The sequence below is a fragment of the Protopterus annectens genome, chromosome 5.part0, assembly GCF_019279795.1.
Source record: "Protopterus annectens isolate FY-2018-M chromosome 5.part0, PAN1.0, whole genome shotgun sequence".
NCBI classification, from domain to species: Eukaryota; Metazoa; Chordata; order Ceratodontiformes; family Protopteridae; genus Protopterus; species Protopterus annectens.
In genome coordinates this window covers 368,493,880-368,565,968 of record NC_056735.1, presented here as the reverse complement: position 1 = coordinate 368,565,968, position 72,089 = coordinate 368,493,880, and the positions used below count along the sequence as shown (strand labels likewise).

The 72,089-nt window shown below is 42.8% G+C and overlaps 2 long non-coding RNA genes across 2 annotated transcripts; both read right to left on the bottom strand.

Moving 5' to 3' along the window:
- Window positions 1-4,741: 4,741 nt before the first annotated feature.
- On the bottom strand, window positions 4,742-19,517 carry LOC122802634. The gene is made up of 2 exons (XR_006364969.1): window positions 19,468-19,517; window positions 4,742-4,947 (listed from the first exon to the last, which is right to left on the bottom strand). It is a non-coding gene; the product is annotated as an uncharacterized LOC122802634 (long non-coding RNA).
- An 18,449-nt stretch (window positions 19,518-37,966) lies between these two features.
- On the bottom strand, window positions 37,967-52,827 carry LOC122802633. Its single transcript, XR_006364968.1, has 2 exons — window positions 52,707-52,827; window positions 37,967-38,172 (listed from the first exon to the last, which is right to left on the bottom strand). It is a non-coding gene; the product is annotated as an uncharacterized LOC122802633 (long non-coding RNA).
- Between the last annotated feature and the right edge of the window lie 19,262 nt (window positions 52,828-72,089).

Here is a 72,089-nt window from a genome sequence, read left to right as displayed (position 1 = left end):
CCTTGGAACCAAGCAAGGAGGAACCATCAAATGAGGCATTGGTGAAGGTGAACTTAAAGGCTCCACAAAGTTACACAAGCGCATCCAGGAGTGGCACTCAAGGGCAACTCCTGAACCCTCTGCTCGCTCCATCAGCCGCATGGGAGTTAAGCCGCATGGAGGAGTTAACTACCGAATTTAGGGTGGACAACTGAGCAGAGATCCTATCAGTGACTCCCTCAGGACAAGCACCCTGTATGGAATCTCCTAACTCCTTGAAGAGATCCCTCTGCAACCTCGTGAAATGGGTAAGACAGTTCAGAGATCTAAGTGTGAAAGCCGCTGAACTAAATACACGCTACCCAAATCTGTCAAAACACTGGCGAATGAACAGAGGAAGAAGTCTCCACCAACTCCTTCATGGCCGCTGCCACCACCATGGCATCTACGGGAACGCCCTTAGACGAGAATTATTTTCCAGGAGGGGCAGACAGGAACTTATCTGGTCTTCTAGGAACTGGCTCCACGGCATCGGGAGTATCCCACACCTTCCGACTAACCAGATCCATTAGGTCGTCGAAAGGTGGAGACATCCAAGAGGCAGAGGGTTGATACCCGAAAGCTTTCAGATGCACAGACTCCTCATCAGAAGGGTTGACAGTGGGCCAGTCACACCTCTGTTTAAGGATCTCTAGAATGTCCACAAAGGAGACATCAGAGGATGACTTGGGGGACCCCTCAGACTTCGAGGTCAGTGTCCAATGTCAGAGACTCATCCTGGGAGTCAATAACTTCCCCTTGCATACTCTCTTCCGAGGGGGCTCCTCGAAAGGACCTTCTGGGGAGGCCCCGGAAGAGTGGGGCCCCACCAACCAGTGGCTCCTGAGGTTGCGGGTCTCTGCTGTCTCCGGAGAGACTAGGGACTGAGACCAAAGTGGGAGCCCTGGGGGGGGGGGGAAGAGTGCTTGTGCCACTGGCAGGGGCTGTAGACTGACAACACACTCATCACTTCAAAATCAGACGTCTCCGGCTCCGAAGACCATCCCCGCTCTGAAGAGCAAAGGACGGTGCCGGAGCCCGAGCCATCGGCTCCGAGACAGATTCAGGGAACGAGCTCACCTTGGCGGAAGCACCGAGAGGAAGGCTCGGAACAGCCGAAGATAGATTCAAACCCTCATCGGCAACGACAGAAGAGCTTCGGTCCCTGGACACGACGGACGGAGCAGAGCATGTTGGAGCCGAACTCTGCTACAATGCAACAGCTAGGAGAGCCAGAACAGAGGGTAACACGCACTCCGGCTCCAAAAAGCCAACATGGCTTGGAGGAGGAATCACAGATGAGGGCAAAACTGATTCAAGTGGCTCCGGAGCCGACTGGGTCAGAGCCAACAATAATTTAGGCAGAGCAGATGACTTCAGGAGTCTCAGTACTACCCTTTCCACATCTTCTTCCGAAAGACTCCTGGAAGATCTGGAAGACAAAGTTGGGGATCTCAACCTAGCAGGCACTGGAGATTTGATCAGCAAGGACACCGGTAGGGACTCTACAGACTGGCTCAGAGCAGAAGAGTCAACTATTTCCAAAGGTTCAGCAGTTGGCACTGAAGCACCTGTGACAGACTCTGAAACCATGGAGCTCTCCTTCGGCTCCGAAGACCGAGGAGTCAGATTGTTAATATGGAAGGCGGCTCCGAAACACCAGCCAGTGCCAGAGAAGGCCTTTTTGAACCTTTTGATTTTGAGTCAGATCTTGACTTTGAAGACTAAGACGATGAAGCCAGTTTGCTTCAGAAGACCCTGAGTATCAGTTTGTCCCTTCTCTCCTGCAACACTCTAGGAGAGAAAGCATGACAGAACAAACATGATTCCTGCAAATGGATGGCTCCCAAGCAGTAGACACAGCTACTGTGGCCGTCCGTCAAAGACATTTTCTGGGAGCACTTCATACATTTTTTTTTTAACCCAGAGGGTTTGTTCTCCTTGCTATCCTTAGACATTGCAAACACACAAGCAAACCAGAGGAGAAAAGAGAAGAATAACTGAGGACTAGGTCCCTTTAACTAAAACGGGCCTAGCCTTGCAGAAAAATTAAACGAGGACTAGGTCCTCCAAGTTAAACAGGTCAAAGACCAAGTATACGACACCACACACACACACGTTCAATAAAGCAGGAAAAAATTTGCAACTGCAACAGTGATTAAGAGTTTAGCGGATCCCCGCCAAAGACCACCAGTTAACAATAACCGATTAACAGTAAATTAATCAATAGGAGCCCCTATTGATCAAGAAAGGCAAAACTGCCAAAACTAATAATCTAGACAAAGTGCAACTGCGCCTAACTACTACTAAGGTCACACAAGACCCCAAGACAATTAAGGTAAAGTTATATATATATATATATATATATATATATATATATATATATATATATATATATATATCTATATATATGTAAGAAATATATATATATATATATCTTTATCTATATATATATATCTTTCCAGTAAATATGCAAAAAAACATTAGTTAATGTAAAAATGCAAAAGACTTAGCCAGAGCCAAAAGAAGCACATTCGAACTCGTCGACGAGGCAAACGAGATCTGGGGACTGCACTGGTGCAACATGGGATACCTGCTTAGCCACGAGCCAACCAGACATCTTAGAGCTTGAAAATCGTCCTAGTCTGAGATGAGGATCGGCTCTGAACCCATATGTAAAAATGAAGGTGAGATTGGACTACCTAAAATACTATGTTCCTACCTTACAGAAGAAACACATTCTTCCATTACACAGCAGAGGAAATTTAAATGAACTCTCCAGCTTTACACCAGTTGCCAACTCATCTCCCTTGTCTACGATACTAGAAAAACTTAAAAACACTCCCAGCTCCTTAAGTACATACTTGATAACCTCGCATCTCCAACACAACTGTGGTACTGTGGCTTGGTCAAAACCCAACAGCCCTTAGCTTTACAATTCTAACAAATCAACACAAAAATAAAGGAAAACAAGTATTTATTTTCTTCTTCAACCTCTCCAAGGCATGTGATACAATATCACAAAGCCTTCTAATCAACAGGTTATCCACTTTGGGACTTGACACCCCATCACTCGCCTGGTTTAAAACCTGTCTTGCAGGAAGAGCCCAATCACTGATATGGCTAAACTCTTACCCCTCCTTCCTACCCATTGGGATCCTTCATGACTCCAATCTTGGCCCTCTACTCTCTAGTACATTCAATCTGTACACCACTAGCAAACATATCACCATGGTACAGTATGCTAACTATTCCACTCTTCTGTCTTGCCAACATTTATTAAAAGTGTTCAGAAACCTAGCTTAGTAATTCTCTAATCTTGCATCCCAAAAAATGAAAATTAATCCCATTTACATTGTAATGCTGCATAGCAGCAAAACTACAAATCTCAATAATCTCATTACATCATACCCTGAGTGATGTAATATCCCATGCTAAAGTGCTAGGTGATACTACAGAAACTCATATTTGACTTCCATACAAGGGAAATAGTCAAAAATGCACAAAAAAAACTGGGTGCATGATATGTCTACTTTCCTGCTTCCTGTCCTATAATATAGATCTCCTGTATGGATCAGTGTTATAATAAAATAACTAAATGTGCCACTAATATGTACAATAAATATCACGGTTTGACATTACAGCAACTCTTCTGACTACAGCTGCCTCGCATACACTTCCCTGACTTGGATTTGCCCACATCAATAAGTCTCACGAATGACCTAGTTTATTCAACATCCTGAACCTGCTTCCTCACAGGAGAGCAGAGCAGAAACAGTACTCAAAATGGAATTAGCACTGTTGCAAATTCATAACAACTGGAAGCAACGTACTCCCTTCCTTTAAGGGAGAGAGTGACTTCCTATGGTTAAGCAGAGACCCCTATTTGTAAGTTCATTCATGCTGCTGGGGGTTAGTGAGACTGGGGAAGAGCATTAAAATAACATTTCTTAGACATCCACTCACTCTTAAGACTATACTATGAAAAAAGAGCAAATTCTTCACGGACACTTGTAATCCTGTTTTGTCTAAATTCATGTGCTGTGTTAGTATTTCTGATGGTCATTCCTAGACACTCAAACATGCCCCAAAGGTGATGCACAAAGCAAGTGTACCAGAAGAAAGAGAAAGTCTTACTTTTCATGGTTTGTTTCCACACAAGGGAAGGCCTGCACTGAGTCTGTGTACAAAAACAATCCCAAGTCTTCTATGCACAAGTGAAATTCACTACCTAGGAATATTTTACAAGACTGTAAAACTAACTTGTTCTAAAACAGTTAAGTGTGCAATGCGTCTTGAAACAATGCAAGGCACTATAAACATAAAACCAAAAGCAGCAAACTCCACTGCTCCTAAAAAATAGGCAAAAGTACTAGACCAGAAGTATTTACTGACATTTGATTACCGGTAACAGCCAGAGTGGGCAGGAACCCATTTTCAGTGGAGGCCTGGGGTACAAGCTCCAGAGTATTACAAAATATTTTAAGAATGCTACTTTTACACTAAGAATACAAAAAAAATTGTTTTTTTAAATTATACCAAACTTTATATGTTCATGGAACAGGACTGGTGGCTATAAACGTTTAACAATCTATACAACTCAAGGTGGACTAACATGCCAGGAGACAAATGTAGTCAAGTGCTGAAAAGAAACCACTGTGGAACTTAACGGATTTGCTGGTGAATAGAACATTAAAAGAAAAAAAAAAAGGCAGGACAAACATTTTCCTTTTAAATAATTTTAATAAGTCAAGTAAGCAATGAAAAAATTTAGTTCTCTTTTTCCTGGACGGTCTTTGTACCACGCAACCTTCCGGTACGACGTGCTGCAATAAGACCTACTTTACGACCTGCTGGAGCATCTCTCCTAATGGTTGAAGGTTTACCAATGTGCTGATGGTTACCACCACCAAATGGATGTTCAACAGGCTGGAAAAAACAAAAAAGTTTTGATGATGCACAAAAAATTTCTGCAATTTTTTTTCTAAAAATGGATATCAAGTAATACAGATTACACAAAAAAAAGTGCTAGAAGCCTTCCAAATGAAAATACAACAAATAGCTACGAAAATAACAATCCAGTGCTGCCACAGCAGTGTGTACCACCTAAGGTTTCAGGACCATTGCCAATACTGACTATTTCCAGGAATGTCCAGAACTATAGAAAGATAATACAAATGTTTTAGGAGCTTACCCCAACTGTAGAATGTAGTATGTTCAGTGTACAGTGGTGGCAGCACTTGGGACTTCTGACAGAAGGCCCAACTTCCACAGGTTTTTACCCTTCCCACTAGTGAGCTAACTGGATTATGGTTTAAGGAGGATATCGGTTTGTATCATTTTGTACCTTCTTTAGTACTTTCTTGTCATTCTGCTCCATGGTGTGATGGAGGGCGACTTTGCAGAAGTAACAGAAAGGAAAGTAAGGAACCAAGTGACAGGGTAATTATCCCCAACACTAGGATGGCTACAGGAAAGGAAAGAGGGATGGCGGTTGGGAAATACAACAGCAACAGTTTAAGTATATTTATGTTAAACTATTAAGTACCCGAGTAGATTCATCGTTGCTGTAGCATTTTAACCTTCCACCACAGACCGATGGATGCCATCCCCTTCAAATGTCAGGAAGGTGTTGGTAGAGAAAGGTAAGTCGGCTAGCACCAACCACGTATCTTTCATGTCAAAGTCTGACCGGACACACACTAATGCTGGAGCACAACCAGCTCAGATCAGTGTCAAGATAACACTGGAGACCTACCTAGGGGGTGGGACATGCATAACCCAAAGTAAAAAAGAAGAAAGGTCAAGGCAAGAGAGGGAACTGGTACTTCAACAGTAACTCCACCTGAATATCTACATTATGTAAAATACTTAAAACCTATACCATTATTTTGTACATCATTGTTGCAGTAATAACTGTTGGGATGAATCCAAGAATTAAGAGGGGACACACGGGCCAGCAGTTAGCAGCCCATGAAAAATCACTTCCTAGAGGAATGCCAAAATGAACTCTGCCCTGGCCCAAGCCGCTGGATTTACTGTTTAGCAAAACTGTAGACAGGGGAACATGTTACTTCCTCTAGGATGTTCCGTTTTGATACCCCTCTAAGAAAGTTGTAGAAGCAACTGTAAAGCCCTGTTGGAATGGGCTACAAAATCTGTCAGGTGTTGGCTTCTCAGGACACCGGTAACAGAAAAATGCAATTTGAAGTCAGTTTTTATTGTTTTTTTCTTCTCTGTAGTTTTAAATTTTTGAAATCTATTTCAGTTAGTTGCTTTAGCAAATCACCCCCCCCCTTTTTTTTTTTTTTACGAAGCTCACAAACTGTTTTGACTTTGTGCACTTTTCTTTTAAATTTTAGATTTGAGAGGTCTAGAAAGGGAAACCATGAGACGTTCCTGATCCAAGACCAAGAGAACTCTGGAGCAAAATCCTTATCCTGCCTCTCCAGGCTGCATGAACAGAATGGATCCTTGGAACAGGGCCTCAATCTGGGAGGGAATCAGATGCCACTGTTTTGGAACAGCAGAAATCCCCAAGAAGGGAGGAAGCCTACACAGATTCAAAACGCAGCTTTTCTTACAGTTGGAGTATTTGTTTGTCCTGGGTGGTCTGTTGCCAAGACGAAGTGCACAGGGGAAAAACTTCCCCTGGTACAGTGGGAAGGGAGATGCTCAAGACTGGGCCCAAACAAGCTGCAGCTGAGACTGCCCAAAGACTGCCCTAGGTCTTGCTTGGAAATGAAGTTGGTGCTTTCTTTGCACCCCCCCCTTTTAGGTTTTCTGTTTTGCTTGGGGGGGGGGGGCAACCTGGGATAACTCCAATTTCCATGGGGTAAGGTGGCTGTGTCTGTGCATGCGTGTGTGTATAGACATGTCTTCAAATGTCATTTCACACTGAGCTAATCAGAGGAAGTCAGAGGAAGGACTTAGAGCAAACTAATCTGTGATATAGAACATTAAGTATCCTGTTTTTTGCTTATTTCTGAGTTGTTTATAGCACTTTTATTGACTGCATATAATTTGCTAGCTAGTTTCACTGTGTGTGAGGTATTAACGAGAAATTTTCTACAATTGTTAAGCATCTGGTTAGGTTTGTTTGTTCTGATTTCCTGCTAGGAGTGTATCATATAACTTGTTTGCATTTAAAAGCATTCTCTAAAGTCTCCTTGATCCCTTAACGGTTTATAAACATTTCTGCAGTTTTTTTTTCCCACCTAAGTAGTGTTGGTAGTGTAGCATTGTCCATATTCAGGCTTGCGTTTTGGGCCTAGTTGTTTGTTAGTAGAGGCTGTGCACCTGAGCACATGTTCCAGGCCATCATAGCTTAGCCATTGCCAGTACAGCATTTCAGTGAGAGTGAATGGTTTGTGGTCATTGGCCGATTGGTGTTGCCTGGACTACGCTTATGAGTAAGCACCTCATTGGTTCTTTCAAGCCTTTTTAAAGTGGTTTCGGTTTTCAACTTTGTTGCTTAAGTTAAGTTGCAAGTGTTTCTGCCATTTCACACAGCTAATCGGAGGAAGGGCTCCGAGCAAACTAATCTGTATAAATAACATTAAGTATCCTGTTTTTTTTTGCTTATTTCCGAGTTATTTATAGCACTTTTATTGACTGCATATACTTTGCTAGCTAGTTTCACTGTGTATGAGGCATTAACTAGGAATTTTCTACAATTGTTAAGCATCTGGCCGGGTTTGTTTGTTCTGATTTTTTTTGTTTCCCACCCTTCCTATTGGTATCCTGTTTTTATACTTGGTGGCTTTGCAGTTGCCCAGCCCTACAATAAATGTGATCTGGGACACTCCTCCCAGTCTAGTGTCATTATCCAGGGAGAACATTTGAGAAGGCCAACCCAGTTAGTTTCTGCTCCTTTCCTCTTTACAAAAAAAAAAAAAAAAATAAAAATTGTTTCCTGCTTTTCCTGTAAGTAGTCTAGTCCAGATACACATTTGCTGTATCCAGGACTGTTTGTGCTTCTGAGCCCCCAAGCCTTTGTGTTGGAGGGAAGCCTTCTAGCTTAATTTTGTTTCTTAGAACTAGCCAGTTTTCTAGTTTCAGCACTCAAATCTGTTTCTTTGAGCTCAGCACTTGTTCAGAACTCACTGTAAGCACTAAATAAGCTACAAATTACAACACTCAACTTTCATCACTTGTCTAGAGGAAAACAGTTTTTAGTACTTAATAAATAAGCACCTATCCAGGCATGTCTACCTGAAGAATCTGGAGCATCTTGGGGCAATGCAGCAATTGCCTCGTGTACAGACAACCCTCTCCTACTACCACCCAACACTGCAACCTGTGAGAAATGCACTTAAAGCCAAACTGGAAGCAAAGCTCTTCACCCAAGACTAGACAGTCAAGAGGAGACGTTCAACACCTGCACCACACCACAATCACATAGTCCCTCAAAATCTACACCACCAAAATACACACACAGAAACACAAAAAACACACCTACATTCGCAGAGGCTCAAAAAAAAAAATCTACCCAAGCAACAGGGAATTCCACAGCAGAAATGCAAGCAACCTCCACCCCCAACACAACCCAAATGACACAGCTCACAAACTCAGTGTGCCACTCAACCACAGCCCATAAGGCATAATGCACCCAACACTCTAGTCATAGGTGACTCTATAGTCAGGCACACTGATGTTCCACTCACCAGGCTAATGGAGTACAATGCCCCTTTTGATATGTACCTCTCAAGACATCTACAACTGGAAAGGCCACAGAAATACCTCACAAAGAGGATTACCGGCCTCAAACAGATGCCCTAAGTAGACAGTCTCAAAAACTCCAGCTTTACTCTGTCGCATATCACCTACTCAAAGGCGATCTCTGCCTAACATACAAAGCTATGTCAAACCCAGAGCTGTTGGACATGCTCCACGTAAAGAAATCCCAATCCCTCTGAGCGACACGCTCTAGGGACCTAAACCTTGTCACCACAATAAACAGAACATGCTGGAGGGATAGAGTCCTGTCTCAGAGACTTCCCATACTCTGGAATAAACTACCTATTGATATCAAACAAAGCTCTTCACTAGCACTCTTCTAGAAAAATCTTGATGAACGAATGGGAGATAGGAAATTCACCCTGGGGATCACTTCTGTGGCTCTGCTTGACAGGGGCACAGGAAAATAATTTTCTTGGGTGGCAAAAGCCAGGGTACCATTTGGCTTGGCTTATATAGGCCGTAGAGCCAATAGACTTGTACCTACCTATGAACTTAGTTCTACATAAACTGGAGGAATAGCCAGTGGTCTGAGAAGGAAGGCTTAGGAAGCAGCCTGTAATAGGTTTTGGCCTGACAACTAGCTGCTTTCCCAATAAAAGGCTTCTATCTTAAAAAAAAAAAAAGAAAAAAAAAGGTATCTCCAAAAGATTAATCTTCTGGGTTTGAAACAAGAGGAGTCAGAACCAGGATAGGGGGTGGGAAGGTTCATAAGACTATTCCTCATCTTCAGATCCTTAAGAGTCAGAATTCCTCCTGAAAAGAAACATCTCCCCTCTTCTTATTGCCTCAAAAAATGAAGTGTCCATTGCCAAAGTTTTTGGGTGTGGGGCTATGGAACTTTTTCCCAGTCTGAAAATTCTTACTAGGCAGAGATTCAACCCCTGCATTTGCCATTTCAACGGTTTAGATAAGACTACCTCCCTGTGCAGATGCCACCCAAGTAGGTTTGCAGTGGTTCTTTTCAAGAGCTTAAGATCATGCAGGACTACCATAATCTCTTTCCAATTTGTGTCTACATTTTTGGAAATTGTTTGGTCCATATACCCTGTACATTCAGAACCTAGGTGCGTGCTCCCCAAGTCTGATCAGTAGTTGGGACTAAACTGCTAGCAAGAGGGTGGTGTTCCCACTAATTGTAGATCTTCACCAGCTAATCTCCTTTTTTCAAACACAAAGGAATCTGCTGATCCCACAGGGTCATGAGGTATAAAATGGACAGTCATGTGTAAAGGGCCAGGAAACCATAAAGTTAAGTCAAGTGTTCTAGGATCTCCTGGGCAATCCACATCATTTTTTTATATTTTGGTGAAAAAGAAGGTGTAATGGACAATACTGTCCTTGGGCATAACCTATAACGTCTGGGTGTCCAGAAGAGCCTCCTGGACACAGTTCTGTGTCGGTTTCAGGATAAATCCCAATTCCTGCAGGCACTGCTAAACATAGGACAGTTGGTCTATAACAAAACTTCGAAACTTAAAACAGCGAACTCGCTTACATAGACACCAAATAACCAAAACCACACAATGTCGAATGTATGGAACAGCGCCCCCCCCCCCCCCGGGAGAAAAGTGCTGCAAAATAAATAAATAAATAAAAATAATAATAATAAAAAAAATAAATAAATAAAAAATAAATAAAAATAAATAAATACCCTGATGTGGGGTGTCCCCCCCACCCCCTACTTAAATATACCAACTCCAAGATCGCACCACAGTGGAGGAAACAGCAAAGTCCTGATAGTGGCCCAGTGATTTTTTTCCCTGGGGGGGGGGGGGGGGGGGATCGCTGTTCCAGCCGTTCAACATTCTGTGGTGTCACTTATTTGCAGTCGATGTAAGTGTGTTCCTCTGTTGAACTTTCGACTTCCTAATATAGACTCTAGGACAGTACCTATGGTCTTCTCCCTTAAAGGAGTACAACAGGTTTCTCTAATGTATTCCTCAACTTCACGGCCCTTTTCCTCCCTATTTACATTGTCCTCTGTAAAGCAACAGCAAAGCATTTACAATTGTTATAATTCCCCTTACTTCTGTAACAGAAGCCTACCTTCTCATACTGTTATGGTTTCGCTTACAAAATGATTCTCTCGCGTTTGAATAAAGCTTTGAGTCACTCAATTACTGACATCATCGAGGCCAGGCAGTGCAGGTACTTTTTTTTTTTTAACCAGTTCCCCCCCCCCCAAAGTGGGATCACCACAGCAGTCATCTGATTCTAACTAAAATAATGAGACCTACCCATTCTGTGATGTCATGGCTCCCTTGTCCTTCCCCCAGCCCGAGTGCTCAAATACAAGTGCAGGAGGTAGAGTACTTACTTTTAGCGTTGCGTTTTCAGTACGCTGTATTTCCCTATTGGAACCTTGTGCGAGTCTCTTTCTGCATCAACCTCTCTCGTGGATTTATACTGGTGAGTATGACATCTTTTGTAGAAATACATTGACTGCAAAGTTTATCAGTATCTCTACTGTGGCATCTTCATTTCTCCTGGCTTTTCGGTCGCTGTGCTGCATAAGTTTACACGTGCATCCAAAAATGTTTAAACATTGCCTGTTTGGGTCCTGCTGACTAAACAACTGTTGTGGATACATGTATGCACTTGGAATTGAACTGTGGCGCTTTAGTACTGTACTTTTTTATATTTATTTGCCTTTGCTGCAGCATTCCAGCTGCTCCGTGTGGTGTTGGTTGCCAGTGGCAATTACTATAAAGTTGTCTACTTTCTGAAGTTATTTTCTGTAACTTTCCTAAAGAGCAGTACCACTGACTACCTTAAAGATTTCCTGTTCAATATGGGTAGTGGTTGTGCCGTCTTGTAATCTGTTCAGTGAGAAGGTGTAATGAAAAAACTTGCTGTCCGCTTTGTTTGATGCATTAGTCCCACTTCAATCTGCAAATTGGTTCGGTTTTACTTCTTTAATGCCCTGTACTACTTTTTTGTAATTTCCTTTCCTGCGGTGTTCCATTGCCAGTTCCACGTGGTCTTGGTTGCCAATAGCAACCGTTTTTCTTTATGGCCCTGTAATGTCTGAAGTTGTGTGTGTGCATGACTGTGCGATTACGAACTTCCAGGCCACTATTTTACACTCGCTTAGCGGTTTCCTCCCCCCCCTTTATTTTATACTCGCTAAACAGTTCAGCGAGTGTAAAGTAATGGCTTGTTAGATCGTAATCGCACGTTCACACCAACAAACTCAATTATGTTGCTGTGCTTCTCCCATCAGTTACTTGCCACCTAAAAAATTTTTTATCTAAAATATCTCTCTCTGCACACATAAGGGTAGTGGGTTTGATTGTTGTGTTTGGGCAGGGATTGCAAGTGCGTGGAGAATGAAGTGTGTGTGTATGAATGTAGGAGTGCCTGCGTGTGTGCATGACACAGCGAACAGTAAGGGAATGCATGGAGAGTGTGTGTATGAATGTAAAAGTGCCTGCGTCTGTGTATGAGAGAGCGATCAGTTAAGCAAGAAACTCCTGTTCATAAAAAATAAAACGTACCATATTAACACTTATTTACATACTTTGTTAAATTACTAATCTTAAAACCCTTAGAAAGGCAGTTATTTAAAGAGCTACCCCCATACAAGGGCTTGTAATTTACCATGCCTGGCAAACATCTTACTACTTTTGCGTTTCAGTATGGTGACATGTTGTATATTGCCTTAACTTTATTTAGATCTGGTGACCCTTCTTTCCTTGAACATTTATTACCATAATACTCGAGAAATTATGTATTAAACTTGCATTTCAGTTTAGTGTCAACATTATTTGCATATTTGTAAAACTCGGCTTATAGAATCATTGTTTGTCTTTTGCCACAGGCTGTATCGTCAAAGAAAATGTTAACATTCAGAATGCCTGGGATAAAATACATTATACATCTGAAAATTTCTGCAATTGATCTTACAACCCAAATTAAACTCCTGTATCTTCTAAGACCTTTGTGATTAAAAATTTATTTGTTATTCTTTTTTTAGGATTCACCTCCATTTGGTAGCAACCTGCCTTCACATCCATTTTGCTAAAAACAGTAGCACCATTCAACATAATAACGTCATGCTTTCCCTCAGGATGGCTTTAATTTACCATACATACATCAATGCTACAGTCGTGGTGCAGGTGTGTTTTGGCATAGGCATGGTATGCAATGGCTAGCCATTCACTCCAACATCAAGAACTGACTAGCCATTGTCACAACAGTACAGGCATCTGGTATCCCACAGCAGTTGTTCTATTAATTTAATTTTGAATGCTTCCAGATTGCTTTGCTCCCTAGCTACTCCTGAGAGATTATACCAGCCTGCTGAATCCAGCTTTGAGAATGCATGTTTTCCTGTGGGTGTCTTGAAACATGGTCTGATAAGTATTAAGCAATCTTCCTGTCTCTCAGATAAGAGTTTGGTTAATATGTAGTTTGGATTTTAGAGGTAGGCAAAGTCCCATTTTAATAATTTCTAGATCTTTGAACCAAGTAGCAAGGTCGTTCTTTCACTGATGGGCAGCTACTTGAAGCATTGGAGGAAATAGCAAGATGAATATTTGGTTCTGCAAGTAATTCAAATATACATCTTTGGAAAAGTAACAGTACAAGTGTTATTTGTATTTGTGGTAGTGTGAGGAGCTATTAAAGGGAGCCCATGCTCAGTTTTTGGGATAAGTATATTTATAGCTTTGGTCGTGCACATGCTGGAGGTGAGAAGGTATGAGAGCTTGTAGCATAAAATTTAGTTACTTAAGGTTCTGCTAATATTATCTGTATGGTTTGCTAAGAGAGTAGGGTCCAATGTGATCCCTGGATATTTTTTGCTCTGTTACTACAGACAGCATACTGCCTGATGTGTCCGTTATGGTCAGGTGCTAAGTTTTAGCAAGCTATTAAGGGGTGCCAAAGAACATTACATTTTCTCTGACTAATAATCAGCATATTATCATGTGTGCATTGGCAGATCCTTGCAAAACTTATTCTGAGTTTTTGCATAGGGTGTTAGTGTTTTTACTTAATTTTAACAGCAGATGATAATCAGAATTCATTCCTATATTGAGCTGTGATTTCTTGTGCCACAGGTGATGACCTGTAGCTTGCTCAGATATGGTAAGGGACACTCTCCAGTTATTTGCATGTAAGTACATGCCTGGGTGTCATCCATGTTTGAAAAATATTGAAGAATACTTGCTGCTAATCAAGACTGAGACATTTCCACCTCGTGTCCCATTCTCGTTTGCCTCATGGTCTGCGTGTGCAAAGCAATTTAGCCTTGCACTGTCAAGAGTACATTCTGTGGCTTCAAACCATGTCTGTGTAATGTCACAAATCCGATTTTTCTGTATTCTCTACAGAGCTTGTAAGTTGTGCAGTTTCTTCTTAATTCCTTCTGACTGTATTTGCATTGCCATTATTTTTGTCACTGTCTTGATGTGAAATCTGTCTTCAATGTGTAATTGTTTTGTTTAGAACATGGTCATCATTGATTGTGCTACAGCACTTGAAAGCAGTGGTAGCATGCTTTTATGCATACGGCTGTGGGTTCTTCTACCGCAACTTGCAGATGTACAGGGAATCATAAGTTGTACTCTAATGTTGGGTGCTGCAGTTGTGACGGTCTTAGTTTATTTCGTTTGCCATCCATTCCCTACTGCAATGTTATTTTTTTTAGTTTTTTCCAGTTACCATTCTTGATTATTTGTACATTACTATTACACCATGTAAAGTGTTATTTGTAATTGCAAAAAATGCGAACAGTGAAATGCCTCATTGTATTAATCCTGTCTTATGAACTTGGTGGATAATGTTAAAAGCAGCGACATGGAAATGCTTGTTTTGGGCAGGGCCCAGACTAGGAATTTCATGTTTGCCCTTTCCTTACACTGGGGCCTTAGCAAGTGACTGTCACAACTGAAGGACATTAGCTTTGACATAAGTGGAACAATGGGATGCAGTTAACATGTACTGTAAGTGCTGAAAGAGCAGACGAGCAGTTAGTGAAACATGTCAATAAGTCCCTATACGCACTACTTTTTCATGACTTGTGAACAGTTGTATTGGTATAGACCTGGTGGTTATGTTGTACTGAGGTCATCATTTGGAGAAACCACGCTAAACTGTTGCTGAGAAGTTATATCACATTAACTGTGGTGGACCATGTGTGCATTGATAAATGGTGTGTGCAGACTGGTGCTGGCCAGTTCACAATCCTGGTATTAAACTGGTCAAACTGCCACGACTGAGGAGACATGTCATACAATTTAACAACTCTGTAAACAACTCTCTAGGAATGTGTTTAGGACCGCAGTGTGCAACATTGCCAACAGCACATGCTTTCAACTCGAATGCATATCAGAGCTCTTAGAATACAGAGCAAGTCATTCATATACAATGGGGTGAGTATACAGACAGGCATTAGGAAAGTCAGGTGGTTGATCCCGAAAATACTAAGTTAAGAAACGTTTTAAGTCAAACTCTTGTGCAAACACATGGTTCATCTAGTCAAACAGTTTGATGCTGCCTGATAGAGGAACTGGACATTGCAATGGATAATTCAGAACTGCCTTATGCAAAATATGCAAGGCAGCAGTTAAGGACTACAGTACAAGGTCAGACCATTGAGACGGCAACATTTTGAGGTTTTACCTCGGGACGCCGCTGGAAATTTTCATAGTGTGCCCAGTCAAACTAAACAGGTAAACAACCGGATAACAAAATATTTACTGCAACTTGCTAAGAAAGAGCAAACCTCTACAGGTAGCCAGTAAAGTGAATCAAACCAAACAGCCAGAGAATCATGGAAATTTGTTTATACAGGAAAAAATCTTAATTACATCTGTTAATAGGTCATGTTACATTTCAATATGTTCATTTTATTCAGTAGTAGTGTAGTAACACCGATGTTTGGAGAAACAGAAATTTGGTATGCATACTTGTACACACCCCATGGCAAATGATGCTTAGGGGGTGTACCACTCTGCATACTTCTCTGTTGTATTTGCACCAGATACTGCTAGTGTGCAGTGCGGAATAGAAAGATTAAAACATTACCCTGGTTTCAGAGGTGGCAGCTAACATATTCATAGCCGCTTAACATGAGAGTAGCTCTAAGCAAGCACCATGTGAAACCTGAACAAGCACCTAGAATTATTCAGTGCAGCTTCCACATCTTAAGTCTGAAAATGAATTCACATACTCACATGAACAGGAGTAGCTGTACATTGATGGCTAAAGGTGTATGGGCATGCCAGGTGGTTACTACACTACAAAACTGGTATGTAATGGTGGGGATATTTGGAAGGCATGAGCAAACACACCAGTATATTAAAGCCATAGCACCAATTGAACTGAAGGCTGGCAAATAGATTTAGTAAGGGATTTTATCCATGCACAAATATTTCAGTGATTCTTTGCAGTGGTATCTATTATCTGATTCAAGGTAAATTAACCTTGATGTCCTTTATTTACAACAACAAAAAAAAAATCAATAAAAAATTTACTTTGTTATAAAAGTGACTTCTGGACACAAGAAAAAGGAAGGGGAAAACATAGCAATGTGGTTTGTATGTACAAAGACAAATTTGGGGACACTGCAAAGGTTTTTGCAAACCAACCAGTGGAGTAAAAACATATGTAGGAAAACACTGCATACCAACACACTTTGCACCTGTAAATCTCAATTTTTAACAAGGTGAAAGCATGAAGTGATACCTTAACACTTAAATTAATAAAGATCTAAACTGGTTAATAGTATGTTTTAATCTTTAGCTCCTTGGTGCAAGACCTTACAGGAGTTGCTACATAAACTGGATGTGAATGCAGTCAAGTATGGCCATGGCTATAGCTATAGTGCAGCAAAAAAAAAAAAAATGTCCCCTCTAACAAAGGAAATGCTAGAGCTGCTCGTCTTTTGGCTTTTTCCCGGTAAGGGGTCACCACAGCGGAACTCCGGTCCGCTAATGATTGGGAGTGGATATTTTTAGGAAACGCCGAGGTGCCAGCTTGACGCCCAACCTTCAACGAAGGCACACCCATTTACGCACGCATGTCTTTCGAACACTACCCAACCTGCATGATGTAACACTTTTGAGCCAAACACTGATTTCTGGGATACTGAATGGCAACCTGATTTATCCAAACCACGTCAATATGCCAACCTCCAGGTGGTCAGAGTCTGGAATTACATAGAAAAATATTTAAAATCCTGTAAATAATCCCAGAGTGCTGTTAGTGTAGGAAACCTCATGCTATGATGTTTTAAACATGTTTGAGTCTGTGGGTGCGGTACTCCTTTAAGGAAGCCTGCAGAACACAATCTTTCAGATATGGGTAAACATGTACACAATGTTCTCCACTAGAGCCAGACAATTTGTACAAACTCTTTCAGCCAGCAGTGGCTAAGACAGAGAGCAAGGGGGTGATCTGATGGGATGAGATTTGTGGAAGGAATAGGATTTAAATGAGGATGTGCAGGTATGCATCCTTTACATTAATAATTTGGGCAAGTCCAGAAGGGGTCTCCATAGACTAGCCTTCTTTGCAGCAAAGCAACCCCCCCCAATGAAGTAAAACTTTTCTTCTTTAGCTCTTGTAACAAACTCTACAGTTTCTTGTAACATGTGATGCAGGACAACAAGCTCTTGTTCTGCAAATACTCTCCTTAGACCACAATTCGACCTCAGTAATGTATACTCTACTCCATTTTATATTTTTCCAAAGCAGACTTAGCTTGCGCCTTAATGGAGGCATGCTTTTTCAATTAAACTGGAAGACGTAATTTTCCTTCATTCTGCCAGACAAGAGGAGTGCATTCTCCTCCATTTCTGCAGGGGGGGGGGGGAGTCATCACTGACTCTTACAGGGGGCAAAAGGGCTGTTGCCCTCCTCCCCACACCCAGAGATTTTGTTTCTTGAGACTTTAAGCTAAAGAACAGCATCAGCCAGAAAATTGCATTGCACCACACCATGTCAGAACTGGCAGTATTGTTAACTGATATACAGAAAGGAGGTGTAATCCAACTTCTAACAAAAAGCATTGTTACTTGAAAGTATTTACATTTTGCGAGACAGTGTTAACCTAGCTCTCTGCACAAGTTCAACAGAAAGTTTAAGGAATGCATGGAACAAGTTTGATGCCAGGAGAAAAGTAATGGCTAATACACATTACATTCAGGACACAGGCAGTGGGCATGTTCAGGCATGCACTGTGGCAGACTTTCTTTGCTATCAGGAGGAGAGAGGATCCAATTACAGAAAAGGATAAATGTGAATTTTAAGTGCACAAATAATTTAATACATTTAAAGTAGACTGCGCTCCTGGCTTTAAATGGTTAGGTCAGCATAAAGCATCCATTTAAGCAAGAACCATTAGAAGAATAGTGTGAACTGGTAGAACAATCTATGAACAAGACTTTAATCATGTGACTGACTACATTCAAATGGTTCATATTAGCCTTGCCTCTGGTTTCATACATATGAAGTTCTTTTGTATAAAAGCTAGTCTCTGTTTTTTACTTCAATTTACTGCAGTTTTTAAATTTACCATCAGTACCTTTGAGCCACTTGTTTTTACTGACTTTACTGAGAAAGCTGGCTTGGGTTTTGCTTATTTGATCTACTTGTAGACTAGATTTAAAATTTTCCAGACATTATGAAATCTTGGTGTTATCAACTCACTTAAACCATTTCAGAGACACCTAATTACCCAATGGAGATGTTTTGGATAATACACCAAGATATGCAAGTATATAATGGAATAAAAACACTTCAGGGTTACCTCTAGTCTGAACTATCCACAAGATCAAGCAGAGAACAGCTCCACTACAAAAAACTCACAAAGACAGCAGTTAACACCGACTACTGAGTATATACACTCCACCTGCAAAAAGCTGTATATGCTGCCTATACACACCGTGAGGTGTTCAGAGCACCAGCTGCTGGACAGGCGGGTCAAGGCAGACAGCCAAACCAGACCCCTTAATTCCCAAAAGTCCCACTCAAAGTGGGGAAAAAAGCGTGCTGCAAATTCACAGAAAGATGCCAAGAAGAATGTATGCAAGTGAACAGCAGGATCCTTCAAAGTACCTATTGAGAAAAAAATGATTCTAAGAAACAAAGCACTGGAACTTTGCCAAGAACAGAGCCTCCCTAACAGTCTGCATACTGTCATCTGTGAAAGTGGCAGTCAACATGTAACCAGTGTCCTGAAATGTAGGCGTCTCTGCACAGGCATTTCCTGAAAAAGCAAAGAATGTGTAACATCCTGACACTGTCAAAAGGGGACATTTCTTATACCAACCCCAGTAGGTCAGCAGTGAAAGTACATACTATCCACCCCCAGATATTCAATATCTGAAATATGATAAAGACTGAAACTACTGAATCGATGTTTCTTTTTTACCTTTGTATATGAAACACTGAATGTTAGTAATAAGGCAACAGTGTACACTGAAATCTTAAATGTCTCAGGTTAATGTACTTGCTTAAAATAAGTGTTTTTAATTTCCCATTTAGTGGTGTTCCGGAATACAGTGATGAAGATGGCAGCATACAAGTGGTCCCCATCTTAATCTGTTACCTTGATAATTTGTTATACGCGGAGTTTTAAAATAACTTGGAACAAGTTCAAATAACTTCATCACAGAGGCAATCATACAGCTGTAAGTTAGTCTACTGGTATGTCTTAGAATTGAATTTCCAACAAGTAAAAAGATTAGAGTCGCTTACATTCATAGCCACACCACGGACACGGCCAGCACCTCTTAGCCTTGTATTTGTGGTAGGCACGCCCTGCCTTTAAGATAGGCTTGTCAATACGACCACCACCAGCAACAACACCTGAAATGAAGCAAAAAGCAACAGCATGTCCCAAACATCTCAAAGCAGAACAAAACTAAAACGAGGCAAAGTTCAGGATAAATCACTATAATGTGAAACAGTATAACCCTCGCCTTTTTCAGTCATCTGTACTTACACTCTAGTAACACAATGGAAATCAAACAAAATGTTAAGCAACAAAGAATAGCACACTGTACAAATTCTAATGTCTCTAGTTTTAAAATGTTTCTATAATCAAATAAGCAATATGTCAACAAAATGAAGTTTGCCATTAGTTCTCAATTTATCTTAAACATCTTCAAGTACAGCATCTGACCCGGTATCAAACTTAATGTTAACCTGTAAATAATGAAAAGCTTCAGCCCCACTCCAGCTGAAGCAATGATTTTTACTTACCACAACCAACCTTCTATTTTCTACCATAAAGGGAGAAAAGAAGGTCTAGTCTTTGACAACCCGCAACTCACAGCACTGGAAAGGAGTAAGCCTTACACCAGCAACAGCACACAACTGCACTACTAAAGCAGCTGGACTGTGAGAGGAACCTATCACAGTGCAAGGACAGTTTGAAAAATCTATGTTCAATTTGGACAGCTCTATCCCCTGGTACAAAATGTTACTGGAACGATCTTAGAATGTCAAGAAATTGTCTGGAAGGATTATTGTAATCAAAACCGAATGAAATCTTGTGGGTGTAGGATTTACTTGTGTACATTAATTGAGAGAAAAAAAAAGCAGCTACTCAGATACACTCTCCATGATGTTGGAAGACACAGCAGCATAAGCACATACTTAATGCCAGGAACACAAGGGAGCACCAGGATGAGAAACTATTACTAAAAAACCTTTGAGAGTCAAAGTTCATGATGTGGGGGCCGAACAGATGCCAAAATCTGACTCAAAAATGGTCAATGCATTACACAAGCACCTGTCAAAGGACCATAAACTACACGTCTAAGTAAACTCTACTACAATGTAAACAAGAGTATTTGGTCACTGCAGTATTAAGCCTTTACCCATGAAAAATCAGTGGCAGATGGAGCAGCCCCACCCCTGCTGCCTGTCACTGCTTTAAAGAAATCCTTTATGGAGCAAAATACTTTCCAAGTGGGAAGGCATTAGGCTCAGAGACCCTCTTGTGAAGGCAGTAAATATATAACAGCAGCTTTCCACAATAAAAAAAACTTAGAAATGCAAATGAGAACATGGTCTTAAATGGCTCCTAATTTTCCAAGTATGATATCACTGCCCTAATTGAAATCATCCATGTATTCTTAAGTTGCTTTACCAAAGAATGAGATGAAAGGGAAAAATCAAAGGAGTCTAGCTACACTGGTAAACCATGCACTTTGAGAATTATTGTGCCAGGCCACTGAAAAAGTTCTGATAGGTGCTTCAAGACTTCTGGCTCTAACTTTGTAGCAAGGATGCAGTTTGATCATAAAGAAAGCCTAAGATTATACTGTTGTCCAGTGCTAAGCCGCCTTGCCTCAATACATGGCAACTCTTTTCAGAAGTCTTCGTCTTGAAAAGGACAATGCTACTAACTTCCATCACTTGCTATATTTAAGCTTTGAAGCTTGAGTTCATTGGCAAAGCTCAGGTTTGTGGGAGCTGCACTGGAACACATTAGATGGGCATACAGACATATCTTGACCACAGTGAGGCAATAACAATGGGGCCCTCTTTTGCTCTTTGCCCTGCTGTCTGCTTTATCAACCTCTGTCACTTGGGCATTTCATTCCCACTAACTGGGCTTAGGATTAATGAGACCACCCATTATTTAGATGGCAGGTGCATATAAGGGATGCTAGAGATCCATGGTGGTGGTACTCTTGGGATGAAGCGCTTAATGTCGCCTCATGGTAAAGAGCGCTGTCCGGGTTCGACTCCCCAGCCAGAGCCGCCTTCATGCGTGGAGATATGCGTGAATGTACGCATCTTTAGTTGAAGGTTGTGTCTCAGGGCTGGTAACCAGGACATCGCAAAAAATCAACTACATTAATCATTAGCGGACCAGAGTTCCGCCAGGCTTAATTCTCCCTACCCGGGAAAAGCCAAAAGACACAAATTAAGGATGCTAGAAGCTTTTACCGCTTTATGCCTGCAACTTCTCTACAAGCACCGACATCAATGCTCTGGAAAGGGGTGTGTGCAGTGGGCTGAAACCAGAGGCTGCCCTCTCACTTTCCTTAAAGGGACCTTTCTCCAAGCAGCCTTGACTCTCCATGCTGGGTTCCCCTCCAACAGGATGAGCATACTACCACACCTACCCCCTTCTCCACTTTTGCATGCATGCATCCTTTTCTACACAATGCAATGTCCTTCCACTTCCATTCTCTACCTGCCCGAGTTCACAAGTGCCATCTGCTGAACCATGGGGCCTTTTTTAAATTAAAGACTCAGTGGCACTATGGGGATGAGTAGAAAAGCGTAGTAATTTTGTTACTGGTACTAATGAACAAACTCTTCAGTTCTCCTAGTTACTCTTGTGGGCAAAATATATACTATGTGGGTGTTTCTAATCTCCTTATTAGGTTCCAGTACAATGGATATGCCTTTCATGTGCCGACTTTCGCTGTCCATGAACCTGTTTTGGCTTTGTCCTTCAGCGGAACATATCAGGAACAAAGTGAGTTCCAAGAGGTCTGTAAATAAAGACTCAAGGCTGCATCTCCAGGGCTATAAATGCCAACCTGCATGACTGGTTAAGAGCCAGTGCCTTCCAGTTTGCGTGTAACACAAAACATGGATGCGGTTCTAGATTTTAGTCCCGAAAAGTCAAACAAAACTGCAAATCATCAATGCCGAGTAGAAAGTTTAGTTTCTATCACAGCAGAACTTCATGTCATAAGAATGCTTGACACTTGATAACCCCAAACCAGGTATAAGGCAAAGTACAGTGGTGTACACAACATAAAATGTAGATGTTAGGAGTGTATTCACTGTTGCAGTCCCTAACTTAATGGGTTGTATCTTGGCTCCTGAAGTAGCCCTCGATAAGCCCAGAATACTCAAAGGTAAGTAAAAATGACATCGTTAAACATGTCAGTGGGGTTGTAAAAGGACGTCAGGGCGTCAGGGGATACAAAAGGAGTAGGCGACTCAACGTCACTTGCCCTCAGTCTTTCTTGCCATTACAGTCAGAAAGCCCCAGAAAACAAGGCTTAAAACCAAAAAGCCATTCTGGAAAATACCAAATTTAGCCTGTACCTTAGGGAAAGAAAGGGAAGGAGGAGGGGAGGAAAAGTACAGTTTTGTACCACCATAAATGTAGATGTTAGAGTGTTCACACTGCTGCGTTATCACACTTGGGTTTATCCTGCCGTCAGGCAGTCCCAGCTGTCGACCCAGAGTTCCATGTCTTGATGCAGAAGTGGGTTGCCTGTAAACTTCTTCCCTGGCGATCAGTCTTGGTATACAAGATGCATCCGGCATGCCATTTTCTTCAGTTTTTTCTTGCTCCCAGATGTCAGGTGCCCCCAAATAAGTAGGCAATACATATTGCTATATAAAAAATATACATATAAAAATAAAACTATACCTTCAGTCACAAGCAAATACACCACAGAGGTTGCATGGGATAGTAGGTGCCAGACAAGTCAACTAATTCAGGGGGATGGAGGAGGGTAGCCTGGACTGCAGCAGTGTGAACACTAACATCTACATTTATTATGCATTACAAAACTGTACTATGTTACGTGGTACACTGCTCTGATCATCTATGAGTTGAATCCCAAAGCTAGGGGCCAGGTGGGTGGAACTAAACAGGGTTTGGAGGCTGAAGTAGGCCCTGCAGAGACTGCAGTGACAAAGCCAGCTCTGGTTTTAGAGTACCAGAGAGGGTAAGTGATGGTGCTTGGTAAAGGTGTGCACTGAACTCCAAGTTGCAGCCCTCAGAGGGGAATATCCTTGGTTGGAACCCCCTGAGGGAAGGCTGTTGATATTTGCTGTAGCCCTGGCGAATGGGGCCTGATGTTACCAGGCACAGATTTCCCATGGTGTGTGTAGCAGAAAGCGGATACAATGTCCTATCCATTTTGAAATGGTCTGTTTTGAGATAGCTTTTCCTTGAGATCCTGCAGCACAGGATACAAAGAGCTGGTCAGATTTTCTAGAAGCCTTAGTTTTATCCAAGTAGTAAGCGTAATTGCCTGTGAATGTGTCAAAGAGTGTAGGAGCCTTTCCCTTTGTTCTGGGGTTTGGATAAAAAGGGTGGGCAAATGAATGGTTTGGTTTTGGGACCACTGGATGCCTTTGGCATAGGGAAAGGGTTAGTTATTAAAGAGACTCTGTGTGATGAAAGTGATGAAAGACTGAGACTCTTAAATTGCTTTAAGTTGTGCTAGCAACAGGGCAATTTTCCATGATAGGAACATGGCTCATGAAAGCTGGTTCAAGAGGCCCAGGAAGTGTAAGCTTTTCAAAACAAAGTTGAGATCCCAAGTTGGTGTTGTGGTGGTCTCGGGAGGCGGTCATATGTTTCCCAGCCCCTCTGAGGGGAACTGTCTTAGTAATGGATGTGAACATATGGGAGGGATCAGGTGCTGTAATGAGCTAGAGGAAATAGCTGAGGTGTGGATCTTAATGAGATGAGAAGGAAAGACCTTTGTGCAACATATCTCAGTTAAATATTGAAAGAATCTGAGGGAATATTTGGGACAAGAAGGGGTTTTGGCCTTTAGCCTGGTACAGGTGCAGGATCTTTTCCATGTGCAAATAGACTTTCCTGGTGCTGGAGCTGCCTCTGAATAGGCGTCCATCACAGCTTTAGAGAGGTGTTGACTGGTTGTTTAGGCAATTTGCCATGCAGCCAGATTTAAGAATCTTGAGCTGGCTTTATAGAATCTGTTTTGCTGAGTGAGCAGGTGAAGAATTATGGTAAAATCATGGTGGGCCTTGAGCCATGTTCCTTAGTATTGGATACCAGTGTTGGGCGTGGCCAGTCTGGAGCAATGAGTATCATTTGTGGCCTCTCTAATCTGGCTTTCCTTGGCACCTTTGCCAGAAGAGGCAGTGGAGGAAAGAGGCATACCTGTCAATGTTTTCCAACTGAATGAGGGGAGGTGTCCACTTTCCAGAAGCTAGTGTGTGGTATGTCCTTGTGCAGAAATTCCGTAGTTGGTAGCTTGGTTTTGGGGGAAGCAAACATCTATGTCTGGGCTCATTTTGAGGATTATCATTCTTGAGTGCTTGTGGATCTTAGCTTCCTTTCGTGAGGATCCTATGATGTTTTCTGCTTAAATGCGTCTGCCAGGTTGTGTTTTCTTTCCTGGCAGGAATTGTGCTTATAGTTGAACTTGGTAGGTCAGTGCTGTGTTCCACAAGGTCATTGCTTGTCTGCATGGGGGTAGGGAGTGTGTTCTGCCCAGCATATGCCACCACTGTGGTGGTGTCCCGTCTTTATTGGGAGTTGTCCTGGATGTAGGAGGGTCCCTGAAAGCTGTTTGGGCATTTTGTACAGCTAGCATCTCTTTTTGATATGTAGATGCCTTTGGGTTACAGACCATTTGCCTGAATACACTGTCACCATATGTGCTCCCAGGCATAATCCGATGCATCTGTTAGGTTGCCTGGCTGTGGGTAGGTAAAAGGCTGACCCTTACTTTGAGGTGGCGATGCCTGAGCCCTGCCAAAACTCCTGTTGAGGCAGGGAATGAGTGGAATTAGTTTCAAGCTGTGGCTCGCGTTGAGTCCATGCAGCTTTTCTGATACCATTGTAATTTCCTCATATGCAGTTTGCACCGTGGTATTAGTAGTATGCAAGAGATGCCATGAGAGTATTGAGTCAGTTGTCCTTGCTTGCCTGGCATGAGAAGCCATCTGGGCTTGTTGTATTTAGCTGGCACCCAGGAATATTATGTATTGTGGGGAGCACTAGTTTTGAAAGTTTACTGTGTACCCTAGGCAACTTAGTAGGTTTTGACAAGCATGAATGCTTTAATAGGAATGTCCTTGCTTTCTGCTTGAATAAGGCAGTCGTCCAGGTATGGATATATTTGAATACCTCTTTGTCTGCAGTATGCGGTTACTGGTGCCAGGCATTTTGTGAAGACCCTGGGCACAGTAGATAAGCCAAGGAGCACTGCAGAGGAGTGGTAATGGGTTGAACCTGCAATAAAATCGGAGGTATCTTCTGCAATTTTTGTCTGACAGGGACATGCAGGTATGCCTCCCTGAGGTCAGCGTTACTAGCCAAACCTTCTTGCCAACATTGGAAGAAGTTGCTGTAGATGTTAACATCTCTGAATTGGATACACAGCTATGTGTTTAGGGTGAGAGGGTCAGAATGGGTCTCCAGGCTTTGTCCTTCCCGAGAACTAGAAAAGTCTTGAGTAAAATCCTTGTCCTTGCTTCTGTGTAGGAACCTGTTGAATGACTCTCACCTCTGCCCTTTGATTTGGTAGCCGGGTTTAGCATTTCTTTTATCCTTGGCAAGTGTGAAAGTGGACTCTGTACCCTTGAGGAGGAGATACAATATTTGGGACCCATTTGTCTTTTGTGATGCCTGTCGTCTGCAAAATTGCTAGTTTTCTGAGGGCTGCCAAAGGTTTGCTTGGTGAGTCCGAGGGGCAAGTCGATGTGTTTGTCCTTCTGTTAGAGACCGATTTCTCCTCCTTTTTGGGTTGTGGCACCCCATTGTGAGACTGGTAGCAGCCTTGTGGCTAACCTCTGCCCCTTGGGTGTCTGTATCTGCCCTCTCATGTGTGGTCCTGGCAGAGCTGGAAAGGACCAGCTTTGGTTGGCCAATTTCTGTTGAAGCTTGAGGGGAGGTTGAACCTGTAAAATCCTTGACAGTCTGCATTGATTTTGCCTTATCCTCCATTTTCTTTAAACACTTCTGCTTTTTACACCAAATAAAACATCCTACTGTAAGGTGCATCCAATAACTTTGCTTTAACATGATCAAGGTAAAGTTTGTTCTTTTACCAGGCATGCCCTACGTTATGACAGACCCTGTCACTGCTGCTCTACAAGAAGCTTCAATGAATCAAATCCCACATTGCAAAGTATGTTTTCCCACTTGTTCAGCTAAAGCAACAAATCTCGCATTTCCTTGTAATCTGGCTGTTTTGTATGTGCGAGCATTTTTGTTTTAATTGGAGACATCAGATATTGTTGATATTTCAGCATGTAGGCAGCAATTTAAGGCCCTCATAGCTACAAGTAGCTGAGATATACTTTCTTTTCCCATCATCTGGTGCTCTAGAATCCCCTTTCAGGGCACCAGGGAGTTTTAGCAATAGAGGCCTTAACCCCTTTGGGACCCTGGAAATGGTTTCTGGGTCAGCAACAGGGCTTTTATACTGGGAATTTGTGTAAGTCAGGGACTCTGTAGTATCTGTCTGGTCTGGCTGGTGCAGGAGGTAGTGAATCTGGGTTAAGGCTAGATTCTGAATAAACATCATCCACAATGTCTAACACAGGTGGAATAGCAAGTAGTCTGTGCTGGGGTAGCAAAAGGAACTCGGAGCCTTTTCTTAGAATCAGAGTAATCCTGGCCTTCCCAGTGGAAATGTTCCCTCATAGTAAAGGTTTCCCCAAAAGAGTAGTCTTCTGGAGGATATGCAGAAGGGATAGACTCTTCAGCATCAGAATCTTCATAAGGGGGAAAGGAATATTCCTGTTCCTCAGAAGAGTCTGAGGAAATTGAAACCTGGTCAGAGGAAGCTTAGTCCTCCTCCTGCCTTGGCCTTTTATCAGGAGGGATGATGAACCCTGATTAGGGTAATTAAGTCTTCAGCCATCTTAAAATCTGTTTCTTAGGCATGGTGCCTTTTACTGAGACTGCTGTACAGTCTTTGTTTTTAAAGGAGTTTTCAGTTTTGCATAGGATTTAATAGTGAGTGTAGTCGGTCTGAAGATGCCTTCTGCAAATGAAGGCGTTTCATCTGCACCGGAATCTCCTTCAGGCATGGAGTCGGAAGGGCCTGGAGGTAAAGGTAGTGGAGGCCTAGCAATCTCAGCTTGTGAATTGGATGTCGCCTGGAGTTCTAAATCAGTGGTGGTCAGGGGCGTGAGGCCTCAATGAAAACTGGAGAACCGGCGAGCAAGAGGCCTCTGAGTCTGGTTTGGATCTCTGCTGCCTGTCCTTATCTTTGCTTATGCATTCCGGTTGTCAGTTGCTTCGGCATGGTATAATTAAATTTCCTACCAAAATAATGTCGGGCGAAATCAAACAGACGTTTAATAGTTTGTTTATTAAACCTAGCACAAAACCGACAACCTGTGAAACCTGTGACGTCGTGATCTGGGCCTAGGCAAAGAATACAATAAGAATGAAAGTCCTTATGAGGTATTTGCTTCCCACAAGAAATGCAATTGTTAACTTTTTCTGACATCGGACTGAGGCAAGAAAAGGTTCCCCAACGAGGTACTTAGCTTTATGAAGACTTCGGTCTGAAATTCGATTTGAAAATCTCAGGAGTAGGCCAACCGGCACTTGCGAACTGCTTCTGGCACCGTGCGGCAAGAAAGACTGGAAAAATGGCATCGGATGCATCTTATATAAACCTGGTGCACTAACATCAGGGAAGAAGCGACAGCAACCGACGCCGGATCAAGACTTTGGAACTCTGGCCAACTGTGGGACCACCTGACGGCAGGATAATCCAAGTGTGATGACTGCAGCAGTGTAACACGATGAACATCCAGGATTGCAAAAGTGAACACACTAACATCTACATTTATGGTAAGTGTAGATAACTGTACTACGTTCATCGCTTTTCATTGCTGCAGTCCTAACCAATGGGTTGATAAGCCCACAGAAAAAGGAAGGGAAACCATCAGAATCAAGGATTGGAGATAATGCCCTGCAGAACAGCAATGGCAAACCCTGCCCTGGCTCTTGAAAACAAAGGCAAATAATGAATTGTGAAAGTGTGAACAGACTACCATGTGGCAGTCTCCAAAATGTCTTAGTAGGGACACCCCTTAAAAAGGCTGAAGTGGAAGCTGCTCTAGCTGAGTGGATCCTAACCCCTTGAGGAGGAACCTTGCCATGAAAGGAATAAAAGTAATACAATGAGCAATCCATTTAGAAATGGTTTGCTTAGAAGCCTTACCCTGGGCTTCAGTGGCAAAACTGACCAATAACTCTGCTGATTTCCGAAGGTCTTTAGTCCTGTCCAGGTAAAACCTGAGCTGTCTATGCACATCAAGAGAATGTAGGATTCTTTCACCTCTATTTAGAGGATTAGGAAAGACGGTAGGAAGGTGTATGGACTGATTAAGAGTCAGGTTAGAAACCACATTAGGCATAAAGGAGGGGTTGGTTCTCAGAGAGACACTATCTGCACGGAAAATAAAAGGCTCCACAGTCAAAGCATGCAGCTCTGAAACCCTCCTTACTGAAGTTATAGTCGAGAGGAAGGCAGTCTTCCACGAGAGAACTTTAAATCTGCAGTGGCAGTTGGCTCAAAAGGAGGAAGTGTGAGTTTCTCTAGAACAAAATTAAGATCCCAGGCTGGAGTAGGCGCCCTTCTAGGAGGTTTTAAGTTGCAAGCACCTCCAAGAAACATTTTCATCAGGGAATGAGAGAAAATGGGTTGTTCAAAAGAAAATGAGCAGAAATGGCTGAAGCATGGATCTTGATAGAGGAAAAAGATCAGAGGAAGTGTAGGCCGAGAAGAAGATTCCCCTCTAGCTTGCATCCAATGAGAGAAGCTTTCTCATTTGACAGCATAAGACTTCTTAGTGCCAGGCCTCCTGGCCTCCCTCAGCACATCAACCACCTGCTGGGAAAGGGAAGAAAAGGACAGAGTCATACAATGAGCCAAGCTGCCAAATGGAGAGACTGAAGATAAGGATGTAGAATGTTTCTCCCTTCCTGAACCAAAAGCTCTGGCTTCACAGGAAGATGCCAAGGAGGAAAATGGGAGACTGGGATTTGATACTATTGCTGGGTTAGTTCTGTGTGCAAATAAGCCATTGCCTGTGATTTAGGGTTCACAGGCATATGCATCGCACCTCCATCTTATGTTGCTGAACAGTGAATTATAGATACAAAGAGTGGTGATGTCGCCATAATGGAGTGCTCTCTCAGCATGATATCTGTCAGCTGAGCTGGTCCCTTCATGTACTGAAAAGCAAGCCATTGTTATTCATATGCCTTCACAAATTATGCACTTGAGGCAAGTAACTGAAAGGTGGCTTATTGACATGATTGCTCTTGTTCAAAATTTATAGAAGCTATTTTATTTGTCATTAAGCAGTGTTGAGGCCATGGGGAATTTGTACAGCATCTGGCTTGCCTGTACTTTGATGTTACAGAGCAGCTGTTAAACACCCAACGTTTTAGCTTTGCACACTTTTGTTTTTTCTGAAGCCATAGACAATCCCTCTGGTACGAGTACATGTTTATGTATAATTCATATTAGATGTTTATGTATAATTCATACGAGTAGATGTTTATGTACAATTCTAATAACTGCTGTCATCACATTTGTTTCATTGTTGTTGTTCATAGCTAAATGGCTTTTTAGGTTTGATCCTTGCTGTAAGTAGTATATTCATATGCTTATAGAAATGCAACATACAGGTAGATAAAACACTGCAGTAGTATGAAACATTGTGGGCGGTAGTGAAATTCAGGATATCAGTGAATGGAGAAACTTATACTGACAGCTTGCAATGGACAACAGTTGACATTGAAGACCAACAGTATGCACACTTCACAACATTAGGAGAAGGCACTGCATAGCATGAAGGAAATAATGTAATTTGAATTTAAAAAAAATTTACCCCGAATATGAGCAGACAGTAGCAGTAGTACACAGAAATATAAGGAGAACTCGGTTGTATACATAAGGGAAAACAATGCCAAGGACTGAAAATCTATGTAAGGCAAATGTCTATATTCTTATAGTTGTGGTTTTTATTTTATTTATTTATTTTTTATTTTGCAAACATAGCCCAATCTGTCAGTGGAAAAGATGAATGGTAATCAGCGTATGTTACAGGCATAAAGGAATACTTAAACTCCTTTACATGAAGGATTGAGAAAAATCATTTTTGTAACATGAATGACTGTAAAGGTGCTATTCAAGATGATAGGAGTAAGAGAGATGAGGGAACATTTTTATTGGCACACCAGGCAGACAGCAAGCAAATCTGTTCAATGTGTACTGTCATGCAAAGCTGACTGAATAGCTGAACCTTGCAGGGCAGGAAATGTGATACTCTTGCTAGCAGGGGCTTGGTATATGGGAGGAGTAACTGAAGAAGAAACTGAGGCATATCAAAGTTAAATGCCTAAAAAAAGGCTGATATCTCAGCAAAGACACTATTTCTGGAAGCTTTTTTCACAGAATGTGTAACATCAGCATGAAAAACATTTGTAAGAAGCACTGCATGACAGTGAATTATACTTTTACCGAGGCCTCTGAAAAATAGCCTTTCATCTCAGTTCTTCCATTATAAGTGAATGGAACAGTGCTGCAACAGTACAGCTATGGGCACTAAAATCTCAAATACAGTGGACTTGCAGTGTATTATGGGCTAGATTTTCTTTTAGAACTGAACTAATTCTCATCAGGATGTCTGCCCCCCAGGAGGGCAGTCGGGTACAAACAGAATAAAATTAGTATTTACTACTTCACTGTGGTACATACAGGTTTGCAAAGAGCCAAACTTAAGGAAAAGTGAAAACATATATATTCTTGAATTATTTTCCTGTAGTGGTCCTTTAAATATTGCTGATATTTAAGCATATGAAATTGACAATTTAAAACCCTTACAGCCAGGGTGGCAGAAGTGTAAACTCCCCCCCCCCCCCATCTGTCTAGAGCCCTAGAATCCCTAGCAGAGGGGACAGGGTTTTTTGCAGTAGAAGCTTTAACCCCCTTGGGGCACGGAAAAATAGTTTCTGGGTCAGCAGCGGGGTTTTTATAAAGGAATTTATGAGAATCCGGGATCCTGTAGTATCTGTTTGGCTTAGCAGGTGCTGGGGGTAAAGAGTCAGGGGACAGTCCCAGTGGCTCTCCCAGTGGAAATGCTCCCTCATAGTATGCAGCGTTTCCCCAAAAGAATAGTCATCAGGAGGAGAAGCTGAAGGAATGGATTCTTCAGCATCAGAATCCTCATAGGGAAGCATGGAGTAATCCTGGTCAGAAGAGGAATCCAGAGGAAATAGATACCTGATCAGAAGAATCATACTCTGTCTTTTGCCTAGGCCTCTTATCCGGAGGAATGGGAGCCCCTGATCAAAGTAATTAAGTCTTCGGCCATTTTGAGCATCTGTTTTTTTAGGCATGGAAGTCTGAGTAGGAGAATGCTGTACTTGTTTCTTTGTCTTTAGAGCTGCTTTAGTCTTGGTCTTTGAAGCTGAAGATGGCTTAACATTTAGTTGTGTAGGTCTGAAGACACCTTCAAAGCAGATGCCTGCTCAGCGGCTCCGGACCCATCTGAGGATTGATTTCAGTGTGTCCAATACCTTGAATTTCAGAGGCCCAGTCGGCTCCACGTGGGAGTCCGTGGCGGCCTGTGGCTCTGAGGTAGGCGCCAGGGGCTGCAAAGTGCCTCACTGAGAACCGGCGACTGGCCTAGAAGAGGCTTTGTCAGTTTTGGACCTCGAATGCCTATACTTCTCCTTGCATTTTTTGTAAACGCCGTTGTCGGCTGTTCCGTCGGCATTATGTAATTAAATCTTGACCAAAGTAATGAAATGCAAAATCGAACAGGCAGCTTGATAGTGCGTTGGTTGAATCTAGCACAAAACAGACAGCTAGCAACGTTGTGATAAGGGCCTAGGCAAGGGATACAGTAAGAGTGAAAATCCTTATGAGGTATTTGCTTCCCACAAGAAATACAATTGTTAACTTTCTGACATCGGTCTGGAGCAAGAAAAAAAAAAAAGTTTCCCCAACGGGGTACTTAGCTTTAATGAAGCCTTCAGTTCTGAAATTCAGATTTGAAAATCTCAGGAGTCGGCTGACCGGCACTTGCCAACTGCTTTTGCTTTGGGCACCATGCGGCAAGACTGAAGAAAATGGCATCGGCTGCATCTTTTATACCCCTGGCGCACTGACGTCAGGGAAGAGTCTACAGCAACCGATGCCAGACCTAGACTTTGGAATTCTGGCCGACTGCGGGTAGCCTGCCAGCAGGATAACCCAAGGTAATGACTGCAACAGTGAAACCACGATGAACATCGTGGAGTAAGTTCAGATCCTGTCTGGTCTGCTGGGATGGGCTGGATGACTCTTGAGAGCAACTTGTTGATCTCCACAGTTGCCTGATCCCTGTGATTGGGTGGAACCATCTGGGATCTTTTGGGAACAAACAGTGGAAGGGAAAAGGGTATGATATAGCCTCTTGTAACAACTTTGTACCCACTTGTCTTGGGTTATATATTTAGCCTGACTTCTGAATACAAAGAGATGTGACCCCCGACTGGCCCCAAAGCATAGTCGGGCCCCACATAAGAAGCTGATAAGGGAGCCCTCTAAAGGAATCACGGCCTTGCTCGACATCTACCATTTCCTCCTCCTCTGAAGGAGGATTCACTGTGCGTGTCCGAAAAGGCCCTCTGGGACTTTTTGAACCACATTTTACCTCCCTTTTGACCTATAGGGTATGGTCGAGAGGGGACCGTAAAAACAGACTCCCACGGCAGAGAGAGTCTTTCCTTCCTGCTCACACCGGTGAGTGTTCCTTTCACCTTGGAACCAAGCAAGGAGGAACCATCAAATGAGGCATTGGTGAAGGTGAACTTAAAGGCTCCACAAAGTTACACAAAGCATCCAGGAGTGGCACTCAAGGGCAACTCCTGAACCCTCTGCTCGCTCCATCAGCCGCATGGGAGTTAAGCCATGGAGGAGTTAACTACCGAATTTAGGGTGGACAACTGAGCAGAGATCCTATCAGTGACTCCCTCAGGACAAGCACCCTGTATGGAATCTCCTAACTCCTTGAAGAGATCCCTCTGCAACCTCGTGAAATGGGTAAGACAGTTCAGAGATCTAAGTGTGAAAGCAGCTGAACTAAATACACGCTACCCAAATCTGTCAAAACACTGGCGAATGAACAGAGGAAGAGTCTCCACCAACTCCTTCATGGCCGCTGCCACCACCATGGCATCTACGGGAACGCCCTTAGACGAGAATTATTTTCCAGGAGGGGCAGACAGGAACTTATCTGGTCTTCTAGGAACTGGCTCCACGGCATCGGGAGTATCCCACACCTTCCGACTAACCAGATCCATTAGGTCGTCGAAAGGTGGAGACATCCAAGAGGCAGAGGGTTGATACCCGAAAGCTTTCAGATGCACAGACTCCTCATCAGAAGGGTTGACAGTGGGCCAGTCACACCTCTGTTTAAGGATCTCTAGAATGTCCACAAAGGAGACATCAGAGGATGACTTGGGGGACCCCTCAGACTTCGAGGTCAGTGTCCAATGTCAGAGACTCATCCTGGGAGTCAATAACTTCCCCTTGCATACTCTCTTCCGAGGGGGCTCCTCGAAAGGACCTTCTGGGGAGGCCCCGGAAGAGTGGGGCCCCACCAACCAGTGGCTCCTGAGGTTGCGGGTCTCTGCTGTCTCCGGAGAGACTAGGGACTGAGACCAAAGTGGGAGCCCTGGGGGGGGGGGGAAGAGTGCTTGTGCCACTGGCAGGGGCTGTAGACTGACAACACACTCATCACTTCAAAATCAGACGTCTCCGGCTCCGAAGACCATCCCCGCTCTGAAGAGCAAAGGGCGGTGCGGGCCCGAGCCATCGGCTCAGAGACAGATTCAGGAACGAGCTCACCTTGGCGGAAGCACCGAGAGGAAGGCTCGGAACAGCCGAAGATAGATTCAAACCCTCATCGGCAACGACAGAAGAGCTTCGGTCCCTGGACACGACGGACGGAGCAGAGCATGTTGGAGCCGAACTCTGCTACAATGCAACAGCTAGGAGAGCCAGAACAGAGGGTAACACGCCTCCGGCTCCAAAAAGCCAACATGGCTTGGAGGAGGAATCACAGATGAGGCAAAACTGATTCAAGTGGCTCCGGAGCCGACTGGGTCAGAGCCAACAATAATTTAGGCAGAGCAGATGACTTCAGGAGTCTCAGTACTACCCTTTCCACATCTTCTTCCGAAAGACTCCTGGAAGATCTGGAAGACAAAGTTGGGGATCTCAACCTAGCAGGCACTGGAGATTTGATCAGCAAGGACACCGGTAGGGACTCTACAGACTGGCTCAGAGCAGAAGAGTCAACTATTTCCAAAGGTTCAGCAGTTGGCACTGAAGCACCTGTGACAGACTCTGAAACCATGGAGCTCTCCTTCGGCTCCGAAGACCGAGGAGTCAGATTGTTAATATGGAAGGCGGCTCCGAAACACCAGCCAGTGCCAGAGAAGGCCTTTTTGAACCTTTTGATTTTGAGTCAGATCTTGACTTTGAAGACTAAGACGATGAAGCCAGTTTGCTTCAGAAGACCCTGAGTATCAGTTTGTCCCTTCTCTCCTGCAACACTCTAGGAGAGAAAGCATGACAGAACAAACATGATTCCTGCAAATGGATGGCTCCCAAGCAGTAGACACAGCTACTGTGGCCGTCCGTCAAAGACATTTTCTGGGAGCACTTCATACATTTTTTTTTTAACCCAGAGGGTTTCTTCTCCTTGCTATCCTTAGACATTGCAAACACACAAGCAAACCAGAGGAGAAAAGAGAAGAATAACTGAGGACTAGGTCCCTTTAACTAAACAGGCCTAGCCTTGCAGAAAAATTAAACGAGGACTAGGTCCTCCAAGTTAAACAGGTCAAAGACCAAGTATACGACACCACACACACACACGTTCAATAAAGCAGGAAAAAATTTGCAACTGCAACAGTGATTAAGAGTTTAGCGGATCCCCGCCAAAGACCACCAGTTAACAATAACCGATTAACAGTAAATTAATCAATAGGAGCCCCTATTGATCAAGAAAACAAAACTGCCAAAACTAATAATCTAGACAAAGTGCAACTGCGCCTAACTACTACTAAGGTCACACAAGACCCCAAGACAATTAAGGTAAAGTTATATATATATATATATATATATATATATATATATATATATATATATATATATATATATATATATATAAAAATATATATATATATATATATATATATATATATATATATCTTTCCAGTAAATATGCAAAAAACATTAGTTAATGTAAAAATGCAAAAGACTTAGCCAGAGCCAAAAGAAGCACATTCGAACTCGTCGGCGAGGCAAAGCGAGATCTGGGGACTGCACTGGTGCAACATGGGATACCTGCTTAGCCACGAGCCAACCAGACATCTTAGAGCTTGAAAATCGTCCTAGTCTGAGATGAGGATCGGCTCTGAACCCATATGTAAAAATGAAGGTGAGATTGGACTACCTAAAATACTATGTTCCTACCTTACAGAAGAAACACATTCTTCCATTACACAGCAGAGGAAATTTAAATGAACTCTCCAGCTTTACACCAGTTGCCAACTCATCTCCCTTGTCTACGATACTAGAAAAACTTAAAAACACTCCCAGCTCCTTAAGTACATACTTGATAACCTCGCATCTCCAACACAACTGTGGTACTGTGGCTTGGTCAAAACCCAACAGCCCTTAGCTTTACAATTCTAACAAATCAACACAAAAATAAAGGAAAACAAGTATTTATTTTCTTCTTCAACCTCTCCAAGGCATGTGATACAATATCACAAAGCCTTCTAATCAACAGGTTATCCACTTTGGGACTTGACACCCCATCACTCGCCTGGTTTAAAACCTGTCTTGCAGGAAGAGCCCAATCACTGATATGGCTAAACTCTTACCCCTCCTTCCTACCCATTGGGATCCTTCATGACTCCAATCTTGGCCCTCTACTCTCTAGTACATTCAATCTGTACACCACTAGCAAACATATCACCATGGTACAGTATGCTAACTATTCCACTCTTCTGTCTTGCCAACATTTATTAAAAGTGTTCAGAAACCTAGCTTAGTAATTCTCTAATCTTGCATCCCAAAAAATGAAAATTAATCCCATTTACATTGTAATGCTGCATAGCAGCAAAACTACAAATCTCAATAATCTCATTACATCATACCCTGAGTGATGTAATATCCCATGCTAAAGTGCTAGGTGATACTACAGAAACTCATATTTGACTTCCATACAAGGGAAATAGTCAAAAATGCACAAAAAAAAACTGGGTGCATGATATGTCTACTTTCCTGCTTCCTGTCCTATAATATAGATCTCCTGTATGGATCAGTGTTATAATAAAATAACTAAATGTGCCACTAATATGTACAATAAATATCACGGTTTGACATTACAGCAACTCTTCTGACTACAGCTGCCTCGCATACACTTCCCTGACTTGGATTTGCCCACATCAATAAGTCTCACGAATGACCTAGTTTATTCAACATCCTGAACCTGCTTCCTCACAGGAGAGCAGAGCAGAAACAGTACTCAAAATGGAATTAGCACTGTTGCAAATTCATAACAACTGGAAGCAACGTACTCCCTTCCTTTAAGGGAGAGAGTGACTTCCTATGGTTAAGCAGAGACCCCTATTTGTAAGTTCATTCATGCTGCTGGGGGTTAGTGAGACTGGGGAAGAGCATTAAAATAACATTTCTTAGACATCCACTCACTCTTAAGACTATACTATGAAAAAAGAGCAAATTCTTCACGGACACTTGTAATCCTGTTTTGTCTAAATTCATGTGCTGTGTTAGTATTTCTGATGGTCATTCCTAGACACTCAAACATGCCCCAAAGGTGATGCACAAAGCAAGTGTACCAGAAGAAAGAGAAAGTCTTACTTTTCATGGTTTGTTTCCACACAAGGGAAGGCCTGCACTGAGTCTGTGTACAAAAACAATCCCAAGTCTTCTATGCACAAGTGAAATTCACTACCTAGGAATATTTTACAAGACTGTAAAACTAACTTGTTCTAAAACAGTTAAGTGTGCAATGCGTCTTGAAACAATGCAAGGCACTATAAACATAAAACCAAAAGCAGCAAACTCCACTGCTCCTAAAAAATAGGCAAAAGTACTAGACCAGAAGTATTTACTGACATTTGATTACCGGTAACAGCCAGAGTGGGCAGGAACCCATTTTCAGTGGAGGCCTGGGGTACAAGCTCCAGAGTATTACAAAATATTTTAAGAATGCTACTTTTACACTAAGAATACAAAAAAAATTGTTTTTTTAAATTATACCAAACTTTATATGTTCATGGAACAGGACTGGTGGCTATAAACGTTTAACAATCTATACAACTCAAGGTGGACTAACATGCCAGGAGACAAATGTAGTCAAGTGCTGAAAAGAAACCACTGTGGAACTTAACGGATTTGCTGGTGAATAGAACATTAAAAGAAAAAAAAAAAAGGCAGGACAAACATTTTCCTTTTAAATAATTTTAATAAGTCAAGTAAGCAATGAAAAAATTTAGTTCTCTTTTTCCTGGACGGTCTTTGTACCACGCAACCTTCCGGTACGACGTGCTGCAATAAGACCTACTTTACGACCTGCTGGAGCATCTCTCCTAATGGTTGAAGGTTTACCAATGTGCTGATGGTTACCACCACCAAATGGATGTTCAACAGGCTGGAAAAAACAAAAAAGTTTTGATGATGCACAAAAAATTTCTGCAATTTTTTTTCTAAAATGGATATCAAGTAATACAGATTACACAAAAAAAAGTGCTAGAAGCCTTCCAAATGAAAATACAACAAATAGCTACGAAAATAACAATCCAGTGCTGCCACAGCAGTGTGTACCACCTAAGGTTTCAGGACCATTGCCAATACTGACTATTTCCAGGAATGTCCAGAACTATAGAAAGATAATACAAATGTTTTAGGAGCTTACCCCAACTGTAGAATGTAGTATGTTCAGTGTACAGTGGTGGCAGCACTTGGGACTTCTGACAGAAGGCCCAACTTCCACAGGTTTTTACCCTTCCCACTAGTGAGCTAACTGGATTATGGTTTAAGGAGGATATCGGTTTGTATCATTTTGTACCTTCTTTAGTACTTTCTTGTCATTCTGCTCCATGGTGTGATGGAGGGCGACTTTGCAGAAGTAACAGAAAGGAAAGTAAGGAACCAAGTGACAGGGTAATTATCCCCAACACTAGGATGGCTACAGGAAAGGAAAGAGGGATGGCGGTTGGGAAATACAACAGCAACAGTTTAAGTATATTTATGTTAAACTATTAAGTACCCGAGTAGATTCATCGTTGCTGTAGCATTTTAACCTTCCACCACAGACCGATGGATGCCATCCCCTTCAAATGTCAGGAAGGTGTTGGTAGAGAAAGGTAAGTCGGCTAGCACCAACCACGTATCTTTCATGTCAAAGTCTGACCGGACACACACTAATGCTGGAGCACAACCAGCTCAGATCAGTGTCAAGATAACACTGGAGACCTACCTAGGGGGTGGGACATGCATAACCCAAAGTAAAAAGAAGAAAGGTCAAGGCAAGAGAGGGAACTGGTACTTCAACAGTAACTCCACCTGAATATCTACATTATGTAAAATACTTAAAACCTATACCATTATTTTGTACATCATTGTTGCAGTAATAACTGTTGGGATGAATCCAAGAATTAAGAGGGGACACACGGGCCAGCAGTTAGCAGCCCATGAAAAATCACTTCCTAGAGGAATGCCAAAATGAACTCTGCCCTGGCCCAAGCCGCTGGATTTACTGTTTAGCAAAACTGTAGACAGGGGAACATGTTACTTCCTCTAGGATGTTCCGTTTTGATACTCCTCTAAGAAAGTTGTAGAAGCAACTGTAAAGCCCTGTTGGAATGGGCTACAAAATCTGTCAGGTGTTGGCTTCTCAGGACACCGGTAACAGAAAAATGCAATTTGAAGTCAGTTTTTATTGTTTTTTTCTTCTCTGTAGTTTTAAATTTTTGAAATCTATTTCAGTTAGTTGCTTTAGCAAATCACCCCCCCCCTTTTTTTTTTTTTTACGAAGCTCACAAACTGTTTTGACTTTGTGCACTTTTCTTTTAAATTTTAGATTTGAGAGGTCTAGAAAGGGAAACCATGAGACGTTCCTGATCCAAGACCAAGAGAACTCTGGAGCAAAATCCTTATCCTGCCTCTCCAGGCTGCATGAACAGAATGGATCCTTGGAACAGGGCCTCAATCTGGGAGGGAATCAGATGCCACTGTTTTGGAACAGCAGAAATCCCCAAGAAGGGAGGAAGCCTACACAGATTCAAAACGCAGCTTTTCTTACAGTTGGAGTATTTGTTTGTCCTGGGTGGTCTGTTGCCAAGACGAAGTGCACAGGGGAAAAACTTCCCCTGGTACAGTGGGAAGGGAGATGCTCAAGACTGGGCCCAAACAAGCTGCAGCTGAGACTGCCCAAAGACTGCCCTAGGTCTTGCTTGGAAATGAAGTTGGTGCTTTCTTTGCACCCCCCCCTTTTAGGTTTTCTGTTTTGCTTGGGGGGGGGGGGGCAACCTGGGATAACTCCAATTTCCATGGGGTAAGGTGGCTGTGTCTGTGCATGCGTGTGTGTATAGACATGTCTTCAAATGTCATTTCACACTGAGCTAATCAGAGGAAGTCAGAGGAAGGACTTAGAGCAAACTAATCTGTGATATAGAACATTAAGTATCCTGTTTTTTGCTTATTTCTGAGTTGTTTATAGCACTTTTATTGACTGCATATAATTTGCTAGCTAGTTTCACTGTGTGTGAGGTATTAACGAGAAATTTTCTACAATTGTTAAGCATCTGGTTAGGTTTGTTTGTTCTGATTTCCTGCTAGGAGTGTATCATATAACTTGTTTGCATTTAAAAGCATTCTCTAAAGTCTCCTTGATCCCTTAACGGTTTATAAACATTTCTGCAGTTTTTTTTTCCCACCTAAGTAGTGTTGGTAGTGTAGCATTGTCCATATTCAGGCTTGCGTTTTGGGCCTAGTTGTTTGTTAGTAGAGGCTGTGCACCTGAGCACATGTTCCAGGCCATCATAGCTTAGCCATTGCCAGTACAGCATTTCAGTGAGAGTGAATGGTTTGTGGTCATTGGCCGATTGGTGTTGCCTGGACTACGCTTATGAGTAAGCACCTCATTGGTTCTTTCAAGCTTTTTTAAAGTGGTTTCGGTTTTCAACTTTGTTGCTTAAGAAGTTAAGTTGCAAGTGTTTCTGCCATTTCACACAGCTAATCGGAGGAAGGGCTCCGAGCAAACTAATCTGTATAAATAACATTAAGTATCCTGTTTTTTTTTGCTTATTTCCGAGTTATTTATAGCACTTTTATTGACTGCATATACTTTGCTAGCTAGTTTCACTGTGTATGAGGCATTAACTAGGAATTTTCTACAATTGTTAAGCATCTGGCCGGGTTTGTTTGTTCTGATTTTTTTTGTTTCCCACCCTTCCTATTGGTATCCTGTTTTTATACTTGGTGGCTTTGCAGTTGCCCAGCCCTACAATAAATGTGATCTGGGACACTCCTCCCAGTCTAGTGTCATTATCCAGGGAGAACATTTGAGAAGGCCAACCCAGTTAGTTTCTGCTCCTTTCCTCTTTACAAAAAAAAAAAAAAAAATAAAAATTGTTTCCTGCTTTTCCTGTAAGTAGTCTAGTCCAGATACACATTTGCTGTATCCAGGACTGTTTGTAAGCTTCTGAGCCCCCAAGCCTTTGTGTTGGAGGGAAGCCTTCTAGTTTAATTTTGTTTCTTAGAACTAGCCAGTTTTCTAGTTTCAGCACTCAAATCTGTTTCTTTGAGCTCAGCACTTGTTCAGAACTCACTGTAAGCACTAAATAAGCTACAAATTACAACACTCAACTTTCATCACTTGTCTAGAGGAAAACAGTTTTTAGTACTTAATAAATAAGCACCTATCCAGGCATGTCTACCTGAAGAATCTGGAGCATCTTGGGGCAATGCAGCAATTGCCTCGTGTACAGACAACCCTCTCCTACTACCACCCAACACTGCAACCTGTGAGAAATGCACTTAAAGCCAAACTGGAAGCAAAGCTCTTCACCCAAGACTAGACAGTCAAGAGGAGACGTTCAACACCTGCACCACACCACAATCACATAGTCCCTCAAAATCTACACCACCAAAATACACACACAGAAACACAAAAAACACACCTACATTCGCAGAGGCTCAAAAAAAAAAATCTACCCAAGCAACAGGGAATTCCACAGCAGAAATGCAAGCAACCTCCACCCCCAACACAACCCAAATGACACAGCTCACAAACTCAGTGTGCCACTCAACCACAGCCCATAAGGCATAATGCACCCAACACTCTAGTCATAGGTGACTCTATAGTCAGGCACACTGATGTTCCACTCACCAGGCTAATGGAGTACAATGCCCCTTTTGATATGTACCTCTCAAGACATCTACAACTGGAAAGGCCACAGAAATACCTCACAAAGAGGATTACCGGCCTCAAACAGATGCCCTAAGTAGACAGTCTCAAAAACTCCAGCTTTACTCTGTCGCATATCACCTACTCAAAGGCGATCTCTGCCTAACATACAAAGCTATGTCAAACCCAGAGCTGTTGGACATGCTCCACGTAAAGAAATCCCAATCCCTCTGAGCGACACGCTCTAGGGACCTAAACCTTGTCACCACAATAAACAGAACATGCTGGAGGGATAGAGTCCTGTCTCAGAGACTTCCCATACTCTGGAATAAACTACCTATTGATATCAAACAAAGCTCTTCACTAGCACTCTTCTAGAAAAATCTTGATGAACGAATGGGAGATAGGAAATTCACCCTGGGGATCACTTCTGTGGCTCTGCTTGACAGGGGCACAGGAAAATAATTTTCTTGGGTGGCAAAAGCCAGGGTACCATTTGGCTTGGCTTATATAGGCCGTAGAGCCAATAGACTTGTACCTACCTATGAACTTAGTTCTACATAAACTGGAGGAATAGCCAGTGGTCTGAGAAGGAAGGCTTAGGAAGCAGCCTGTAATAGGTTTTGGCCTGACAACTAGCTGCTTTCCCAATAAAAGGCTTCTATCTTAAAAAAAAAAAAAAAAGAAAAAAAAAGGTATCTCCAAAAGATTAATCTTCTGGGTTTGAAACAAGAGGAGTCAGAACCAGGATAGGGGGTGGGAAGGTTCATAAGACTATTCCTCATCTTCAGATCCTTAAGAGTCAGAATTCCTCCTGAAAAGAAACATCTCCCCTCTTCTTATTGCCTCAAAAAATGAAGTGTCCATTGCCAAAGTTTTTGGGTGTGGGGCTATGGAACTTTTTCCCAGTCTGAAAATTCTTACTAGGCAGAGATTCAACCCCTGCATTTGCCATTTCAACGGTTTAGATAAGACTACCTCCCTGTGCAGATGCCACCCAAGTAGGTTTGCAGTGGTTCTTTTCAAGAGCTTAAGATCATGCAGGACTACCATAATCTCTTTCCAATTTATGTGTCTACATTTTTGGAAATTGTTTGGTCCATATACCCTGTACATTCAGAACCTAGGTGCGTGCTCCCCAAGTCTGATCAGTAGTTGGGACTAAACTGCTAGCAAGAGGGTGGTGTTCCCACTAATTGTAGATCTTCACCAGCTAATCTCCTTTTTTCAAACACAAAGGAATCTGCTGATCCCACAGGGTCATGAGGTATAAAATGGACAGTCATGTGTAAAGGGCCAGGAAACCATAAAGTTAAGTCAAGTGTTCTAGGATCTCCTGGGCAATCCACATCATTTTTTTATATTTTGGTGAAAAAGAAGGTGTAATGGACAATACTGTCCTTGGGCATAACCTATAACGTCTGGGTGTCCAGAAGAGCCTCCTGGACACAGTTCTGTGTCGGTTTCAGGATAAATCCCAATTCCTGCAGGCACTGCTAAACATAGGACAGTTGGTCTATAACAAAACTTCGAACTTAAAACAGCGAACTCGCTTACATAGACACCAAATAACCAAAACCACACAATGTCGAATGTATGGAACAGCGCCCCCCCCCCCCCCGGGAGAAAAGTGCTGCAAAATAAATAAATAAATAAAAATAATAATAATAAAAAAAATAAATAAATAAAAAATAAATAAAAATAAATAAATACCCTGATGTGGGGTGTCCCCCCCACCCCCTACTTAAATATACCAACTCCAAGATCGCACCACAGTGGAGGAAACAGCAAAGTCCTGATAGTGGCCCAGTGATTTTTTTTCCCTGGGGGGGGTGGGGGTGGGGGGGGATCGCTGTTCCAGCCGTTCAACATTCTGTGGTGTCACTTATTTGCAGTCGATGTAAGTGTGTTCCTCTGTTGAACTTTCGACTTCCTAATATAGACTCTAGGACAGTACCTATGGTCTTCTCCCTTAAAGGAGTACAACAGGTTTCTCTAATGTATTCCTCAACTTCACGGCCCTTTTCCTCCCTATTTACATTGTCCTCTGTAAAGCAACAGCAAAGCATTTACAATTGTTATAATTCCCCTTACTTCTGTAACAGAAGCCTACCTTCTCATACTGTTATGGTTTCGCTTACAAAATGATTCTCTCGCGTTTGAATAAAGCTTTGAGTCACTCAATTACTGACATCATCGAGGCCAGGCAGTGCAGGTACTTTTTTTTTTTTAACCAGTTCCCCCCCCCCCAAAGTGGGATCACCACAGCAGTCATCTGATTCTAACTAAAATAATGAGACCTACCCATTCTGTGATGTCATGGCTCCCTTGTCCTTCCCCCAGCCCGAGTGCTCAAATACAAGTGCAGGAGGTAGAGTACTACTTTTAGCGTTGCGTTTTCAGTACGCTGTATTTCCCTATTGGAACCTTGTGCGAGTCTCTTTCTGCATCAACCTCTCGTGGATTTATACTGGTGAGTATGACATCTTTTGTAGAAATACATTGACTGCAAAGTTTATCAGTATCTCTACTGTGGCATCTTCATTTCTCCTGGCTTTTCGGTCGCTGTGCTGCATAAGTTTACACGTGCATCCAAAAATGTTTAAACATTGCCTGTTTGGGTCCTGCTGACTAAACAACTGTTGTGGATACATGTATGCACTTGGAATTGAACTGTGGCGCTTTAGTACTGTACTTTTTTATATTTATTTGCCTTTGCTGCAGCATTCCAGCTGCTCCGTGTGGTGTTGGTTGCCAGTGGCAATTACTATAAAGTTGTCTACTTTCTGAAGTTATTTTCTGTAACTTTCCTAAAGAGCAGTACCACTGACTACCTTAAAGATTTCCTGTTCAATATGGGTAGTGGTTGTGCCGTCTTGTAATCTGTTCAGTGAGAAGGTGTAATGAAAAAACTTGCTGTCCGTTTTGTTTGATGCATTAGTCCCACTTCAATCTGCAAATTGGTTCGGTTTTACTTCTTTAATGCCCTGTACTACTTTTTTTTGTAATTTCCTTTCCTGCGGTGTTCCATTGCCAGTTCCACGTGGTCTTGGTTGCCAATAGCAACCGTTTTTCTTTATGGCCCTGTAATGTCTGAAGTTGTGTGTGTGCATGACTGTGCGATTACGAACTTCCAGGCCACTATTTTACACTCGCTTAGCGGTTTCCTCCCCCCCCCTTTATTTTATACTCGCTAAACAGTTCAGCGAGTGTAAAGTAATGGCTTGTTAGATCGTAATCGCACGTTCACACCAACAAACTCAATTATGTTGCTGTGCTTCTCCCATCAGTTACTTGCCACCTAAAAAATTTTTTATCTAAAATATCTCTCTCTGCACACATAAGGGTAGTGGGTTTGATTGTTGTGTTTGGGCAGGGATTGCAAGTGCGTGGAGAGAATGAAGTGTGTGTGTATGAATGTAGGAGTGCCTGCGTGTGTGCATGACACAGCGAACAGTAAGGGAATGCATGGAGAGTGTGTGTATGAATGTAAAAGTGCCTGCGTCTGTGTATGAGAGAGCGATCAGTTAAGCAAGAAACTCCTGTTCATAAAAAATAAAACGTACCATATTAACACTTATTTACATACTTTGTTAAATTACTAATCTTAAAACCCTTAGAAAGGCAGTTATTTAAAGAGCTACCCCCATACAAGGGCTTGTAATTTACCATGCCTGGCAAACATCTTACTACTTTTGCGTTTCAGTATGGTGACATGTTGTATATTGCCTTAACTTTATTTAGATCTGGTGACCCTTCTTTCCTTGAACATTTATTACCATAATACTCGAGAAATTATGTATTAAACTTGCATTTCAGTTTAGTGTCAACATTATTTGCATATTTGTAAAACTCGGCTTATAGAATCATTGTTTGTCTTTTGCCACAGGCTGTATCGTCAAAGAAAATGTTAACATTCAGAATGCCTGGGATAAAATACATTATACATCTGAAAATTTCTGCAATTGATCTTACAACCCAAATTAAACTCCTGTATCTTCTAAGACCTTTGTGATTAAAAATTTATTTGTTATTCTTTTTTTAGGATTCACCTCCATTTGGTAGCAACCTGCCTTCACATCCATTTTGCTAAAAACAGTAGCACCATTCAACATAATAACGTCATGCTTTCCCTCAGGATGGCTTTAATTTACCATACATACATCAATGCTACAGTCGTGGTGCAGGTGTGTTTTGGCATAGGCATGGTATGCAATGGCTAGCCATTCACTCCAACATCAAGAACTGACTAGCCATTGTCACAACAGTACAGGCATCTGGTATCCCACAGCAGTTGTTCTATTAATTTAATTTTGAATGCTTCCAGATTGCTTTGCTCCCTAGCTACTCCTGAGAGATTATACCAGCCTGCTGAATCCAGCTTTGAGAATGCATGTTTTCCTGTGGGTGTCTTGAAACATGGTCTGATAAGTATTAAGCAATCTTCCTGTCTCTCAGATAAGAGTTTGGTTAATATGTAGTTTGGATTTTAGAGGTAGGCAAAGTCCCATTTTAATAATTTCTAGATCTTTGAACCAAGTAGCAAGGTCGTTCTTTCACTGATGGGCAGCTACTTGAAGCATTGGAGGAAATAGCAAAGATGAATATTTGGTTCTGCAAGTAATTCAAATATACACATCTTTGGAAAAGTAACAGTACAAGTGTTATTTGTATTTGTGGTAGTGTGAGGAGCTATTAAAGGGAGCCCATGCTCAGTTTTTGGGATAAGTATATTTATAGCTTTGGTCGTGCACATGCTGGAGGTGAGAAGGTATGAGAGCTTGTAGCATAAAATTTAGTTACTTAAGGTTCTGCTAATATTATCTGTATGGTTTGCTAAGAGAGTAGGGTCCAATGTGATCCCTGGATATTTTTTGCTCTGTTACTACAGACAGCATACTGCCTGATGTGTCCGTTATGGTCAGGTGCTAAGTTTTAGCAAGCTATTAAGGGGTGCCAAAGAACATTACATTTTCTCTGACTAATAATCAGCATATTATCATGTGTGCATTGGCAGATCCTTGCAAAACTTATTCTGAGTTTTTGCATAGGGTGTTAGTGTTTTTACTTAATTTTAACAGCAGATGATAATCAGAATTCATTCCTATATTGAGCTGTGATTTCTTGTGCCACAGGTGATGACCTGTAGCTTGCTCAGATATGGTAAGGGACACTCTCCAGTTATTTGCATGTAAGTACATGCCTGGGTGTCATCCATGTTTGAAAAATATTGAAGAATACTTGCTGCTAATCAAGACTGAGACATTTCCACCTCGTGTCCCATTCTCGTTTGCCTCATGGTCTGCGTGTGCAAAGCAATTTAGCCTTGCACTGTCAAGAGTACATTCTGTGGCTTCAAACCATGTCTGTGTAATGTCACAAATCCGATTTTTCTGTATTCTCTACAGAGCTTGTAAGTTGTGCAGTTTCTTCTTAATTCCTTCTGACTGTATTTGCATTGCCATTATTTTTGTCACTGTCTTGATGTGAAATCTGTCTTCAATGTGTAATTGTTTTGTTTAGAACATGGTCATCATTGATTGTGCTACAGCACTTGAAAGCAGTGGTAGCATGCTTTTTATGCATACGGCTGTGGGTTCTACTACCGCAACTTGCAGATGTACAGGGAATCATAAGTTGTACTCTAATGTTGGGTGCTGCAGTTGTGACGGTCTTAGTTTATTTCGTTTGCCATCCATTCCCTACTGCAATGTTATTTTTTTTAGTTTTTTCCAGTTACCATTCTTGATTATTTGTACATTACTATTACACCATGTAAAGTGTTATTTGTAATTGCAAAAAATGCGAACAGTGAAATGCCTCATTGTATTAATCCTGTCTTATGAACTTGGTGGATAATGTTAAAAGCAGCGACATGGAAATGCTTGTTTTGGGCAGGGCCCAGACTAGGAATTTCATGTTTGCCCTTTCCTTACACTGGGGCCTTAGCAAGTGACTGTCACAACTGAAGGACATTAGCTTTGACATAAGTGGAACAATGGGATGCAGTTAACATGTACTGTAAGTGCTGAAAGAGCAGACGAGCAGTTAGTGAAACATGTCAATAAGTCCCTATACGCACTACTTTTTCATGACTTGTGAACAGTTGTATTGGTATAGACCTGGTGGTTATGTTGTACTGAGGTCATCATTTGGAGAAACCACGCTAAACTGTTGCTGAGAAGTTATATCACATTAACTGTGGTGGACCATGTGTGCATTGATAAATGGTGTGTGCAGACTGGGTGCTGGCCAGTTCACAATCCTGGTATTAAACTGGTCAAACTGCCACGACTGAGGAGACATGTCATACAATTTAACAACTCTGTAAACAACTCTCTAGGAATGTGTTTAGGACCGCAGTGTGCAACATTGCCAACAGCACATGCTTTCAAATTGGAATGCATATCAGAGCTCTTAGAATACAGAGCAAGTCATTCATATACAATGGGGTGAGTATACAGACAGGCATTAGGAAAGTCAGGTGGTTGATCCCGAAAATACTAAGTTAAGAAACGTTTTAAGTCAAACTCTTGTGCAAACACATGGTTCATCTAGTCAAACAGTTTGATGCTGCCTGATAGAGGAACTGGACATTGCAATGGATAATTCAGAACTGCCTTATGCAAAATATGCAAGGCAGCAGTTAAGGGACTACAGTACAAGGTCAGACCATTGAGACGGCAACATTTTGAGGTTTTACCTCGGGACGCCGCTGGAAATTTTCATAGTGTGCCCAGTCAAACTAAACAGGTAAACAACCGGATAACAAAATATTTACTGCAACTTGCTAAGAAAGAGCAAACCTCTACAGGTAGCCAGTAAAGTGAATCAAACCAAACAGCCAGAGAATCATGGAAATTTGTTTATACAGGAAAAAAATCTTAATTACATCTGTTAATAGGTCATGTTACATTTCAATATGTTCATTTTATTCAGTAGTAGTGTAGTAACACCGATGTTTGGAGAAACAGAAATTTGGTATGCATACTTGTACACACCCCATGGCAAATGATGCTTAGGGGGTGTACCACTTGCATACTTCTCTGTTGTATTTGCACCAGATACTGCTAGTGTGCAGTGCGGGAATAGAAAGATTAAAACATTACCCTGGTTTCAGAGGTGGCAGCGCAACATATTCATAGCCGCTTAACATGAGAGTAGCTCTAAGCAAGCACCATGTGAAACCTGAACAAGCACCTAGAATTATTCAGTGCAGCTTCCACATCTTAAGTCTGAAAATGAATTCACATACTCACATGAACAGGAGTAGCTGTACATTGATGGCTAAAGGTGTATGGGCATGCCAGGTGGTTACTACACTACAAAACTGGTATGTAATGGTGGGGATATTTGGAAGGCATGAGCAAACACACCAGTATATTAAAGCCATAGCACCAATTGAACTGAAGGCTGGCAAATAGATTTAGTAAGGGATTTTATCCATGCACAAATATTTCAGTGATTCTTTGCAGTGGTATCTATTATCTGATTCAAGGTAAATTAACCTTGATGTCCTTTATTTACAACAACAAAAAAAAAATCAATAAAAAATTTACTTTGTTATAAAAGTGACTTCTGGACACAAGAAAAAGGAAGGGGAAAACATAGCAATGTGGTTTGTATGTACAAAGACAAATTTGGGGACACTGCAAAAGGTTTTTTTTTTGCAAACCAACCAGTGGAGTAAAAACATATGTAGGAAAACACTGCATACCAACACACTTTGCACCTGTAAATCTCAATTTTTAACAAGGTGAAAGCATGAAGTGATACCTTAACACTTAAATTAATAAAGATCTAAACTGGTTAATAGTATGTTTTAATCTTTAGCTCCTTGGTGCAAGACCTTACAGGAGTTGCTACATAAACTGGATGTGAATGCAGTCAAGTATGGCCATGGCTATAGCTGCTCGTCTTTTGGCTTTTTCCCGGTAAGGGGTCACCACAGCGGAACTCCGGTCCGCTAATGATTGGGAGTGGATATTTTTAGGAAACGCCGAGGTGCCAGCTTGACGCCCAACCTTCAACGAAGGCACACCCATTTACGCACGCATGTCTTTCGAACGCTACCCAACCTGCATGATGTAACACTTTTGAGCCAAACACTGATTTCTGGGATACTGAATGGCAACCTGATTTATCCAAACCACGTCAATATGCCAACCTCCAGGTGGTCAGAGTCTGGAATTACATAGAAAAATATTTAAAATCCTGTAAATAATCCCAGAGTGCTGTTAGTGTAGGAAACCTCATGCTATGATGTTTTAAACATGTTTGAGTCTGTGGGTGCGGTACTCCTTTAAGGAAGCCTGCAGAACACAATCTTTCAGATATGGGTAAACATGTACACAATGTTCTCCACTAGAGCCAGACAATTTGTACAAACTCTTTCAGCCAGCAGTGGCTAAGACAGAGAGCAAGGGGGTGATCTGATGGGATGAGATTTGTGGAAGGAATAGGATTTAAATGAGGATGTGCAGGTATGCATCCTTTACATTAATAATTTGGGCAAGTCCAGAAGGGGTCTCCATAGACTAGCCTTCTTTGCAGCAAAGCAACCCCCCCCAATGAAGTAAAACTTTTCTTCTTTAGCTCTTGTAACAAACTCTACAGTTTCTTGTAACATGTGATGCAGGACAACAAGCTCTTGTTCTGCAAATACTCTCCTTAGACCACAATTCGACCTCAGTAATGTATACTCTACTCCATTTTATATTTTTCCAAAGCAGACTTAGCTTGCGCCTTAATGGAGGCATGCTTTTTCAATTAAACTGGAAGACGTAATTTTCCTTCATTCTGCCAGACAAGAGGAGTGCATTCTCCTCCATTTCTGCAGGGGGGGGGGGGAGTCATCACTGACTCTTACAGGAGGCAAAAGGACTGTTGCCCTCCTCCCCCACACCCAGAGATTTTGTTTCTTGAGACTTTAAGCTAAAGAACAGCATCAGCCAGAAAAATTGCATTGCACCACACCATGTCAGAACTGGCAGTATTGTTAACTGATATACAGAAAGGAGGCGTAATCCAACTTCTAACAAAAAGCATTGTTACTTGAAAGTATTTACATTTTGCGAGACAGTGTTAACCTAGCTCTCTGCACAAGTTCAACAGAAAGTTTAAGGAATGCATGGAACAAGTTTGATGCCAGGAGAAAAGTAATGGCTAATACACATTACATTCAGGACACAGGCAGTGGGCATGTTCAGGCATGCACTGTGGCAGACTTTCTTTGCTATCAGGAGGAGAGAGGATCCAATTACAGAAAAGGATAAATGTGAATTTTAAGTGCACAAATAATTTAATACATTTAAAGTAGACTGCGCTCCTGGCTTTAAATGGTTAGGTCAGCATAAAGCATCCATTTAAGCAAGAACCATTAGAAGAATAGTGTGAACTGGTAGAACAATCTATGAACAAGACTTTAATCATGTGACTGACTACATTCAAATGGTTCATATTAGCCTTGCCTCTGGTTTCATACATATGAAGTTCTTTTGTATAAAAGCTAGTCTCTGTTTTTTACTTCAATTTACTGCAGTTTTTAAATTTACCATCAGTACCTTTGAGCCACTTGTTTTTACTGACTTTACTGAGAAAGCTGGCTTGGGTTTTGCTTATTTGATCTACTTGTAGACTAGATTTAAAATTTTCCAGACATTATGAAATCTTGGTGTTATCAACTCACTTAAACCATTTCAGAGACACCTAATTACCCAATGGAGATGTTTTGGATAATACACCAAGATATGCAAGTATATAATGGAATAAAAACACTTCAGGGTTACCTCTAGTCTGAACTATCCACAAGATCAAGCAGAGAACAGCTCCAATTACAAAAAAAACTCACAAAGACAGCAGTTAACACCGACTACTACAGAGACGAACATCTAGCTCTGCTGGAGTATATACACTCCACTGCAAAAGCGTGTATATGCTGCCTATACACACCGGTGAGGTGTTCAGAGCACCAGCTGCTGGTCCCTACAGTATGACAGGCGGGTCAAGGCAGACAAAGCAAACCAGACCCCCCACCCCAAAAGTCCCACTCAAAGTGGGGGAAATAGTGTGCTGCAAATTCACAGAAAAGATGCCAAGAAGAATGTATGCAAGTGAACAGCAGGGATCCTTCAAAGTACCTATTGAGAAAAAATGATTCTAAGAAACAAAGCACTGGAACTTTTGCCAAGAACAGAGCCTCCCTAACAGTCTGCATACTGTCATCTGTGAAAGTGGCAGTCAACATGTAACCAGTGTCCTGAAATGTAGGCGTCTCTGCACAGGCATTTCCTGAAAAAGCAAAGAATGTGTAACATCCTGACACTGTCAAAAGGGGACATTTCTTATACCAACCCCAGTAGGTCAGCAGTGAAAGTACATACTATCCACCCCCAGATATTCAATATCTGAAATATGATAAAGACTGAAACTACTGAATCGATGTTTCACCTTTGTATATGAAACACTGAATGTTAGTAATAAGGCAACAGTGTACACTGAAATCTTAAATGTCTCAGGTTAATGTACTTGCTTAAAATAAGTGTTTTTAATTTCCCATTTAGTGGTGTTCCGGAATACAGTGATGAAGATGGCAGCATACAAGTGGTCCCCATCTTAATCTGTTACCTTGATAATTTGTTATACGCGGAGTTTTAAAATAACTTGGAACAAGTTCAAATAACTTCATCACAGAGGCAATCATACAGCTGTAAGTTAGTCTACTGGTATGTCTTAGAATTGAATTTCCAACAAGTAAAAAGATTAGAGTCGCTTACATTCATAGCCACACCACGGACACGTGGCCAGCAATTCCTCTTAGCCTTGTATTTGTGGTAGGCACGGCCTGCCTTTAAGATAGGCTTGTCAATACGACCACCACCAGCAACAACACCTGAAATGAAGCAAAAGCAACAGCATGTCCCAAACATCTCAAAGCAGAACAAAAACTAAAACGAGCAAGTTCAGGATAAATCACTATAATGTGAAACAGTATAACCCTCGCCTTTTTCAGTCATCTGTACTTACACTCTAGTAACACAATGGAAATCAAACAAAATGTTAAGCAACAAAGAATAGCACACTGTACAAATTCTAATGTCTCTAGTTTAAATGTTTCTATAATCAAATAAGCAATATGTCAACAAAATGAAGTTTGCCATTAGTTCTCAATTTATCTTAAGAAACATCTTCAAGTACAGCATCTGACCCGGTATCAAACTTAATGTTAACCTGTAAATAATGAAAAAGCCAGCCCACCCGGCTGAAGCAGATTTTTTACTTACCACAACCAACCTTCTATTTTCTACCATAAAAGGGAGAAAGAAGGTCTAGTCTTTTGACAACCCAACTCACAGCACTGGAAAGGAGTAAGCCTACACCAGCAACAGCACACAACTGCACTACTAAAGCAGCTGGACTGTGAGAGGAACCTATCACAGTGCAATCACAGTTTGAAAAATCTATGTTCAATTTGGACAGCTCTATCCCCTGGTACAAAATGTTACTGGAACGATCTTAGAATGTCACAATTGTCTGGAAGGATTATTGTAATCAAAAAACCGAATGAAATCTTGTGGGTGTAGGATTTACTTGTGTACACACTGGAGAAAAAAAAGCAGCTACCAGATACACTCATGATGTTGGAAGACACAGCAGCATAAGCACATTTAATGCCAGAACACAAGGGAGCACCAGATGAGAAACTATTACTAAAAAACCTTGAGAGTCAAAGTTCATGATGTGGGGCCGAACAGATGCCGAAAATCTGGACTCAAAAATGGTCAATGCACACAAGCACCTGTCAAAGGACCATAAACTACACGTCTAAGTAAACTCACTACAATGTAAACAAGAGTATGGTCACTGCAGTATTAAGCCTTTACCCATGAAAATCAGTGGCAGATGGAGCAGCCCCACCCTGCCTGTCACTGCTTTAAAGAAATCCTTTAAGTGGAGCAAAATACTTTCCAAGTGAAGGCATTAGGCTCAGAGACCCTCTTGTGAAGGCAGTAAATATATAACAGCAGCTTTCCACAATAAAAAAAACTTAAATGCAAATGAGAACATGGTCTTAAATGGCTCCCACTTTTCCAGTATGATATCACTGCCCCACTGAAATCATCCATGTATTCTTAAGTTGCTTTACCAAAGAATGAGATGAAAGGGAAAAATCAAAGGGAGTCTAGCTACACTGGTAAACCATGCACTTTGAGATGTGCCAGGCCACTGAAAAAAGTTCTGATAGGTGCTTCAAGACTTCTGGCTCTAACTTTTGTAGCAAGGATGCAGTTTGATCATAAAGAAAGCCTAAGTTATACTGTTGTCCAGTGCTAAGCCGCCTTGCCTCAATACATGGCAACTCTTTTCAGAAGCTCGTCTTGAAAGGACAATGCTACTAACTTCCACGCTGCTATATTTAAGCTTTTGAAGCTTGAGTTCATTGGCAAAGCTCAGGTTTGTGGGAGCTGCACTGGAACACATTAGATGGGCATACAGACATATCTTGACCACAGTGAGGCAATAACAATGGGGCCCTCTTTTTTTGCTCTTTGCTCCTGCTGTCTGCTTTATCAACCTCTGTCACTTGGGCATTTCATTCCCCACTAACTGGGCGAGGATTAATGAGACCAATTATTTAGACAGGTATTAAGGATGCTAGAGACCGCGGTGGTGGTACTGCGGTAGCGTTGTCGCCTCACAGTAAGACGCTGTCCGGTTCGACTCCCAGCTAGAGCGTCTTCTGCGTGGAGATATGCGTGAATGGGCGTACCTTAGTTGAAGGTTGTGTCTCAGGGCTGGTAACTAGACACGTAAAAATCAACTACCAATCATTAGCGGACCAGAGTTCCGCTGTGGCGACCCCTACCCGGGAAAAGCCAAAAGACACAAATTAAGGATGCTAGAGCTTTTACCGTTTTATGCTGCAATCTCTACAAGCACCGATCAATGCTCTGGAAAGGGGTGTGTGCAGTGGGCTGAAACCAGAGGCTGCCCTCTCACTTCCTTAAGGGACCTTTCTCCAAGCAGCCTTGACTCTCCATGCTGGGTTCCCCCCTCTCCAACAGGATGAGCATACTACCACACCTACCCCCCCTTCTCCACTTTTGCATGCATGCATCCTTTTCTACACACAATGTCCTTCCACTTCTCCATTCTCTACCTGCCCGAGTTCACAAGTGCCATCTGCTGAACCATGGGGCCCTTTTTTTAAATTAAAGACTCAGTGGCACTATGGGGATGAGTAGAAAAGCGTAGTACTTCTTGTTACTGGTACTATGAACAAACTCTTCAGTTCTCTAGTTACTCTTGGGGCAAAATATACTATGTGGGGTGTTTCTAATCTCCTTATTAGGTTCCAGTACAAATGGATATGCCTTTCATGTACGACTGTTGTCCATGAACCTGTTTTGCTTGTCCTTCAGTGAACATATCAGGAACAAAGAGTTCCAAGAGGTCTGTAAATAAAGACTCAAAGGCTGCATCTCAGGCTATAAATGCCAACCTGCATGACTGGTTAAGAGCCAGTGCCTTCCAGTTTATGTAACACAAACAGGATCGGTTCTAGATTTTTAGTCCCGAAAAGTCAAACAAAATCAAATCAATGCCAGTAAGTTTGCTTCTTATCACAGCAGAACTTCATGTCATAAGGCGGACACTTGATAACCCCAAACCAGGTATAAGGGAAAGTACAGTGGTGTACACTTACCATAAATGTAGATGTTAGAGTGTATTCACTGTTGAAGTCCTAACCAATGGGTTATCTGGCTCCTGGTAGCCCTCGATCGGCCAGAATACCAAAGGTAAGTAAAAATGACATCGGCTGTCGTCGGTTGTAAAGGACGTCAGGGCGTCAGATACAAAAGGAGGCGGCCAACGTCACTTCCTCAGTCTTTCTTGCCATTACAGTCAGAAAGCCCCAGAAAACAAGGCTTAAACCAAAAGCCATTCTGGAAAATACCAAATTTAGCCTGTACCTTAGGAAAAGAGAAAAGGGGGAAGGAGGGAGGAAAAAGTACAGTTTTGTACCTACCATAAATGTAGATGTTAGAGTGTTCACACTGCTGCAGTCATCACACTTGGGTTTATCCTGCCGTCAGGCAGTCCCCGCTGTCGGCCAGAGTTCCAATGTCTTGGTCTGGCGTCGGTTGCTGTCGCTTCTTCCCTGACGTCAGTGCGCCAGGGGTATACAAGATGCATCCGACGCCATTTTCTTCAGTTTTTCTTGCTCCAGATGTCAGGTGCCCCCAAATAAGTAGGCAATACATATTGCTATATAAAAAATATACATATAAAAATAAAACTATACCTTCAGTCACAAGCAAATACACCACAGAGGTTGCATAGGATAGTAAGGTATAGACAAGTCCAGCTAATTCAGAGGGGGGGATGGAGGGAGGGTAACCTGGACTGCAGCAGTGTGAACACTAACATCTACATTTATTGTACGTACAAAACTGTACTATGTTCGTGTTACACTGCTGCAGTCATCACACTTGGGTTGAATCCCAAAGCTAAGGACGGGTGGTGGAACTAAACAGGGTTTGGAGAGGCTAGTAGGCCCTGCAGAACTGCAGTGACAAAGCCAGCTCTGGTTTTAGAGTACAGAGGTAAGTGATGGTGCTTGGTAAAGGTGTGCACTGAACTCCAAGTTGCAGCCTCCAGAATATCCTTGGTTGGAACCCCCCTGAGGAAGGCTGTTGATGTTGCTGTAGCCCTGGCGGAATGGGGCCTGATGTTACCAGGCACAGATTTCCCATGGTGTGTGTAGCAGAAACGGATACAATGTCCTATCCATTTTGAAATGGTCTGTTTTGAGATAGCTTTTCCTTGAGATCCTGCAGCACAGGATACAAAGAGCTGGTCAGATTTTTCTGAAAGCCTTAGTTTTATCCAAGTAGTAACGTAATTGCCTGTGAATGTCCAAAGAGTGTAGGAGCCTTTCCCCTTTGTTCTGGGGGTTTGGATAAAAGGTGGGCAAATGAATGGTTTGGTTTAGGACCACACTGGATACCACCTTTGGCATAAAGGAAGGGTTAGTTCGTAAAGAGACTCTGTCTTGATGAAAAATGATGAAAGACTGAGACTCTTCGTGCTGAAGTTATTGCTAGCAGCAGGGCAATTTTCCATGATAGGAACTGTAGATCAGCTGTGAAAGCTGGTTCAAAGGGCGGAAGTGTAAGCTTTTCCAAAACAAAGTTGAGATCCCAAGTTGGTGTTGGTGGTCTCCGGGGCGGTCTTATGTTCTTAGCCCCTCTGAGGAACTGTCTTAGTAATGGATGTGAACATATAGGAGGATCCGTGCTGTAATGAGCTGAAATAGCTGAGGTGTGGATCTTAATAGATGAGAAGGAAAGACCTTTGTGCAACATCTCAGTTAAATATTGAAGAATCTGAGGAATATTTGGGACAAGGGGATTTTGGCCTTTAGCCTGGTACCAGGTGCAGGATCTTTTCCATTTGTCTAAATAGACTTTCCTGGTGCTGGGCCTCCTGAATGGCGTCCATCACAGCTTTAGAGAGGTGTTGACTGGTTGTTTAGGCAATTTGCCATGCAGCCAGATTTAAAGTCTTGAGCTGGCTTTATAGAATCTGTTTTGCTGAGTGAGCAGGTGAGAAATTGTAAGTAAAATCCATGGTGGGCCTTGAGCCATGTTCCTTAGTATTGGATACCAGTGTTGGCGTGGCCAGTCTGGAGCAATGAGTATCATTTGTGGCCTCTCTAATCTGGCTTTCAGCAGCACCTTTGCCAGAAGAGGCAGTGGAGGAAAGGCATACACTGTCAATGTTTTCCAACTGAATGAGAGGGTGTCCACTTTCCAAGCTAGTGTGTGGTATGTCCTTGTGCAGAAATTCCGTAGTTGGTAGTTTTGGGGGGAAGCAAACATCTATGTCTGGGCTCCCCCATTTTTGAGTTATCATTGCGAATACTTGTGGATCTAGCTTCCACTCGTGAGGATCTATGATGTTTCTGCTTAAATCGTCTGCCAGTGTGTTTTTCTTTCCTGGCAGGAATTGTGCTTGTAGTTGAACTTGGTAGGTCAGTGCTGTGTTCCACAAGGTCATTGCTTGTCTGCATAGGGGGTAGGAGTGTGTTCCCCCTTGCTTATGTACCACACCACTGTGGTGGTGTCCCGTCTTTATTGGGAGTTGTCCTGGATGTAGGAGGTCCCTGAAAGCTGTTTGGGCATTTTGTACAGCTAGCATCTCTTTTTGATATGTAGATGCCTTTGGGTTACAGACCATTTGCCCTGAATACACTGTCCTGCCATGTGTGCTCCCCAGGCATAATCCGATGCATCTGTTAGTTTGCCTGGCTGTGGGTAAGGTAAAAGGCTGACCCTTGCTGAGGTGACGTGCCTGAGCCCACCATAGAAACTCCTGTTGAAGGCAGGGAATGAGTGGAATTAGTTTCCAAGCTGTGGCTGCGTTGAGTCCATACGCTTTTCTGATACCATTGTAATTTCCTCATATGCAGTTTTGCAAATGGTATTAGTAGTATGCAAGATGCCATGAAGTATTGAGTCAGTTGTCCTTGCTTGCCTGGCATGAGAAGCCATCTGGGCCGTTGTATTTAAGCTGGCACCCAGGAATATTATGTATTGTGAGGGCACTAGTTTTGACTTCTTTTCGTTTACTGTGTACCCTAGGCAACTTAGTAGGTTTTTGACAAACGCCAGATGCTTTAATAGAATGTCCTTGCTTTCTGCTTGAATAAGGCAGTCGTCCAGGTATGGATATATTTGAATACCTCTTTGTCTGCAGTATGCAGTTACTGGTGCCAGGCATTTTGTGAAGACCCTGGGCACAGTAGATAAGCCAAAGGGCACTGCAGAGAATTGGTAATGGGTTGAACCTGCAATAAATCGGAGGTATCTTCTGCAATTTTGTCTGACAGGGACATGCAGGTATGCCTCCCTGAGGTCCAGCGTTACTAGCCAAGCCTTCTTGCCCAGCATTGGAAGAAGTTGCTGTAGTGTTAACATCTTGAATTTGGATACTTACAGCTATGTGTTTAGAATTGAGAGGTCCAGAATGGGTCTCCAGGCTTTGTCCTTTCGGGGAACTAGAAAAAGTCTTGAGTAAAATCCTTGTCCTTGCTTCTGTGTAGGAACCTGTTGAATGACTCTCACCTCTGCCCTTTGATTTGGTGACGGGTTTGGCATTTCTTTTATCCTTGGCAAAGTGTGAAAGTGGACTCTGTACCCTTGAGATACAATATTTAGGACCCATTTGTCTTTTGTGATGTGCCAATCGTCTGCAAAAATTGCTAGTTTTCCCCCCAAGGGAGCTGCCAAGAGGGTTTTGCTTGGTAGTCCGAGGGGCAAGTCATTGTGTTTGTCTTCTGTTAGAGACCCGTTTTCTCCTCCTTTTTGGGTTGTGGCACCCCATTGTCGAGGCTGGTAACAGCCTTGTGGCTGGCCTCTGCCCCTTGGGTGTCTGTATCTGCCCTCTCTGTGGTCTGGCAGAAGCTGGAAAGGACCAGCTTTTGGTTGGCCAATTTCTGTTGAAACGAGGGGGTTGAACCTGTAAAAAAAATCCTTGACAGTCTGCATTGATTTTGCCTTATCCTCCATTTTCTTTAAAACAACTTCTGCTTTTACACCAAATAAAACATCCTACTGTAAAGGTGCATCCAATAACTTTGCTTTAACATGATCAGGTAAAGTTTGTTCTTTTTACCAGGCATGCCTACGTATGACAGACCCTGTCACTGCTGCTCTACAAGAAGCTTCCAATGAATCAAATCCACATTGCAAAGTATGTTTTCCCACTTGTTCAGCTGAAAGCAACAAATCTCGCATTTCCTTGTAATCTGGCTGTTTTGTATGTGCGAGCATTTTTTGTTTTAATTGAGACATCAGATATTGTTGATATTTCAGCATGTGAAACTGACAATTTAAGGCCCTCATAGCTACAAGTAGCTGAGATATATACTTTCTTTCCCCATCTGTCTAGTGCTCTAGAATCCCTTTCAGAGGGCACAGGAGTTTTAGCAATAGAGGCCTTAACCCCTTTGGGACCCTGGGAAATGGTTTCTGGGTCAGCAACAGGGCTTTTATACAGGAATTTGTGTAAGTCAGGGACTCTGTAGTATCTGTCTGGTCTGGCTGGTGCAGGAGGTAGTGAATCTGGGTTAAGGCTAGATTCTGAATAAACATCATCCACAATGTCTAACACAGGTGGAATAGCAAGTAGTCTGTGCTGGGGTAGCAAAAGGAACTCTCGGAGCCTTTTCTTAGAATCAGAGTAATCCTGGCCTTCCCAGTGGAAATGTTCCCTCATAGTACGTAAGGTTTCCCCAAAAGAGTAGTCTTCTGGAGGATATGCAGAAGGGATAGACTCTTCAGCATCAGAATCTTCATAAGGGGGAAAGGAATATTCCTGTTCCTCAGAAGAGTCTGAGGAAATTGAAACCTGGTCAGAGGAAGCTTAGTCCTCCTCCTGCCTTGGCCTTTTATCAGGAGGGGGATGAGAACCCCTGATTAGGGTAATTAAGTCTTCAGCCATCTTAAAAATCTGTTTCTTAGGCATGGTGCCTTTTACTGGAGACTGCTGTACAGTCTTTGTTTTTAAAGGAGTTTTCAGTTTTGCATAGGATTTAATAGTGAGTGTAGTCGGTCTGAAGATGCCTTCTGCAAATGAAGGCGTTTCATCTGCACCGGAATCTCCTTCAGGCATGGAGTCGGAAGGGCCTGGAGGTAAAGGTAGTGGAGGCCTAGCAATCTCAGCTTGTGAATTGGATGTCGCCTGGAGTTCTAAATCAGTGGTGGTCAGGGGCTGCGTAGGCGCCTCAATGAAAACTGGAGAACCGGCGAGTGGCTTAGCAGAGGCCTCTGAGTCTGGTTTGGATCTCTGCTGCCTGTCCTTATCTTTGCGTTTTTTATGCATTCCGGTTGTCAGTTGCTCCGACGGCATGGTATAATTAAATTTCCTACCAAAATAATGTCGGGCGAAATCAAACAGATGTTTAATAGTTTGTTTATTAAACCTAGCACAAAACCGACAACCTGTGAAACCTGTGACGTCGTGATCTGGGCCTAGGCAAAGAATACAATAAGAATGAAAGTCCTTATGAGGTATTTGCTTCCCACAAGAAATGCAATTGTTAACTTTTTCTGACATCGGACTGAGGCAAGAAAAGGTTCCCCAACGAGGTACTTAGCTTTATGAAGACTTCGGTCTGAAATTCGATTTGAAAATCTCAGGAGTAGGCCAACCGGCACTTGCGAACTGCTTCTGGCACCGTGCGGCAAGAAAGACTGGAAAAATGGCATCGGATGCATCTTATATAAACCTGGTGCACTAACATCAGGGAAGAAGCGACAGCAACCGACGCCGGATCAAGACTTTGGAACTCTGGCCAACTGTGGGACCACCTGACGGCAGGATAATCCAAGTGTGATGACTGCAGCAGTGTAACACGATGAACATCCAGGATTGCAAAAGTGAACACACTAACATCTACATTTATGGTAAGTGTAGATAACTGTACTACGTTCATCGCTTTCATTGCTGCAGTCCTAACCAATGGGTTGATAAGCCCACAGAAAAGGAAGGGAAACCATCAGAATCAAGGATTGGAGATAATGCCCTGCAGAACAGCAATGGCAAACCCTGCCCTGGCTCTTGAAAACAAAGGCAAATAATGAATTGTGAAAGTGTGAACAGACTACCATGTGGCAGTCTCCAAAATGTCTTAGTAGGGACACCCCTTAAAAAGGCTGAAGTGGAAGCTGCTCTAGCTGAGTGGATCCTAACCCCTTGAGGAGGAACCTTGCCATGAAAGGAATAAAAGTAATACAATGAGCAATCCATTTAGAAATGGTTTGCTTAGAAATAGCCTTACCCTGGGCTTCAGTGGCAAAACTGACCAATAACTCTGCTGATTTCCGAAGGTCTTTAGTCCTGTCCAGGTAAAACCTGAGCTGTCTATGCACATCAAGAGAATGTAGGATTCTTTCACCTCTATTTAGAGGATTAGGAAAGACGGTAGGAAGGTGTATGGACTGATTAAGAGTCAGGTTAGAAACCACATTAGGCATAAAGGAGGGGTTGGTTCTCAGAGAGACACTATCTGCACGGAAAATAAGAAAAGGCTCCACAGTCAAAGCATGCAGCTCTGAAACCCTCCTTACTGAAGTTATAGTCGAGAGGAAGGCAGTCTTCCACGAGAGAAACTTTAAATCTGCAGTGGCAGTTGGCTCAAAAGGAGGAAGTGTGAGTTTCTCTAGAACAAAATTAAGATCCCAGGCTGGAGTAGGCGCCCTTCTAGGAGGTTTTAAGTTGCAAGCACCTCCAAGAAACATTTTCATCAGGGAATGAGAGAAAATGGGTTGTTCAAAAGAAAAATGAGCAGAAATGGCTGAAGCATGGATCTTGATAGAGGAAAAAGATCAGAGGAAGTGTAGGCCGAGAAGAAGATTCCCCTCTAGCTTGCATCCAATGAGAGAAGCTTTCTCATTTGACAGCATAAGACTTCTTAGTGCCAGGCCTCCTGGCCTCCCTCAGCACATCAACCACCTGCTGGGAAAGGGAAGAAAAGGACAGAGTCATACAATGAGCCAAGCTGCCAAATGGAGAGACTGAAGATAAGGATGTAGAATGTTTCTCCCTTCCTGAACCAAAAGCTCTGGCTTCACAGGAAGATGCCAAGGAGGAAAATGGGAGAGACTGGGAAGCAGTGGATACCAATGCTGTCTGGGCCAGTCCAGCATCCTTGGCCGTTCGTCCCTTAACTTCAAATACTACTCTAGGAAGAGGAGGAAGAGAAGGGAAGGCATAAACTGACAGCAGCGTCCAAGGGAAGGAAAGAGCATCCGCTTTCCAGGCTCTGCTGTGATGCTGTATGGTGCAAACAAGAGGTAGAAGATGGTTGCCTGGAGAGGAGAAAAGATCCACTTGGAGTGCCCCAATGTTGAATGATGCTGTAAAAAACTGCTCTGTTCAGCTGCCACTAGTGAGGATCCAGGTCTGTCTGCTCAACTGGTCTGTCAAAACATTGAGCCTTCCTGTAAGAAACTGAGCTAGGAGATGCAGGCCCAGGGATGCTACTGTGGACCAAAGACTCATGCTCTGTCTGCACAGGAGATAAGGAGTTCCCACCCTGCTTGTTGATGTACCACATGACTGTGGTGTTGTCTGTCCTGACAAGCAGGGTCCCTGGAGAAAGAAGAGGCTTGAAAGCTATTAAGGCCTGCTGGACTGCCATAAACTCCTTTAAATTTATGTGCAGGTGCATCTGCTGGGCATTCCAACTTCCCTGTATGCATCTGCCATTCAGGTGAGCTCCCCAGGTGTAGTCAGATGCGTCTAGGTAAGAACTTGAGTGGCAAGGGGCGGCCAAAAAGGCATGCCTTTGTTCTGTAGACAGGCTGTTGCCCACCACAGAAACTCTGTCTGCAGACATGGAAGCAGAGGAATTATCACATCAGGTCCTGTGCGTGTTGACAAATGTTCTTGAGGTACCACTGCAATTTCCCCATATGAAGTCTTGCATATGGAATCATGAGAATGCAAGTGGCCATGAATCCCAGAGCTTGCAGGCATTTCCTTGCAGGGAGCTGGGACAGGCTTGCCAAGTCCTTGAAGTAAACTGAAAGAGTTGCCTGCTCTTCTTGGGTGAGATATATCTGGGCGGCTGTGTTCAGACTTGCTCCCAGGAATGCTCTCTCTTTGGATGGCACCATTTTTGATTTTCCTCATTGTGTAACCCAGGGAAGAGAGAAGAGTCTTTACAAAATCTAGATTCTTTAACAGCTATTCCTGAGAATTTGCTTGAATTAGACAGTCGTCCAAGTATGGGTAAACCTGAATTTTCTTCTGCCTGCAAAAAGCAATGACTGGAGCCAGGCATTTTGTGAAAACTCTGGGAGCAGTAGATAACCCAAAGGGCAGCGCAGAGAATTGATAATGTTGCTTGTCCACCCTGAAACTAAGGTATTGCCTGCAACTTTCCCTGATAGGGATGTGAAGACAGGCTTCCTTCAGATTCGTTACCAGCCAGGAATCCTTTTCTAACACTGGCAGCAACTGATGCAGAGTGAGCATTTTGAACTTTAGAATTATCAAGAAAGAGTTCAGGATGGATAGATCTAAGCTAGGACCGTCAAGTGCCTTCTTTTGTTGGAACTAGGAAAAGTCTGTAATAGAAACCTTGGCCTACCTGCTGAGCAGGAACCAATTCTATTTCTCCCAGATGTAGCAGAGACAACATTTGCTTTTCTACTTCTGCCCTTTGGTTTGGAGGAGCGTCCGGGAATCCTTTGGATACTGGAAAGTTGTGGAAAGAAAACTTGTGTTCTAAGGATACAGTTCTGTGTACCCATTTGTCGACTGTGATGGTGGCCCAGACATTCACAAAAAGGGGTCAACTTTCCCCCTAAAGGACTCTCTGGGCAGGTAAGAGCAGGCAGAAGTTGGACAGTCATTGAGAAGGTTTAGACTGAGATGCAGGCTTAGAACTTCCTGTCTTGGAAGAGGAAGCATGCCAACGCTAAGACCTTTGAGGGTTAGCCACCTGTCCCCTAGAATACTTGTAACCTCTAGTCCTAGAACGGTTGTGTCTGCTAGTACCAGGGAACGTCCAACTCTTAGAAGGGTAATTCCTGCTAAAGTGAGGAGGCTGAACTCACAGAAAGTCTGTCTGCATAGACTTGGCCTTGTCTACCACCTTCTTGAGCACTTCCTCTGCTTTGCTGCCAAAAGGACGGTCCTTATGCAAAGGTAGACCTAAAAGCTTAGCCTTGACAGGCTCTGGTAGGGGCTGCTCCCTGAGCCAAGAGTGCCATCTAATAACAGAGCCAGTAGCTGTAGCCCTACAGGAGGGTTCTAGAATGTCAAAACCACAATGTAATGAAAGAACGTTTATTGACCAGACTGGCAGAATTCAGCAAATGCTGCATATCCTTACTCTCCGCCAACAGAAGCACACTTGCTATCCTAGACTTAATAGTTTCAATGTTTGCTGCTAGTACTTCAACATATGAAAAAGACAATTAGTAGACCCAATAGCAAGAGTGGCAGAGGTATAAACCTTTTTACCCCACCTATCTAGGTTCTTAGATTCCCGGTCAGTAGTAACAGTGGCCTTAAAGTACAGCTGTGTACACTTACCATAAATGTAGATGTTTGAGTGCATTCACTGTTGCTGTCATCACATTTGGGTTATCTTGCTCGCAGTAGCCCTCAGTCGGCCTGATTATCAAAGTCTTGGGTCCTGCGTCAGTTGCTGCCTCATCTTTCATAACGTCAGGTAGTCAGGGGTATAAAGCATGCAGCCGACGCCATTACATCAGTTTTTCTTGCCCCAGATGTCAGGTGCCACCATAATGGGAAGCAACTGTATACAAGGTTACAAACTCAAACAAAAAAGCAAATACACCAAAAATCTTTAATCATAGTAAACAAGAACAGAGGAAGCTTTAAGCATAGTAAATATTAGAGGTATAGTCAATAGACGTCACGGGGCTGGAGGGAGGGTAACCAGGACTGCAACAGTGAACACACTCGAACATCTACATTTATGGCAAGTGTACACAACTGTATTATATTAAATATTTCACTGTTGCAGTCATCACATTTTGGTAGATACCCAAAGCCAAGGATGTGAGGAAGTAATTAGATAGCATTAGGACCAGCTATAAGGCTCTGCAAGACTGCAGTGGCAAAACCAGCTTTGGATTTAGAAAAAAATTGGCAAGTGGTAATGCTTGGTGAAGGTATGCACAGAACTCCATGTAGCAGCTTCTAGGATTATCCCTGGTAGGGACACCTCTGAAAAAAGGCTGTAGAGGTAGATGCAGCCCTGGTTGAATGTGGTCTAATCCCCTGTGGGGTAGGTTTTCCATGGTGCTTATAGCAGAAATGAATGCAGTGGCCTATCCACTTAGAAATGGTTTGCTTTGAAATGGCCTCCCCCTCTGCAGCAAATGCAACCGGCAGCTGTTAAGATTTCCTGAGAGATTTAGTCCTGTCCAAGTAAAATCCAAGTTGTCTGTGCACGTCCAATGAGTGCAGTATTCGTTCCCCCTTGTTCTGTGGATTAGGAAAGAAGGTAGTCAAATTAATGGGCTGATTAAGGGCCACACTGGATACCACCTTGGGCATGGAGGGACAGGTCCTGGGGGGCAACCTGTCCACATGAAAGATGATGAAAGGCTCCCCACCGCCATGAGGGCCTGTAATTCAGACACTCTTCTTGCTGAAGTGATGGCTAAAAAGGAAGCCCGTTTTCCAAGAAAGGAATTTCAACTCTGCATTTGCAGCTGGCTCAAAGGGAGGTAGAGTGAGTTTTTCCAAAACAAAGTTTAGGTCCCAGGCGGGAGTAGGGGCTCTTCTGGGTGGTCTTAGGTTTTTGGCCCCTCTGAGGAACTGCTTCAACAGTGGATGAGAGAAGAGGGGTGGTTCTGTATTGTAATGAGCTGAAATGACTGAGGCATGAATTTTAATGGAGGAAAAGGAAAGGCCCCTGTGAAGCATCTCAGTTAAGTATTGAAGAATCTGAGGTAAATTGGGCGTCGCTGTGCCCATCCCCAGAGTTTGGCTCCAGGAACAGAATCTTTTCCATTTTTCAGCATAGGATTTTCTAGTACTAGGCCTCCTTGCCTCCAGAATGACATCCATCACTTGTTTACTGAGGGATGGTAATGGAGAGATCAGGTAATTAGCCAGGTTCAAGGTTTGAAGCTGTGGGTGCAGAATCTGCCCTACTGCTAGGACCGCAGGGTAGGGGTCTGAGGCAGGTGCCATGGTGTCAGCAGTGACACTGCGCAAGGGGGGGGGGGTACCAGTGTTGGCATAGCCAGTCTGGTGCAATCAGAATTGTCCTTGGTTTGTCCTGTTTGAGCTTTAGTAGTACCTTGGAGAGGAGAGGCAGAAGGGGAAAGGCATAAACTGATAGATTTTTCCAGGTGAAGGATAGGCCATCCACTTTCCAAGCTTGTTTGTGGGGAGTCATTGTGCAGAATTTGTCCAATTGGTAGTTCTGGGGGGAGGCAAACAGGTCTAGCTCTGGGCTCCCCCCATCTGTTTCCAAACATGTTGAATATCTTTGGTTCCAGTTTCCACTCGTGTGGGTCCATGAGATTTCTGCTTAGGTCGTCTGCCAGTGTACTTAGCTTTCCTGGGAGAAATTCAGCCTGTAGGTGCACTTGGTAGCTCAAGGCTGTGCTCCACAGAACCATGGCTAATATGCAGAGAGGGTATGAGTGAGTCCCTCCCTGCTTGTTTATGTACCACATAAAGTCAAGTTTTGTACCTACCATAAATGTACATGTTAGAGTGTATACACTGCTGCAGTCATTACACTTGGGTTATCCTGCCATCAGGCGGTTCCCCAGTCGGCCTGAGTTCCAAAGTCTTGGTCCGGCGTCTGTTGCTGTCGCCTCCTCCCTGACGTCAGTGCGACAGGGGTATATAAGATGCAGCCGACGACATTTTCTTCAGTTTTTCTTGCACCAGATGTCAGGTGCCTCTAAATAGGTAGGCAATTCCAATTGCTAATAAAACATGCATAAGAAAAGCAAAAAACAACTTACAGCTACCACCAAAATACTCCCCAAGGGTAGTAAGGGTAGAAGACATAGGTACGTACCAGCCAGTAAGAGGGGAAGGAGGGAGGGTAACCTGGACTGCAGCAGTGTATACACTAACATCTACATTTATGGTAAGTACAAAACTGTACTATGTTCATAGTGTTACACTGCTGCAGTCATTACACCTGGGTAGAATCCCAAAGCTGTGGTAGGGTGGCTGATTCTATAAGGCAATAGGGGTGGCTATAAGGCCCTGCAGCACTGCAGTGGTGAAGCCAGCTCTGGATTTAGAGTATAGAGGCAGATAAGTAATGCTTGGTGAAGGTATGTACAGAACTCAAAGTTGCTGCTTCCAAAATATCCTTGGTAGGTAACTCCCCTGAGGTAGGCAGTTGAAGTGGCTGTTGCCCTGGTGGAGTGTGATGCAATGCTGCTAGGTACAGGTTTTCCATGGTATGTGTAGCAGAAACGTATACAATGTCCTATCCATTTTGAAACAGTCTGTTTTGAAATGGCTTTTCCCTGTGCTCCTTCCCGCAGCATACACTACCAATAATTGCTCAGATTTTCTGAAAGCTTTGGTTTTGTCCAATTAGAAGCGTAACTGCCTGTGAATGTCTGAAGAGTGCAGTAGTCTCTCCCCTTTATTCTGTGGTTTAGGATAAAAGGTTGGCAGGTGAATAGTTTGGTTTAGAGCCACATTGGATACCACCTTTGGCATAAACGTAGGGTTAGTTCTTAAAGACACCCTGTCCTGGTGGAAAATGAGGAAAGCTTCCACTGCCATTAGTGCCTGTAATTCTGAAACTCTTCGTGCTGATGTTATTGCCAAGAGCAGAGCAGTTTTCCAACAGATATATTTTAATTCTGCTGTTAGCTGGCTCAAAAGGAGGTAAAGTTAGTTTTTCCAAAACAAAGTTGAGGTCCCAAGTTGGAGTAGGTGCTCTACGGGGCAGTCTTGTTTTTAGTCTCTCTGAGGTAGTGTTTTAACAGAGGATTAGAAAAAATTGGTGGATCCGTGTTGTAATGAGCAGAGGCGTGGATCTTGATGGATGAGAAGGAGAGGCCTTTGTCCAGCATCTCAGTTAAGTATTGTAGTATCTGAGGAATGTTTGGGACAAGAGGGTCAAGGCTGTGAGCTTGGTTCCAGGCACAGAATCTCTTCCATTTATCCGAATAGGCTTTCCTGGTACTTGGCCTTCTGGCCTCCAGAATGACATCCATAACAGCTTTGGAGAGAGGCATTGCTTGCTTGACTAAGGAATCTTCCATGCAGCTAGGTTTAAGGTCTTTAGCTGGCTGTGTAGTATTTGATTGTTGTGCTGAGTCAGCAGATGTGGGATTTGAGGCAAAATCCAGGGTGGTTCTTGTGCTAAGCTCCTTAAGACTGGGTACCAGTGCTGGCGTGGCCAGTCTGGTGCAATCAGGATCATCTTTGGCTCTTCTTGCCTGGCTTTAATGAGTACCTTTGGCAGGGGAGGAAGTGGTGGGAAAGAGTATACTTGTAGGTTCTCCCAGCTGAATGAGAGGGAATCCACTTTCCATGCTTGTGGATGGTAACTCCTTGTGCAGAATTTTTGTAGCTGGCAGTTTATTGGGGATGCAAACAGATCTAAGTCCGGGCTCCACCATTTATGTGTTATCATTCTGAATATTTGTGGATTCAATTCCCATTCGTGGGGATCCATGATGTTTCTGCTTAAGTAGTCTGCCAGTGTGTTTTTCTCTCCTGGCAGGAATTGTGCTTGCAGATGAACTTGAAGGTTTATAGCTGTGTTCCACAAAGTCATGGCTTGTCTGGATAGGGGGTAGGAGCGAGTGCCCCCTTGCTTACTTATGTACCACATAACTGTGGTGTTGTCCGTCTATCAGTAGTTGTCCTGGATGCAGCAGGTCCTTGAAAACTATAAGGGCATTTTGTACAGCTAGCATCTCTTTTTGATTGATGTGAAGATGCCTTTGTTCTGCGGGCCACGTGCCCTGAATACACTTGCCTGCCATGTGTGCTCCCCAGGTGTAATCCAATGCATCTGTTGTCAGTGTTTGCCTGAATGTGGGTTGTGTAAAAGGCTGTCCCTTGTTGAGGTGACAAGCTTGAGCCCACCACTGAAACTCCTGTTGAAGGAAAGGGATTAGTGGTATAACAGTTTCCAAACTTTGACAGTGTTGAGACCATACATTCTTTAGGTACCATTGTAGTTTCCTCATATGCAGTTTGGCATATGGAATTAGTAGTATGCAGGATGCCATGTAACCCAAGGCCTGCATAATTTTTCTTGCAGGGAGTTGGATCTTTGTTGTCATCAATTGAAAGTATTGAGTCAGTTGTCCTTGCTTGTCTGGCATGAGATAAGCCATCTGGGCCGTTGTGTTCAAGCTGGCACCCAGGAATATAATCTCTTGTGAGGGCACTAGTTTTGATTTCTTTTCGTTTACTGTGTTACCCCAGGCAACTTAACTTTTTTACAAATGCCAGATGCTCTAGAAGAATGTCCTTGCTCTCTGCTTGAATCAGGCAGTCGTCCAGGTACGGATAAATATGAATTCCTTTCTGTCTGCAAAATGCAATTACTGGTGGCAGGCACTTTGTGAAGACCCTGGGCGCAGTAGATAAGCCAAAGGGCAGTGCAGAGAATTGGTAGTGCACTGAACCAGCTATGAATCTGGGTATCTTCTGCAGTATTGTCTGATAAGGACATGCAGGTATGCCTCCTTTAGGTCCAAAGTCACGAGCCAAGCTTTCTTGCCCAGCATGGGAAGAAGCTGCTGTAATGTCAACATTTTGAATTTCGGAACATCCAGGTAAGTGTTTAGAGATGAAAGATCCAGAATGGGCCTCTAGGCTTTGTCCTTTCTGGGTACCAAAATGAGTCTTGAGTAAAATTCTTGTCTTTGTTCCTGTGATGGTACCTTCTGAATAGCTCTCATATCCATGAGTGCTGTAATTTGTTTTTGAGCCTCTGCCCATTGATTTAGTGGCAGATTTGGCATTCCTTTTAACCTTGGCAGAGTGTGAAAGTGGAACCTGTAACCTTGAAATACAATGTTGAGAACCCCGTTGTCTTTGGTGATCATTTGCCAGTTGTGGTAGAAGAGTGCCAGTTTTTCTCCCAAGGGGGCTGCCAAGAGGGATTTGTTTGGCAGCTGTAGTGGGAAGTCATTGGAGCTGCTTTTTATATGGTTGGGGCTTGTCTTCCCCCTTCTTTCTGGCCTGATGCAACTCATTGTCGAGCCTATAAGGACCTTGTATTTGACCTCTACCTCCTGGACGTCTGTATCTTCCCCTTCGAGGTCTGTCTGTAATTGGAAAGGACCAATTCTTAGTTGGCCAGTTTCTGCTAAATCTAGGAGGCTGAACCTGCAAGAAATCCTTCACCATTTGCATAGATTTTGCTTATCCTCCATTTTCTTTAATACCTCTTCTGCCTTAACTCCAAATAACACACCCTGCTGCAAAGGTGCATCCAATAACTTTGCTTTAATATGATCTGGTAACGTATGTTCTTTTAACCAAGCATGTCTTCTAATGACGGAGCTTGTAACTGCTGCTCTGCAGGAGGCCTCTAGAGAATCAAAACCACATTGCAAAGTATGCTTTCCCACTTGTTTGGCTGCATGCAATAAATCCTGCACCTCTTTACAATTAGGAGGATCTGATTCTGGAAGCATTCTGTTTTAACTGAGACAGTAAACATTGCTGATATTTTAGCATGTGAAACTGGCAATTTAAGGCTCTCATTGCTAAGTTGCAGACGTATATACTTTATTTCCCCATCTGTCTAATGCTCTGGAATCTCTGTCAGAGGGAACTGGATTCTTGGCTGATGAGGCCTTAACTCCTTTGGGTCCCTGAGAAATAGTTTCAGGGTCAGCTAAAGAGCTTTTATACAGAAATTTATGTGAGTCAGGGACTCTGTAGTATCTCTGTCAGGTTTAACAGGGGCTGGAGGTAAAGAATCAGGATTTAAGCTGGATTCAGTATACACATCATCCACAATATCTAACACTGGCGGAATAGCAAGGGGTCTGTGTTGAGGTAATAAAAAGGAAGTCTCCGAGCCTTTTCTTGGATTCTGAGTAATCCTGGCCTTCCCAGTGGAAATGCTCCCTCATGGTATGTAGGGTTTAGCCAAAGGAATAGTCCTCAGGTGGGGAGGCTGATGGAATTGATTCCTCAGCATCAGAATCCTCACAAGGGGTTAAAGGGTATCCTAGGTCTGAGAATGAGTCAGTCTGCATCCTGTCTAGGCCTTTTATCAGGAGGGGGATGGGACCCCCTGATCAGAGTGATTAGGTCTTCGGCCATTTTGAGCATTTGTTTCTTAGGCATGGAGGCCTGTCCGGGAAAATGCTGTATTTGTTTCTTTGATTTTAAAGGAGGCTTAGACTTAGCTGAGGGTTTAATGCTTAACTGAGTAGGTCTGAAGACACCCTCTGAAACTGTGGGTTGCTCAGATACTCCGGATCCCTCTGAAAGGTTAATATCGGTAGGCTGAATAAAGTACAGTTTTGTACCTACCATAAATGTAGATGTCCGAGAGGTATGCATCTGCAGCCCTAACATATGGGTTGCCCTGCCTCAGGCAGCCCCTCGGTCGGCCGGATTCCAAAGTCTGGGTCTGGCCT